Source organism: Tiliqua scincoides, chromosome 6, assembly GCF_035046505.1.
Source record: "Tiliqua scincoides isolate rTilSci1 chromosome 6, rTilSci1.hap2, whole genome shotgun sequence".
NCBI lineage: Eukaryota > Metazoa > Chordata > Lepidosauria > Squamata > Scincidae > Tiliqua > Tiliqua scincoides.
The window spans coordinates 64046971-64119059 of record NC_089826.1 but is presented as its reverse complement, the minus strand read 5'-3'; the positions used below and the strand labels follow the sequence as shown (position 1 = coordinate 64119059).

Genomic DNA, 72089 nt, shown 5'->3' with positions numbered 1-72089 from the left:
TCCCAATAAACTGCATACCAGGCATTAAGTGCACCTGTCTTCATCACCTTTAATGGCACCTAAACTCTCCCTTCTCACCATACCAAATGATAGTGCTGCTTTGAAACCTGGCAAGTGAAGAATCATTGAAATCAAGTCAGACTGGGGGAAATCAAGCTTCATGTTCTTCTGTGATAAAAAGAAACAACCACAGATAAACAGGATCTTTATGGGCTCATGAAGACAACACCTGAGATGTGGAACCAGTCCTATGTGATAAAAGGTTGTTTGGGGTTTTTTTAAAATAATCATGGCTCACTGATTTCCAGGGGTGTTTTCTCAGTTGTTTTCAAAGTAAAATTATTAGCATGTGTAGAGGAGTGGTTGGAATGAAATCCATCCGCCATGTGATTAACATCTGAAAAAAAACACCTTTGGAATGGAGGGGGGAACTACGAAGATGTAAACATACTGGGAGCACTAATGCCTTTAATCTCATGGACCAGTTTGGCAGCAATGTAGTATTCAAACCAGGTCTGGCCCATCCAGGGCTGCATCAGGCCAACTAGGCTATTGCCTAGGGCACAGTGGGGCACGATACTGACCTTTGAGGGGCACAGTTTTACACAGATTTTTTTTAACCCATGTAAAAATGCAACTGACATTGTATTTATTTTATTTTAAGATAAATACCACAACAGTGCTATGGAATATAATTAACTGTAAAGTTGTGGAAAAAAAATGGGGGGCATGCAAGTAGTTAGCCTTGCCTAAGATGCAAGGCACTGGCACTGACTGTGGCACTGACTAAAATGGCCTGGCACTGACTGTGAGCAAATGCAGGAGGTTAACTGAGGTGATTGCCTCAGACAGCAGATTGGTGTGGGGGGGACCTCCTTGGTTCACCTACTCAGCTCCATGATTCTCCCCCTCCAATTCCTTGATTTGGAAAAGGAATAGTGGGACAGAGCAAAAGCTGAAGTTTGGAGTGGAGAAATGAACTTCACACTCCTTCCTCTCCATCCCCCTCTTCCTTTTTCTAGGATAGCAGAAGGAGCAGGTGCTGACACATCACCAGATAAGAGGGGCAGGCATTCCGCATGCCTTAGGCACTAGGAGGTCTTGGGCTGGCCCTAATCTGAACTCAGTAGCATAGCCAGGCAGAGCAGCGCAGCAAGTACTTCAGGTACTGCAACATGCCATGTAAACAGCTTCTCCCACTCTCCATCAGAGCCATGCAAGGTAATGACAGCAATGTGTGCTTTTGCCATCGCTGCCCTGAATGGCTCCAATGGCAAGTGGGAAGGTCCGCTTACAGGGCACATTGAGGCATCTGCAGTACTTACCATGTCGCCTCCCCCCTCCCGGCTCTGCTACTGTCTGAATACCTTATTATCTTTTGGTGGCTCACCTGCCCCTAGATAATTCTCAAAGAGAGGATCTATATTCCATTCCATCTGCTCTGAGCGTGGGAGGATGGAGGCCAGAATGTGCGACCAGATCAAGAAAGAAACATCTGAATGTTGTGGTTTCTTGAAAGATAGAAACCTTCTTTCAAATTGTAAAAATCCCTACGGGGATTTAATTTGCCTGCCTATGTAAACCGCCTTGAGTAAAGTCTAAGGAGAAATCTGAGGACCAAGAAAGGCGGTATAGAAATACCTGTATTGTTGTTGTTGTTGTTGTTGTTGTTATCTATATAATGTACTATGACGTCTTAACCATATCTCAGATTTTCTTGCTGGCAATTAGGAAGAAAGAAAGCCCCTTGACATTTGGCACGTCATCTTGTTCTTCCCTATGCTTGATTTCATAAATCTCTTTTCGACATGATCAGTCTATTGACCAGTTCAAGTTTCTTTGGGGGGGAGGGGAAGAGCTCCTTTATTTTTTGTAAATGAAAAAGCCAAGTGCTTGTCACCTGACTGACCTTCAGATCTCTCTGTGTAAGAAAGTACTGTATGATTTTTAAATTAAAAATCTTATCTGAGCAGGTGGGGAATGGGATGTCTTGTCCTTGAACGATCTCTCCAGTGAGGAGTTTCATCTGAGTCTGTCTACTTGACTTCACTTCTGAAGAGCATGACAATAGCGCATTAATGTCATAAGCAGGGGAAAGCACCGATATTATATCAAAGTGTGCTGGCAGTGTTATAAAAAGCTGTCAGAATTTCTACTTTGAAAGTACTATTGTCAAAGCTTTGGCCCTCAGTCATAGCAGGTTCTACTCAGGGCTTTAAATGGGCAAAAAGATTTCAAATTCAGGAAATTTTTTCAAACATTTTTCTCAACTTGTAAGTTCAGGGGAGGAGAGAAAGCTATGAAATGTATCTGTTTCAAATAATTTATTTTACAACTTTTTTATTGCTATATAGGAGTTATGCTTTATTTTATGTGTACAGGTGGGGCCTCTGTAGCTGTGGATTCTATATCTGCAGATCTGGCTCAACACGGATTTTCAGTATCGGGGGGGGGGGGAGTCTGGAACATATCCCCAGCAGATACTAAGGCCCCACCTCTAATTCTATTGCCGTACTCTTTTATTGTCTGTTTGCATTCTAAATATTAATTCCTAGAAGCAGTGGCATCACTCAGGGTGGCATCACCCAGTACAGAGCTCAGGAACCCAGAAGTCTGGCAGTGACATGCTGTTACATGTCACTTCCAGGTTACTGAGCTTTTGTTTCCAGGGAGAGGAGAAGCCACCTGTGGTGTGCTCCATGAACATGTGTATGCAGGTGTGCATTGGCTCCAGCCAAGGTGAGCACTGCCAGCTCTCCAGCTCACTGCTCTTTGGTGACAGCCTCCTGTAAGCCAGAAATACTGCCCCCCCTTAGCACCCTCTAATTGCTGGTACCCTGGATGGACTGCCCCCCCATTGCTATGCCACTGCCTAGAAAGCTAAAGAGCATTTCTCACTTTCAGGCAAGATATTAAGTGCTGTTAAAAGAAGGAACCAGCATTTGTTTGGATGCTGCATACTTCAGAGTACGAAAACTCCCTTTATTCATGAATGGTTGCTTTGGCTTGCTTCCATTCAATGGCTTCTCAAATGTAAACAGCAGTACTACTTCGGTTTGTACATCTGAAAAATTCCAGGTACAGTGTGCCCCTTACCCTCCCATCCCCAAGGCCCTGCACTAATGAATATACCATGAACCCAGTATAGCCACAAAAAGCACCCAAACAGTGCTGGTGGCACCCCAGCAATGCACGACTTGGCAGATACCAGGTTGGAGCTGGCTTGGCGTCAGAAGTTAGATACGGAAATACAGAAAACCAGACACACTCCTTAGTCTCTCTAAAATCTTTTAAATATAGAAAATCATTGCAGAGAATCATCATATTTAGGTTCACACTAGAATGGAAAGTGTCCTGTGTGGACTAAAACTTAATTCTGCAGCAGCTGTAGTCCCCCAACTGTCTCCCTGAGCTTTTACACCCTCCTTCATGGTATGCACATCTACAAGCCAAAGAACTTCTGTAGCAGACTAGTTTCCTTCCAGATTGTCATGTATGCATTCCTTGGCGTGATGCATATGGCTTGTGGCAGCAACAGTCAGTGTGCAGCCTGCTGTAGCATCCCCAGCATGCTTTGTGGGAGACTGGGTCTAAACTGGTATGGTGTTAGCAGCCACACGGGCCATGCAGCAAAGGCTGCAGGATTCCCACACAGACAGGGAGTCCACGTGAGATAGGAAATGCAGGATTCCAGTAAATTTCCAGGCCCCCTCCTTTGGCTCCTAGGCTCCCATTTTGGGCCCAGGTACAATTTATCACCCTCTCATGGGACCTGGCTCCATTCTTTGACTGATGGTCAAAGGCTGATCTTCCCCTGGTTCACCCTGGGAAGTAGGGGAGGAACTTTCCAGGGGACTTAAGTCCTTTGGCCAATGGCAGGAGAATGCCTCCACTTATTGGAAAAAGCCTTCTGGGAACTGAGGACCAGAGATTTAAAAACTGACTCAGGATCATACTGTAAAGACAGTTCAAAATTGGGATAAAAGGAGCTGAAAGTAATTTTTATACTAATATTGGATGAGGGAACAAAGCAAATTAAACTCTTTTTAACAGTTCTGTCAATACAGTTCATTGTGATAAATTTACCCATAATTGTGAAGGAAAAGCTAGCTTGTAATAAAGATCCCATTGAGTTCTTTTCAAGGCAGGGACTATTTTATTCGGCACCTATAATGTCACATAACTAGTACAGGAGTCAAAATGAATGCAATTATGTATGTAATTTTTTTTAATGACTAGATGATTCATAAAACATTTGGGGAAAGGGTTTATTTTAACTTCTCAAAGCTTTCTGTTAAAAGCAAGACATTACATGTAAAAGCATGAATGTGGGATTGTGGAGAGCGGACATACAGTTGCCCCTCGATATTCCTAACTCTCCCCCCCATGGATACCAAAACCCATAGATTGAAATTGCTAATCAGGGCTATCAGAGGATCTCTGGATGTTACCAGAAGTGCCTTCTGGTCCAGAGGTGTTCTGAGGTGCAGGGAAACCTCCCACACCTCAGAAGACCTCCCTCCTGATGCAAGCGGAAGACTCTTCTCTTCCAGTCACAGAAGAGAGCTAAGTCAAGAGCTAAGTGAGGCCCTACTGCTCTGCCTTGGGTCAAATCTGCAGGTCCCAAACTCACGAATAAGGAGGGTTGACCTGTATCATAGCGGCTAAGGCCAGTATCCTATACCCGCCGACCTGAGAGTTTCGCACTGTAAAAGGGGATTGGACAGATTTATGGAGGAAAAGTCCATCAGAGGTTACAAGTCATGATAACTATAGGCAACCTCCAAGTTTTAGAGGTAGCCTATCGCTGGATGCTACCTCTGGATGTTACCAAGGTACAGGTATCTTGTTGTCTTGTGTGCTCCCTGAGGCATCTGGTGGGTCACCGTGAGATACAGGATGCTGGACTAGATGGGCCCTTGGCCTGAGCCAGCAGGGCTCTTCTTATGCTCTTATGTTCTCAATAAATAAATGTGAAGCAAATGCATACTCAGAAAGCACCACACAAATGCTAAGTTTGGTTGTGTCCACTCACTTAACTGAACAAATGAACCATTTGTTAAGAATTCTATTTTACAAAAACACCAGCCGTGCGTTAACTCTAGATTGATTTCTTTTTCTGTGGAATACCAAATGCCAAGGTTATGATTGCTTGATTTTATATAAACTGTCTCTCAATAATATATCATCTGCTACACTAAGACAGCAGAATAAAAAGCATGATGATAATTCAGTATAATCACAGTAGTCTGTAAAAGAACTGGAGAATAGTGAGAGACAGGTCAGTGGAAATGCTATTGAACATCAAGTCACTTGCTTTAGTGCCTAGAGCCTGATTGCAGGTTGAGAAAAATTAGGTGAGCTGTACCACATCTGAATGGATGTATAAGAGATATGGGATTCAATGTTTGAATGCTCCCCCCATGCTGATTGCTCCCTGTCAGCCACTGGCATTAGTAGAGGGGGAGGCAGAACACTAAATTTTTCAGGCACCTGAACACCAGTGTAAACGGCCTCTCCCCCTTGCCTACAGAGCAATTCGGAGCAGCAAGAGTGAAGCAGAGGCATCTCCTCTACCTCACTCTCCCTGCTCCAAATGGCTCTGCAGGTGAAGAGGAGGCATTACAAAGGCATTCAGGCACCTGAAAAACTTAGCATTTTGCGCTCCCCCCCTTGGAACACCAGTGCTATCAGGGCCGACCTTAGGGGGCCCAATGCAAAACATTTTTGTGGGGAGGGACACTCATCAGGGTGAGCAGCAGTGGCATGGCACCCAGCAATGGCATCAGTGCCAGATGCTTCCAGGGGTACAATTTCATGCCATTTGGATCCAGGGGTGGGCAGGAGGGAACATCATCCTGTGGCAATGCTCTGCTCACCATGCACTCCTTGCAACACTTCGGCATGGGCTATTTCATACTGAAGCATCAGCTAAAGAGTGAGGTGCCGGCTGTGGGCACTACGCTTGCCACTCCAGTGCCAGGCCCCTCCAAATGCAGGGCCCAATTTGGCAGAAAAGGTTGGATTTCCCTAAGGCAGGCCTTGCTCCCTGTGCATAAAAAAGTCATCATGTCAAGGAGAAGGGGTCCAACTATTTTTTGCTGCATTCCTGTGGCTTTTTTGAGCAACACAGCAGAAAAGAAGTGTGAAACTCTATCTTTAAATAGCTGGTGGAAGAAATAGCTCATCAGGATAGTTGTAATTTTATCTGCAGAGCTTCTTTTAAATTGAGCTACACCTGTTGAGGAGTTTTTGTTGGAAATATTGTATTTTATGGCTAAGATTCCTTTGGCTGCTGGCCCAGACCAATATCCCACTTCTGTGGGCTTGAAATAGCTTCTGTCAAAGATGTGTTACTAGCAATTAGTGAGGTCTTGGGCTCTGCCAAGCTTTGTTAGCATAGGTCACATGTGAGGGGATGGAATTGGAAGAAGGCTGCCAATGCCTTTGAGCAAGAGAAAAGATTTACTCACCAGTCAAAATGGATGTTGTTATATGCACTGTTACTTTTAAGGAGATTTTCCTGTTATAGGATTCACTCCCTGTTATAAGATTCACTCCCGAATTGGCCTTTTCAGCCACACTAGACGCTGTTCCAGAACCACCATTCAGAGCGCGACACCATAGTCTTTCGAGACTGAAGGTTGCCAACAACAACCTGTTATAGAAATGTAGGACATTATAATGTCTGAAGGAAAATTAACCTTTTACAAATGCCTCAGCTTTTGTCATAGCAAGCAGATATTTCTTGTGAATTTTACAAATTCTAACAGCCTCCCTTAAACCATGGCCATGTTCCAAAAGGGAGCAAGGTGTTATTTGCTTTGAAAGCAGAAGTTCCTCAGGTGAAGTTTTTCCTCACCTTCTCAATAAGGGGATTGAGATGATAGATCACATGATTATGTGTGCTCCGTCCTGTAGAATTTCTGCCTGACCATTCACTACAGCTGTAGATGACATGGGGGGGCACTTCTGAAGCACCATTGATGAATCTGTGTAGATTATCAGTGAGAATGAGGATATTTGTTCTGAAGTTTCTGTTTTCTTTTTCTGAAGAAGCTCTACTGATTCGCTCCACTGATTCACTGTTATTTTGATTGGCAATGTCATTCTTCAGATGTCTGGCTATGTTCAGACACAGAAGCAAATGTAAAGAAATGAAATTTGGTCATAAATGTAGTTCCATTTGACTGTTACTGTGCTAAATGTAGGTGTGGGAGCTAGCTAGGTGTATGACATCTGGAGAGGAAGGTCCCTGTTCCTCCTCACACAGAAGGTCTAAGTGGCACCGAGAGCTACAGGGACAAGTCACCTCTCTAGTGACTGTTCTGGTGGGTGCTGGCTTCTGGGCAGACCTCACGTACATAGCCCTCCAGGAAATGGCCATCAGGTGACTGTTGTAGGGGGCGTGGCCTCTCTATTGGGTCACAGATATTAGAAGAGTTCCTGGCTGCCATCTCATTTTCCTTGCATAGGTAGCAACAAAAACCGGGGGGGGGGGGTGGGGGGGGACAATTTGGCAACTGCCCTTACCCTGCCCAAATGATGGCATCTAAGGCTGGCCTTCCAGCAGGCAAGTCTTCCAGTTTAGCCACTGCATTTTCAATCTCTTGTGCATTCTCCTGAAGGGGTTGGAGCCTCACTTTGGTGCCCCCAACTAAAAGAGGGTGGGGGGAAGGGGGTGAGGAGAGAGAGAAAGAGAGAGACTTGTTTGTTCTTGTTTTTTCATACTCTGACTCAGGGATTTTCAACCTTTTTTACCTCACAGCACACCAAGGCACTAGAATTGTCAAGTCATATCAGTTTTTTTTGACAATTGACAAGGCAGGCACACTGTGCTATCAGTGGGTGGTTGACAACCCCTATGACCCGACTAATAAATTACCCTTTCCCAAACTCCCATGGCACAGCTGCAAACCATTTGTGGCACATCAATCTGCCATGGCACAGTGGTTGAACATCACTGCTTTGACTTCTTTGGGACTCTAGGCTTACACAGGGTATTAGAGACCAAAGGGAAAAGGCTGTCACTGACTCTGTTACTACAATGGCGCTTGTGCTATTGGCATGAACTTCCACTTCTCTGTCTTCCACAATCCAAGTATTTAAAAGCATTTAATGTACATAGCTCAAAGCCCACCATTCAATGACAATTAGTCTTGTTAGTGAACGTAATTGCTTCTGAAAGGCATTCAGCTAACAGTCACCAAAACAGTAATCTTTTGTTTATTTAGGGACTAGCTTGCAGCAATGGTATGGGGAGTAGATCTGCTCCCCTGTGCAGACTAGCATTACTCATTCATTTCCACAAGGGCCTAACTTTAGCAGGGAAAGAATTATGTAGCCTCCCTGCCTACTTCATGGAGGGCTGACATGGCTAACAAGGGAACCAATTAGTGATTGTTTTGATAGTTTTTGCAATATTGACAGCTGTTAACTCCAGCTGATTTCTGGGTTCTACTGCTGCTAAATGTCCTGGGGAATATGATTACGATGATGATGAGCAGGCCACTTAGATACCTTCTGTGAACCCTGATTGAACATAACAAAAACAGATCTCCAACTTGTCCTTTTCCTCAGTCTTTCTACAGCTCAATTAATTCAAGACGCATCACCTGATTGTTCAGCATCTATTTCTTTACGTACCAGCTCTACAAAATAATTGAAGATGCAGATAGAAGGATGACACGTACCTATTAATCACGCGAGGCAGACACTGTGGGCTTCATATTGTTGATCAAATGGGTGCTAATGTGAAAGAGAAATTTTCCTATTTTTAGAAATCTGACAGCATTAATAGTCAACGATTGGAGTTTATATGAAATGAAACATTGTCTGATCACTCAATGTCAACATGAAGGCTCACCCATTTGCCACTGTTTGTTAGTGACACAGAGACTTTTCTCTTTAGAGTGCTTTGAAAATCTCATTTGCATCCCTGAAAATGGAGCTTGTCACTCCGGAGATGGAACAATTGAAGTTTTCTTTTGACTCCAGAAGGTGGGATAACTTAAGATTCTGCAAATCTTGGGTGTGACAATGTAATTGTAACTTGAGCCATCCCTGCAGCGGAAGCAAAAAGTTTGCAAAGTGTTGAAGTTTGAGGGACTTTCAAATGTCACAGTTCAAAGTTTGATATCAAATCTGGACCTTGGAATATGGCATTCAAACATTTGCGGTGAAATGTGAAAGGTCTTCAGTTATATGAAGTTAATGTAATATTTACTCCAGCGAGTTGGGAGGTCACCCAACCGGCTGCTGAGAGCATGTGTGTGCTGCAACTGAGAATGCAAATGGAACACATTCACTCTCTCAGCAGCTTATTGGGGGAAACTGTGCTCCCCCCTCGCCACACACACATCACAAGGTAGGCATATTGTGCAGAAAAACTCCAATAATGAATGTTTGATCTATTTCAGATATTTGTCATGGGAAGAGAAAGTTCTACAAACTCTACAATTATTTCTACATAAAGAAGTCTTTAATTTTTCCCAGATACTCTCAGATCTTGATTGTAAATAGACCATTATTGACCAAGGTTTTCAGAGGACCTAGGTCATCATCATCATAATTTAATGTCATCCAATGCATATTTATACATATGTGGTCAGGAAAGTCATTTCGTTACTCAAATTGCAGTAATGAAAGGTCATTGGACCTTCCCGCGCTTTGAAATAGATACACATGTAAATAGCGACATGTGATGAAACCATATTGTATTTTGGCACTCAAATATTCTAATCCTTTGATCTTTACAAAACGCTAAACAGAATGTGACTAATGAAGGGAAGCAGCAACCCCGCATTAATGCTTTATGTAAAATAATTTCACTCCCATCTGCCTCTCCTGCCTCTTTTCCAAATTGTCTATAGCCTCATCCTCACCAGATGTTTTTTTGTTTTGTTTTGTTTTGTTTTGTTTTGGGATCAGTATGTCTGTGCACCTGCTTGGATTTTTTTTAAGTTAATGTCAGTAAATCACTTAGAATCAGACCTTCTTACTGCCATTTTGACCATCATTGGGTACTTATTTTTCCCTGAAATATCTTGACTGAGTAAGGAAGATTCTCTATGCTTTTCCTCATCTGATTTTCATAATTAGAACCAAAAGGCATTCTTGAGTTGTGCAAGAACTAGAGATGAGTTCAGCTTCTAGAGGGGTAGGTGTTTCAGTCTTTTGCAGCAAAAACAGGTTCCACGCTTCTGAGTTCCGGTTTAAACAGGTGAGGGTGCAATTCTAAACTGTGTTGGTACAGCCAGGCCACAGTGGCCTATGCCATGTAATACACAGATCATCATCAGGCTGGATCAGGCTGGAGGTCACCTTGGGGTAAGGGGATATTTTTCCCCTTACTCCTTATAGCACCCTAGCCTGCCTACTCATCAGCTACTCATCAGGGCAGGAGGTCTGGTCTAGAGGGTAGAGCCTCCATTTGCCCGAAGATAATATCCACAAGGTCGCCAGTTCAAGGCCACTGGCACCATGCAACCTTGAAGCAGCTGACAAGCTGAGCCGAGTTACTCCATCTGCTCTGAGCGTGGGAGGATGGAGGCCAGAATGTGAAACCAGAACAGAAAGAAACATCTGAATGTTGTGGTTCTTGAAAGATAGAACCTTCTTTCAATTGTAAAAATCCCTACGGGGATTTAAATAGCCTGCCTATGTAAACCGCCTTGAATAAAGTCTTGAATAAAGACCAAGAAAGGCGGTATAGAAATACCTGTTGTTATTATTATTATTATTATTATTATTATTATTATTATTATTATTATTATTATTATTATTATTTAGCTTGTGCAACTCCAAGCAGCCCATGTAGGGCTCTGAGGCCCAGGAGTTGGGGTTAGGATCCAGCGTGCACAGTTACCACCAATTCCAACCCCGCTCAGGCCCAATCCACCTCCCATTCCACCCTCCTCCACCCAGAAATCCCCCTGTCACCCCCAAGAATGCCCTTCCACCATCCTTTCCCAACCCCTGCATCACCCAGCACAAACCTACCTGCTCCAGTTGGCATAGGATTGGGATCCAGCCGAGGCAAACCAGTGCAGATCTTCATGCTGGCCCAGCTGACTCTCAAGTCAGTGGGAACATGCCTTGGGGTTCATTTGTAACCCTCAAGAGCTGGTGCATGGAGTCCTCACTGGCTTAAGTTGCTTTTTAGATTAGATTTAAATTTGGATTGCTAAAATTACTTTTGGATAGAAAAACGATCAATTTGCAAAAACTTTCAGTCCTTTCTGTTCATTTGCATCTTTTCTCCCCATATGTGCCCAGATAACATGTGAACATGCACATTATTGCATCAAGAGTGCTTTTGAAGGGGTTTTTTAAAATCAATATACCCAGTAAAATGTACAGTAAAATAGTAAAACACCGCACAGAAGAAACTTGATGCGACTATTCGTACAATTCCATCAAGACTGCGTTTTCCTCAGTCCTTTATGAATGGTAATGTCAAGAAAGGAAGAAGACATAAATGAATTTAAAGAACTACGTGCTGAAATGAACAGCAATTTGGATTAGAAGAATTTAGGGGGAAGAACCCAGTGCAGTGATAGAGTACCTGCTTTGCGTGCAGAAGTTCTCAGGATCAACACTGGGCATCTCCCAGTTTGGCTGCAAAAGGCTTCTGCCTGGAGAGCTACAGCCCATGTAGACACTACTGCCCTAAATGATTTTACTCAGTATAAGGCAGCTTCCTATGTAATTTCAGAATTATTCCAGTAGGTAAGGCACATGCCCAGGGCTCACACCATTGCCAAGGCCTACAGCTGTGTCCATTCGTTCCTCACGTGGTTTCCACTTTCTCCCATTGTCCTGTAAGCATTTCACGACTTACTGGGCAATGGAGAAGGAAGCAGCAGTTCTCCCCCTTCCTAGTACCAGCCATTTTACAATCCCCAAAAGCCCCAATCCCAAGGCAGCATCTGGAAATTTTAAAATGGCTGACACCAAAAAGGACAGGGACTGTTGCAGAGGTTCTGCCACAGCACCACTCTTTATCACCTACTGGACAATGTGGAGAGAGGCAGATGCCATGGTGGAAGAGGGTTCTCTTTTGTATGGCTGCCATGAGCCTCAGCACAAAGGAAAGTTCTTCACCCTCCATATCAGGCCTCCAAGGAAACTGAAGCCCAAATGGAGGTGTTCTCTTTCTCACTGTGGTGCGGAGGAGGATTATTTTTCTGTTTTCTGCCTCCCTGAGCAGGCAAGGGGGGTAAAGGTGCCTCAGCAAGTTTAATGCCCAAGGACACCACCAACTTATGTGGATCCTGACACATCACACCAGTCTGGATGTTTGGTTTTGGTTCCAAAACCAAATTTGGCTTTGGTTTTTGCTGCCCAAGATATTTTTGTGCTTGGGATAAAAAAAAAAAAATTTTTTTTTTAAATCCCAAGTGTTTGCACCTGGTGGTAAAAAGAAAAGGTTGCCAATAATGAACAATTTGCTGACATTTCACAGTGTTCCAAATCTGCCCCCTGAGGAGGCCACCTCACTCTGCCGAGCGCCAGGGCCGGCCTTGATTAGGCAACTCTCTTGCTCGACTTTCGAAACTGCTCTCAGGTATATGTCAAATAAGATGATGAACACACTCGCTTCCTGTGAGGGATGATTTTGAACAGCTGCAGTCGATCATTTCAAGAAGCTTTCTGCTGAAGAAAGATGGTGCTCTTTGAATGTATTTGTTCCTGTGTGGGATTTCCTTGAGAAATCTCAAACCCGCAGTGCATTATTCAAAAGTCAATGCTCAAATTACAAAAATGAAAAGGAGCAGAAAGACAGAATCCCACAATATGAAAAGGGAGCAACATCTGAATTTACCTTCTTAGCCCGAGCGGTAATTCAATTGAATTGAAATATCACCCTCTTAAAATGTAATCCATAAAGAAGCATAATTAAATAGTACAAATGGCTACAAGACAGATCAAATAAAAAAGCTTTCGGCTGAGATGACTATCACCGTTGCCACAACGGCACACTTAGTGGGGAATTTCAGATGCCTCCCAATGCAATCCAGTGTCCGCTGAGCCTGCACAATCTCTGAAAAGCCCTTTCTCAGCAAAGGTGCGCTTATCGAAATCACACAGTTGGTTCTATGAATAGAAAGTTCTGCTGTAAATGAGATGAAAATGCTGCAGAGACCACACCTTCGCTTCTGCGGAAATAACTCAATCATCTGATGGTTTCATTTTCTTCTGAAGAAACCTCATTTCTAGATATATTTGCCATACTGCAAACATCTTAGATACATGAAGTCATTTTCAACAGGGAAAAGAATAGCAGCAAGTTATTCTCTAACATAGTTATATATGCCCACTGGAGCACGGGGTTGCAGTCTTTTTCTTATTACAACATTCTTGAACTTCAGCTACAATTGATGATGAAGATGATGATGAAATAATATGCACAGCCTGCCAGATGTTGATGGCTGGATTTGATTTGTTGAGTATCAGGTCCTTCCCAGGGACCTAGGATATTCACAGATATTTGCACACTATGTGTGCTGTCCCAAGTAAGGCTGCTTTCTGTGCAGTGATTTCATTTGCACCTAGGATGTCCAGGTGTTTTTTCACAGTCTGTTGGTATTGTGTCTAGAGCACAGTGATGGTACAATTGTAGACTTTTTCTGCATTCGACTTCAATTTGCAAATCTTTATACTTTGTGATAGCTTCAGGTTCTTTCTCTTCAGTTCTTGCATCTTCAGGTATTGCCACATCCACTCTCCCGACCAGCTTCTTTTACATAATCTGAGATGTTGGGGCAAGATGTTGTTGTTATAGTTTGACATTTAGACCCATCTAACCTTTTCTGGTCCACAGCTCTCTATAGTTTCAGCCAGAATACCTTGCCTGCCCTATCTGGAACCACAAGGGATTGAACTTAGGAATGTCTCCATGCAAGGCATATGTACTACCACCAAACTAGAGATCTGCAAGTAGATCCCAGTCTACCTTCCACTCATCCCTGCTAAAGCACAGGCAAAATTAGTGGCTATTTGCATACCTTCTCTATGACGACAGCCAGATTGCAAGGCAACTGAAGCATGGCAGATACAAGTAAATAACATAGTTTTTTTTTAAAGTCAGCCTATAAGGCCTAATGGTCCATTGTTAAAATGTGATTCTCTCCTTGCTCTGTGATATGTAGTGCAATGCAAATTTTGGCATTTTACCCCCCAATTCTTCCATCTAGACTTTTAAAAATATTGCTGCTGTCACAAAGTTACACGTTGTTCAGGATGAATATGTTTCAATATAACTAATGGAGACTTGCAGGATTTATTGGAAGATAGAGAAGTTGTGCTGATTTCACTGGATAGCAAGTATACCCGAGCCTGGCTCATATATAACATCCTTTCTATGAGTTGCATGTGAAGCTGGGCTATAATGGAGTTGTATTTTCAGCACCAATCTGAGGGATACATTCAAAGAATATCTCAAAAGAAACAGAGATGATAGGGGGAAGGGCATATCGCGTCCAGGAAAGAGGTGGGCTTGGTGGCAGAGGTGACTGCCAAATCCTAGTTGCCTTCCAGGATCCCCAGAACAGTTCCACATGGACCTGCATAAGCGAATTCACTAGCATAGGTCCAAGTAGACTCCTCTGCACTGTGAAGACGTATCTCTGGGAAAGGGAATGAATGTTCCCTTACCCAGAGGAGACTTCTGCAATTGTGGAATCAGGGGAATCGGCTCTAGCTGTCTGCCTTCCCCAGGTGATCTGGGATATCAACTGGCCCACCACTGGGGGAGTGAGACAGGACTGACAGAGCTCTGCTGCCCCAGATCCAGACCCCCACATCAGGATGCCTGGCCCAAGATGGGGCCACTTTACTCCACACTGCCAAATAGCCAGTATAGAGTCAAGTAGCCCCATTGAGGAGCCTGCTCCTTTACCCAGGGGAAGAGAGTGAATGTCCCCTTGTCCTGAGGACCCGCCAGTGGTTGCCCAGTGCCTATTGGATGCAGCAGCAGCCATTTTGGCACTGCTGCTCATCTGGGTGCCAAGCAGCTCAGAACTGAGCTGCCCGACATTCTAAGCACTCCACTCTCACCTCAGTAGATTCTAGCCCCTGTGATGCTTGCCCATTCTTCCTCCAACTCCACCAATTGTTTTTGTTCTCTTGTCTCTCTTTACAGGTTTGTCAAACTCCAAGTACGCTGGGATTTTTAGACTTAGCTGTGATACAAACATCTTCATAAGAAATGTGGTTAGATAAAAGAAACCAATGTACAAGGAAGCCGGCTCAATGCCTCCATCGTATCTTGCAGCTCACTCCTTATCTTCCTTGAGAGCAACTGAAAAGAGAAACTTTGGGAGATGCAAGGAATAAGAACAAGGTACTTCAGTGAATTTTGTTTGCTTTAAGGAGAAATGAAGGGCAAACCTATTTATTTGAGCTGCACTGAAAATGTGGAAATTCAGAGGCCTGAACTACATGCTATGTGTAGTTTTGTGATTCTTTTTTCCCAACGGTTTAAAAAAAATGCAAAGTAGGTTCAGGGGGCTTTGATGTGCAGTAGAGGAGTGGAAAGGTTGGGGTTGAAGTGGCTTTCTCCTTTTCTCCTAATTTAGCCACTCAAAATCAACCCTCCTCTTTATTCTGTTCCCTCACTTGCAGGGGAAAGGGTACATCGTTCCTGTATAATTTCTCCCCATTGGGGGGGGGGAACTAGTGCTGATCGGAAATTTCTTTTTCCTGCATTTTCAACCATTTTTTCATGCTTGAGGGGGGAGAAAATACTCTCCCTATTGGCAAAAATAATCCCCCTTTTTCAGTTGGAAGAAAGCCTTGTTCTAAGCAGAATTAAAAAAAACAAAGACTTCTTCCACTCAAATCCCCCCCACCATGGAGGTCACCATTCATGGGAAAAGAAAAGCCATGCACAAGGCAGAATCAGCAGTGGATTTCACATTCCCTAGGTAATGCATGGATGCCTTCATTTGTTCCAGGGGTTCTTAATCTATGGCCTGCCACGTCTAGGACGTGTGTGAAGGGGGCCCAGGGGGTGTGTGAACTGCTCTCAGAATTGAGATAAAATGTTGACTTGATACACATTTTCTTTTGTATGGTTGAAGTTTAATAATTTTTGGAGTTCCACTTTTTGCAGTATATAGTCAATGTAATTTTGGGAAAACATCAAGTAATAGTAATTGAAATAAAATTAATAAACAAAAACTATGGGGGGGGGCACACATGCAGTTCCAAATTATCCTGGACATGCATGGGGCCCTAATGAGAACAGCCTCTGCTCTAGTCTGTTCCTTTCATCTGTATGTGTGCATGTTCTTCTGTTTCCACTTCCTCACACATATATGAAACAGGGCACAGCAGATGGAAGCATCCAAGCATTGCCTACCAGCCATTCTCAATGGGAACCATATTGGGAGCCACTGGGGAACCCTGGCACATTTGACAGGGGCCACAGAATGAAAACTGTGAGAAGGGGATTTTGCGTTTGTGGTGTATCCTTATTTGACGGGGGGGGGGGCTAAGAAGAGCTCTTAGGGGCTGTAGCCAAAATAAGATTGATAATGGATGATCTAGGCAACATGCCACACACATGATCTGCCTTGTACATATCTTTCCTTTCTTATAGCTCAAGGCAGTCTAAAATTGTTTAATTTTTCTGGGATGTTGGTGTTATCCAAAAATAAAAATGGGTGAAAGCAGTATTATGTGATTTTATTCCAAAATAACATTTTAGGGCACAGTCCTAACCCCCAAGTTAGGCTGGCGCAAGTCACTTGTGCGAACCCAGAGGTGTTGCAAACATGCCATAAGGCACGTTTGCACCGACTCAGGCATCAGGGAAGCCAGATCCAGGCCTGGCGGGGTAAGTTTGTGTCAGCTAAGCTTGGCCGATGCAGGGGTCTGGGGAGATGTGGGGAGGGCACGAAGGAGGCAGGGAGAAGGAATTTCAGTGCGGGGGGATGGCTGGCGATGGGCATTCCCAGGTGCAGGGCCAGGATCCAGTGGTTATGCCGAACCCTGACCCCATTCCCGGGTGGCCACAGAGCAGCCTCTTGTTGCTTTGTTCTATTTGGATCTGCGTTCAGATCCAAGTTTAGATCCATTGGGGCTAGTGCAGCACGACACGGGGTTAGCGGAAAATGTTTCCTTTGTCTCGGGTTGTGCCACTTCTGGCTCCAAACTTGTGCTGGATGCAGCATAGGCCCACTGGCCTGCCTGCTCCAGCGCAAGTTAGGATTGCACTGTTAATCAATTTTAAAGTATTTTTTTTAGATGTAATCCCTGTCATATAAGTAATATATATGCGTTTTATTTCATTTTTACTGTTTTAGATTGCCCCTACTTATAGCTATACATTTTTAAAGAGTTAACCTCAACATCTTCCAAGGAGGAAAAATAGGAACAAAATAATGATTGACCAGAAAATAGAGACCAGTGCAGCACATGGTATGACTGTGACAATGTCCACTAGCACTTCAGGGCCTGGGAAGGATTAATTGATAGGATCTCATATGGTACTATTGATCTATGCCAGTTTTTTTTTTCCTTATAGCAATTTAAATTAAACAAATCTTTATTTTTTCAAAGGGCAAGGCTTTGGCAGCTACATCCTCTAGTTTCACATCCTCTGACTGAACCGACATTTGCCTGTGAATATTACATTACAGGCAACAGAAGGCATTTATTTATCTTCTAAACATAAGGCTATAAAAATGATGAGAAGTAAGAAACCCGGAGAGAAAAGACAAATTATGCAAAGAAATATTTTATCTGAGTAACATTAATGCAAAACCAATGCTTGCTTCATATGCATAATGGAGGAGGAGATAAATTAAATGACAGATGGCTGGTCTCTCCCTCCCCCCCCCCCACCCCTTGCATGTTGTAGCATGACTGTAGAAAAATCCTAAATCACTAGCCAAGCTATGCTATGCTATGCAGGCAATGTAAAGTGGTACTTAATTACGCCTGTCTGGAAACAAAAATGCAATTACATTATTTATTTTGAAATGATCAACACATGGTGAACTGTGAAACCATCATTATTAATTTGGAAAATAATATTGAATTTCTTCTAGGGAGGACCTATTGTAGCAAAGGACACAAAATTGGACGCCCTTCTATTGAGTGCTGTGTTTCACGGTGACAGTGCAGAATGCTAGTAATTATTGCAGCTATTGTGGCTTAATACCAAACATTCTGTCAATGGAATTGCTTTTTAGATCAGTGTTTCTCACCGGTGGTACTCGACCCACTAGTGGTACTTGAGTTAGTGTCTGGTGGTATATGCTGGTCCCCTAGACCCCTGCTGCCTGCCACTGAAACCAGCAATAGAACATGATAAGTTTGTAGGAGGCTTGGCTCAGTGGGAAGAACTCCAGCATGCACTTTTCAAACTCGAAAAATGTCCTCCTTTCCTCCTCCCAAGCCTCTTACTGGTGTTTGTCGCATTATATCTGGTGCCCAATTGGAAGTAAGTGTGATGACATCATTGCCGGTTTCTTCCGGTGGTACTTCCAATAGGTGGACCATACAAAGTGGTATGACAGGGGCAAATGTTGAGAAATGCTGTTCTAGATAAGTCAACAGCTGCTAGGTTTGACCCTGAGGGTTGCTATTGAAATCTCTGTGTCAAGGTCTCTCCTGAAACTTCTAGTCACACTTACTCTGACATGCCATCCTCACACTGTGTATGTTCCCTGCCACTATGAATGGCTGAGGACATGGAATAATGTGGGGTAATAAAACACTGTGGTGATGTCATGATATGGGTAAATGTGCTGAAACATTAGAGGGTAGAGGAAGAGATCTCAGTATGTGACTGGTGTTTACCAGCTAAAATGATCCAAAGGTTCTGCAGATCACAACTTAGACCATTTTCATGCATGCAGCCACAATGACCTAAGCTTTGAACCATACTTATCCCTTTTATGCTAATATCTATTCAAAATGTGAAGCAGCAGCAAAAGGAAGGCGTTTGTAATGCAAATGAGCATATTATACAATGTAAGCTTCACGTCCGTGTGCACGACTACAGAAACATGAATTTTTATATGTTTTGACTTATTGTCACAAGATGTGATGATAACAAATTGCTTAGGTGACTTTTAATATTTTTGAACTAGCAGCCTAATTCAAACCCTCACCAGCCCAGACTATGCAGTGCTGCCGATAGAGGACATGCTGCATACTGTGGCGGGGGGGGGGGGGCCAGGGAAGAAGTCCCAGGAGAGATAAGTAAACATCTCTCCATAGGCTGCCCGTCCTTCAATGGGTCTCTTCAGATTTACGCCAACTAAAGAAAACTGGTCATAGTTAATGGATGGTAAATTTATCAATAATGGTTGGCAACCTTCAGTGTCAAAAGACTACGGTATAAGCCTACAGCACCCGGTATTCCTGGGCGGTCTCCCATCCAAGTACTAACCAGGCCTGACCCTGCTTAGCTTCCAAGATCAGATGAGATCAGGCACGTGCAGGGTAACAGTTGCTGTAAATTTATCAATGATAATTTGGATTAGCCATGTTGGTTAGATGGAATTGCCTCATGTTCAGAAGCAATGGACATGAATACCACATGGCTGAGGACAAACTGTAGGGGGAAGCTGTTGCTTCATGCTTTTTTGCAGCTGGCTGGCTGCTATGTTGGACTAAACAAATTTTTGGTCTTTTCCAGCAGGAATCTTCCCATGTTCTTAAGCTTGAGCTATTTTAAGCCACATTCCTGAGAAAACGCTCAGGGCCAACCCATCCATGCGGCTGACTGAGGTGATTGTCTCAAGCAGCACACAGGTGGGAGGCACCCACATCCATTTACTTGAGTGCTTCCACTACCTGACAGCAAGAACCAAAAGGGAAGAAGTGAATGAAACAGAAGTGTGGAGGAGAAGACAGTTGTGGGCAACAGCATAGAAGTCAATGCAACCTAGCTCACCACTCTCTATTTCTGCACATGTTATCTTCTATTGCTGCACATGTTATCTCTATTTCTGCATGTGTTATGTTCCAAACAACACAGTCCTGGAACATGCTGGAATCCCTAGCATGTATGCACTGCTGAAACAGAGACGCGTGCGTTGGCTCGGTCATGTCGTGAGAATGGATGATGGCCGGATCCCAAAGGATCTCCTCTATGGAGAACTCGTGCAAGGAAAGCGCCCTACAGGTAGACCACAGCTGCGATACAAGGACATCTGCAAGAGGGATCTGAAGGCCTTAGGAGTGGACCTCAACAGGTGGGAAACCCTGGCCTCTGAGAGGCCTGCTTGGAGGCAGGCTGTGCAGCATGGCCTTTCCCAGTTTGAAGAGACACTTGGCCAACAGTCTGAGGCTAAGAGGCAAAGAAGGAAGGCCCATAGCCAGGGAGACAGACCAGGGACAGACTGCACTTGCTCCCAGTGTGGAAGAGATTGTCACTCCCGAATCGGCCTTTTCAGCCACACTAGACGCTGTTCCAGAACCACCTTTCAGAGCGCGATACCATAGTCTTTCGAGTCTGAAGGTTGCCAACATTATATAAGAACATAAGAACATAAGAACAGCCCCACTGGATCAGGCCATAGGCCCATCTAGTCCAGCTTCCTGTATCTCACAGCGGCCCACCAAATGCCCCAGGGAGCACACCAGATAACAAGAGACCTCATCCTGGTGCCCTCCCCCACATCTGGCATTCTGACTTAACCCATTCCTAAAATCAGGAGGTTGCACATGCACATCATGGCTTGTACCCCATAATGGATATTTCCTCCAGAAACTTGTCCAATCCCCTTTTAAAGGCGTCTAGGCTAGACGCCAGCACCACATCCTGTGGCAAGGAGTTCCATAGACCGACCACACGCTGAGTAAAGATATATTTTCTTTTGTCTGTCCTAACCCGCCCAACACTCAATTTTACTGGATGTCCCCTGGTTCTGGTATTATGTGAGAGTGTAAAGAGCATCTCCCTATCCACTCTGTCCATTCCCTGCATAATTTTGTATGTCTCAATCATGTCCCCCCTCAAGCGTCTCTTTTCTAGGCTGAAGAGGCCCAAACGCCGTAGCCTTTCCTCATAAGGAAGGTGCCCCAGCCCCGTAATCAGCTTAGTCGCTCTCTTTTGCACCTTTTCCATTTCCACTATGTCTTTTTTGAGATGCGGCGACCAGAACTGGACACAATACTCCAGGTGTGGCCTTACCATAGATTTGTACAATGGCATTATAATACTAGCCGTTTTGTTCTCAATACCCTTCCTAATGATACCAAGCATAGAATTGGCCTTCTTCACTGCCGCCGCACATTGGGTCGACACTTTCATCGACCTGTCCACCACTACCCCAAGATCTCTCTCCTGATCTGTCACAGACAGCTCAGAACCCATCAGCCTATATGTGAAGTTTTGATTTTTTGCCCCAATGTGCATGACTTTACACTTACTGACATTGAAGCGCATCTGCCATTTTGCTGCCCATTCTGCCAGTCTGGAGAGATCCTTCTGGAGCTCCTCACAATCACTTCTGGTCTTTACCACTCGAAAAAGTTTGGTGTCGTCTGCAAACTTAGCCACTTCACTGCTCAACCCTGTCTCCAGGTCATTTATGAAGAGGTTGAAAAGCACCGGTCCCAGGACAGATCCTTGGGGCACACCGCTTTTCACCTCTCTCCATTGTGAAAATTGCCCATTGACACCCACTCTCTGCTTCCTGGCCTCCAACCAGTTCTCAATCCACGAGAGGACCTGTCCTCTAATTCCCTGACTGTGGAGTTTTTTCAGTAGCCTTTGGTGAGAGACCGTGTCAAACGCCTTCTGAAAGTCCAGATATATAATGTCCACGGGTTCTCCCACATCCACATGCCTGTTGACCTTTTCAAAGAATTCTATAAGGTTCGTGAGGCAAGACTTACCCTTACAGAAGCCATGCTGACTCTCCCTCAGCAAGGCCTGTTCGTCTCTGTGTTTTGAGATTCTATCTTTGATGAGGCATTCCACCATCTTACCCGGTATGGATGTTAGGCCGACCGGCCTATAGTTTCCCGGGTCCCCCCTCTTTCCCTTTTTAAAAATAGGTGTGACATTTGCTATCCTCCAATCTTCTGGCACCATGGCCGTTTTGAGGGACAAGTTGCATACCTTAGTCAAGAGATCTGCAACTTCATTCTTCAATTCCTTAATAACCCTTGGGTAGATGCCATCAGGGCCCGGTGACTTATTGATCTTTAATTTATCAATGAGGTCTGAAACATCTTCTCTTTTAACCTCTATCTGACTTAACTCCTCGGTTAGGAGGGGCCGTTCGGGCAGCGGTATCTGCCCGAGGTCTTCTGCCGTGAAGACAGATGCAAGGAACTCATTTAATTTCTCTGCCATCTCTAAGTCTCCTTTTATCTCCCCTTTCCCTCCCTCACCATCCAGAGGGCCAACCGCTTCTCTGGCGGGTTTCCTGCTTCTAACATATTTGAAGAAGCTTTTATTATTCCCCTTAATGTTGCTGGCCATGCGTTCCTCATAGTCTCTCTTGGCCTCCCATATCACCTTCTTACATTTCTTTTGCCACAGTTTATGTTCCTTTTTATTCTCCTCATTAGGGCAAGACTTCCATTTACGGAAGGAAGCTTCCTTGCCCTTCACAGCCTCTCTAACTTGGCTGGTTAGCCATGCGGGCACTCTCCTGGATTTAGTGGAACCCTTCTTTCTTTGTGGTATACACCTCTGCTGGGCCTCTATTACTGTTGTTTTAAGCAGCCTCCATGCACTCTGGAGAGATTGGACTCTTTTTACCCTCCCTTTCAACCTCCTTCTAACCAGCCTCCTCATTTGAGGGAAGTCCGCCCGTCGGAAGTCAAGGGTTTTTGTTAGAGATTTGCCTGGTATTCTTCCCCCAACGTGCACGTCAAAAAAAAAAATATCTTCCAGCCTGTTCCTATCTTCAAATGTTTTGTATCAAATCTTTGATAGAAAGATGTTTTTGAAAGCAGAAAGAGGAAGCAGCAGTAGCATAGCTATAGGGGGCAACGAGGTAAGTATTGCAGGCACCACATTGTGCCATACAATTGCTGTGCACTGCTGTTGTTACCTAGAATAGCTCTGACGGCAAGTGGTAAGGGCTGCTTACATGGCACATTGTGTGCAATTGTTGCTGCACCGCCCTGTGGCTATATTGCTAAGAGGCAGCATTATACTGTATTATATTACTAAGGTGCCTCAGGTACCATGAGGTCTTCAGTCAGCCCTGAAAATGCTATTAGAAATCATTAGCCTAATGGCTTAACAGGGTCTGGGAAGCAGGCTCACTTGTGCTCTGCATGTGCAAACATGAGTTGTTTCACAAGTGTGGGAAGCAGCATTCGATCTTAAGGAAACTCCAAATTTTAAACAGGATTTTTGTTTTCATTGAATTTCAGTCTCTGTGGATGGACAATACCCTCTCCTCTTGCTGCTAAAGAAATTTTGCTAGCCTTATCAAACTCTTCTGGGGTTTCCTCAAAGTTTCTCAGATGTTTTGCCTGATGAGAAGACAGAAAATTATCATGAAATTTTTCTCTACATGAAATTGGGCTGGGAATTCTAAAGAATACTGAATGTTTCATTCAACATACAATTTATTTACTTGCACTAAATGCTCCTATTTAGAAGACAGCTCATCAACTCAAAACTGTCTGAGGGGAACCTTTTTATCAAAAATGAAACCTTTTCAATATTTGACAAAAACAACATTTTCCAACCAAAAACACCTCAGTTGAAAGAGTCCATAGCCCTTGGCTATTTCTTTCTTTTTGTTGTTTCTCCTCAGAAGAAGAGAATCTGATATGCAGAATGTTGGAGACAGGTCATTTTTCTTGAGAGAGGCCATTTTTCATAGGATGTTCTGATCTTAAACTAAGATGCCGGTACCCTTTATAACTAATAGATTGTCCACACAAGCTCTTGCCCCTGGCCAAGGTTGAGAAGAAGGCTGTGATTAAAGATTATAGGAGGCTGAGCTCCTTAAATGAGCCACAGTGCCTCACCCTACCCATCCGGGCCATCTAGTAGCCACACTCATTAAGAAATTACAGAGATACTTATAGCCAAATCTACAACCTGAATCCCATTGAATTACTGGTAAAACTCAGGAAAATTCAGCTTGTCTAGCTCTAGTCTGTGAAAATGACAGGTGAATCAAAAATCTTCTGCACTCTCATGCCCCATCATTACTCTGGTTCACTGCAGTGTCCAGCCATGATCCCCCAAAACTGGGAGTTGATTCAAACAAGAAAATGAGTGGGAAGCAGTAGTTAGAAATATTTACAACACTTCTTGTCCATGTCAAGCCACAATGTCAGGGAGATGGGCTTTTGCTGTGCTAGCTTACTATGCACAAAAGTATTTCTTACAGCAGGGAACATTCAAAAATGTGCCTGTCTTCCACTCTGAAGTGGTGTAGTCCAGGAGAAGATGTCCCATGTGAAAATCTGCATTTTTACAATCAGGCCTCCCCAAAGAAACATATTGGTGTGTTTCTTTAAAGAGAATGCTAGCTTTTCCTTGGTCTGGTTTCTATTTATGTTGATTGAGTAGAGACTGGAAAGAGGTTTGCCTTTTAATGATGTTAGATCTTGTTGGGGAGCCATATTTCTCCAAAGCTCTGTGATGACAGGCAAACAGATATGCCTTTATGTGCAAGAGACCTAAGGAGTTTTCTGTTTAGTCTTTGTACTGACAAAATGATTGGCATTAGCTGGACTGCTGGCTTGAATTGCCACTCCATCCAGCAACACCTCCAGAAAAAGAACAAACAAAAAAAAAAAAGATTTGGCAGATAAAAGAACATGATGAGCAGCTTGGGGTAGACTCTGTCTTGATGCCCTGCCCTCCACTTCCAACCTACCACACACGACTTACACAAACTTCCTATTCCTCAGGTGTCTTTGAAAACTTATTTTCAGGAGAGAAAACATTTGACTTGGTTCTACAGATATCACCAGAAAGCTTCCTCTGACCTCAATTTGCCTTGTTTTAGGATAGCAATCAATTAAACAGAAAAGGATTGTACACCTGCATTTGCAACTTCATTTACTAGGAAAAGGAATTGAGATTTTAACATCGCCTACAATGTGCTCAAAGTAAATTAAAGCCATTGTGTGCGGGCGAGAAACGTGCAGCCCATTCTAGTGAAAACAGTGCCAGAATGTGTCCTTGAATCGACTACAATATGCTTTTATAAAACTCCTGCTTCAATTAGATGGGGAAAATTTTAAAGGAAAGGAATGCCCTGTGGCCACAGTAATTAGGAGCCGGATCTGTTCATCCCCCCCTCCCCAACGTCAATGCAGCTGTGCCAGAAAGGCGCACATGGCAACCAGGGGGATGGATGGATTGGGAGGCTTTGGAGGGGTAAGGGGAATTATTTCCCCTTACCCCTCCATAAGTCTCCTGCTGTGCGATGGGCCTTCTCAGACCTGCACCAGCTCCCTGCCCAGTTTCACCCCCTTCCCACCCCCATTGCTGCCTTACTTTTTCTGGCAGACATGGCAGGAACCAGTGGTGACATTGCACTGCAGCAAAATGGCCACCAATGGAGCACTCTGTACACTGTTGGCAGCCATTTCGTGACAGCACAAGTGCCTTCTGCTGTCACTGTGTGTTCCAGCCAATGGCAAATCCTGCAAAAAAAATATGAACACACATGCCATCAAAGTAGCAAAATCAAAAGCATAAGGGGGCAGTACAGTATATAAAATGTACAATATAAAAGCAGCATCTCTCTCCCCCTCCTTTTTAAAACCAGAAACAAAAGACAAAAGTCAGAAATAAAATCAAAGGAACAAAACAAACCAACCTCAACAGTAAATTAACAGAAGTTGAAAAAGAAAAGTTATCACATCCTGCCAGAAGGTGAACAGGAGGGCACGGTTTGCAATTCCTAGGAAAAGGAGCCCGATAACTATGGCACTGCCACAGAGGAAGTCCTAATTCTGGTTTCCCCCAGCCTAGCTTCGACCAGCCATGGCACCCAAGGAAAGTCCCTCCCAGTTGATCTCAGGGGGCAGACCATCCTGTACAGGAGGTGGCAGTCCCACAGATACCCCCTCAGTCACATGCAAGAAGGTGCTTCCTCAAACATTACATTTATTACAGGCCTATAAACAAAACTTTGTTTCAGTTGCCAAGGATGTTCAAACAAATTTAGGATATTTGGGGGGGGGGTGCCAAATCCAAAGATGGCATTGGTTTTGCCCAATTGGCTCTAATTTTGGGGCTACGGCATAGCCACCTTGTCTGCGGATTCAAGCAGCTTCCTCATGACGCCATAGTTTCCTCACAAAGAAGCTGCTTGCATCAAAACTAAAGCCAATTGGGCAAAACCGATGCCATTTTTGGATTCAGCACATCAAATATACCCAAGAATAGGTCTAACACGACATAAGCTTAGGCCTGTGTTATATATGTGAATCCCTTTGACCACTTGAGATGGGCTATATACAGGCTTAGGGGTCTATTATTACTTGGTTTAAATATGACTTCTTCCTAACTTTCCCATTTCTTCTAAGCACTACTTTTATTGTCTTCTAAAGTCCCGGATTTGTATCTTTGAACAGAGATGTCAATCAGGAGGAATGTGTGCGATTCTCTCCCTTGTACTCTCTCCAGCTTATTGAAATTGCTCTCCGTCTGCTTTTGAATCACCAGATCCGATTCTGTAATTGCAAAATCCATTTAAAAATTTCTCAGCACTATTCCTCTTTATGATTGACTTTACGGTTTTTTTTCCAGCCATGTCCAAAGAAAATTAAAAAAAAAAAAGAAGTTGTAATTGCATTTCGTGTTTATCAAAATGACAGGTTTGCTGCAGGGTCTCAATTTTGGTTCATCAGCCTTTTAATGACAAACATAAGCATCTGAAAATTAAGATGTGGCCTTAGAACAGCAAACCTACTCCGATATGTAGGCTGTACTTTGCTTTGGCAATACTTCTAGCAATAAGATTGGGTCTCTAGCTGTTATATTGCTTCCTCTCTCTCTCTCTCACTCATATTATATTTATATATATAAATATATAAATATATAAATAAATAAATTATATATATATATATATATATATATATATATATATATATATATATATATATAACACACACACCGTAGATACTCACATATAGTATGTGAAATTTTTGCCAAGTAATCAAGCTCCAGTTCTCACTTCGTCTTATCTCCGGGTCAATCAGAGGGCAGAGCCTTTCAACTCTGAACAGTTTCTTTGCTAGAGTAACTTTCCTGGGAAATTCCAGCAAGAGTTAACCTTTAATTCTCCTCCATTCCCTTTTGCTGCTTCAACCTGGTTCCCTTTTGCAAATGCATGCATTTGGCAGAGGTCTTTTTTTTTCAACACCAGGATGGGATCTCCTTTCCATTTGAAGCAACTTCCCAGGCTACAATTCAATGCACCATTACTTAAAAATAACACCCATGGAAAGCAGTGGGTCTACTTCTGAGTAAAAAGGGTTGCAAGCTGCATCTCTCTGCTGTGAATTGAATGGTACACTCCCAGTTATGTGTTATGGGTTGTATGTTGTACATAGAGCTTCTGGCTTAACACACCAGACACCTTAAAGGTGGATTTGATTCATGGATCTCCTGCAGTGGTTCCCAACCTTTTTCACTTGCATATCCCTTGGCAGATCATTTCCATAAATTGTACTCTTCATATTAGCAAAATGTTTGTAATTAATAATACAAGCCCTCATCTCATCTCTATGAAAGCCCAGACTTCATGTATTCATCACAGTGTTTTCTCTTTTATCTGTCTGAAGAACAGAAGACTCTGTCTTTGCACTGTTTTGCACCAGAAGTGTGCTGAGAAATTCTGGGTGGTTGATCACTTTCCATATTATGTTTCAGCTTTTTTACTGTGCTGGTTTTCAATCACTGGTTCTTACATGAATTGATGACCAAAAACTAGCTATTGGTGGGGCTTTCACAGCCAGCTAGCTACCTCCCTTCCTGCCTTGCTGGTCCTTGCAAGGCATTCCTGTCTTGCAAGGCATTCTGGAGCATGACCTGCCTTTTTCTGCCATTATTCCATTCTTTTTCAAGTACCCCTAAAGGTCCTGTTGAGTGTCCCTGGGAGTACATGAATACCAGGTTGGGAACCACTGTTTTACTGGTATGTTGTTTACAGTGCATTTACAAAATAGTGCTTTTGATAGTGCTTACAAAAAGGTTGTGAAGACCAGAATTTAAAAAGAATAAAAATGTATCTTATGATCTTTTACTATGTTTTTAAAAAATTAGAGACTACAGTTCTAAGGTAACAATTTAGTGGTAGGTTATTTTTCAGGACCTGGCCTGGGGTAAAATAAGACAAAACTATAGTCAGACACCCTCCTAAGTTTAACCCCCGACTTATCCAAGGGTCATAGAATGTGTGTGTGTGTGTGTGTGTGTGTGTGTGTGTGTGTGTGTACACACACATTATGTATATATATGTGTGTGTATATATATATATACAGGGTGAACCAAAAGTAGGTGGACAGTAAACGATAACATTTATTTTGAGATTACATATATAGTTATATTTTGAGATTACATATACAGTTATATTTACTAATACAATTAAATATAATTTAATATAATATAATACAAACGCCATAGTTATAATGAACACCATTGTTATAGTATAACCCTAACACAAACCCTATTCCACCTACTGTCCACCTACTTTTGGTTCACCCTGTATATATGTGTGTGTGCGCGCGTGTGTGTGTATGATTTTTTATTCAGATTATCTTCATAAAACAAGGTGACCAGATACAACAGAGAGCAGAGTGCCTATACCTTCAAACATTGTATAGAAGTGGGAATTTTGCTCAACATAGAAGGCTTTAAAAAGCTGCACCTACCAAAATTCCCTCTTCTACACAATGGTTAAAGGTACAGGCACTGTGCCCTCCATTATATCTGGTCACCCTGTCATAATGTGACTTGTTTATTCTCATGAGGAGAGGCCTACTTTTTGGATACTAATGTGCAAAGCCTGCAGAACCAAATCAATCTGCAATTATAAATTATCTTCAGAGCCCCAAGCAATCCACAGCTGTAGAAAATCTGTATGCCTGTTTGAATTCTGGTTAGTTATATTTGCACTTCCTTTCCTTCAATGTTTTCAATGAATTGTTTGCATAAGGAAAGTGTTTTGATATTTCAGCACATGTGATCTTTCTTGGTCAGCACAATGTATCATGGTGTTATAGTCCTATGGGGGGGGGCAGAAATGTTAAGACCTGATGGATGCAAGAGAGCAGTCAAGGCTGGCCTTATGATGATGCAAGGTGAAACGATCATTCCAAGCACTGCCCATGACTGAGGTGGCAAAATCTGCCAAGGTTGTCTAGCTGTGACTCACCATCACTCTTCATTCTCAGCACAGAACTGTGAGGCTTTGGTGCTAACCTACCTTTACTGTCCACAGAGCCTGCCTGCACATGTGTGCTGTACTGACGACTCCACTGCATGACAAATCAGCTAAGTAGTGGCAGAAGCAGCACAGAAATGTGGCTACCCAAGCCATGGATTGTTCTGTCTCACTTTGGCAACTCTGACTCTCGGCCTTACCTATCTCTTTTTCTCCAGACAGGCACATCCATCATTTCAAATTCCTGGAGCAGGTGAGATGAGAGGAATGTCTCTGTGTGCATCTCTCCATCAGCACGATAGCCTTTTCCTAGAATTTCTGGTTTTGAGGGCAAACATCTGATCATGAGAGCATAAGAGCCTTACTGGATCAGGCCAAGGGCCCATCTAGTCCAACTTCCTCTATCTCACAGTTGCCCACTAGAAGCATCTGGGAGCATATTAGAGTACAAGTTACTTCCTGTTTAACTTAAAGGGGCTGCTTAAGGAAGGAGTAAAGTGAGTGGTGAAGGAAGCAGATCCACTCACCTCACACCTTACTTATGCAGTCTATTTAAATAAAAGAAAAAGTCCTGCACTTAACTGTGCAAGAAATGAACAAGTTGAGGAGGAAAGGAGCTTTGCTGCAGCACAGACAGGGCAGTGGGTCAAGAACTCTATTGCAGCTGACTTGGTTGAGCAGTCCCTGTATCTCTATTATACAGTTGGCCCTCAATACCTGTGGGGGATCCGTTTCCAGCCCCCCTGTAGATACCAATACCCGCAGATAATTAAATCCATGGAGAGCCCTTGGGATCTCCAGATGCAACCAGAAGTGTCTTTTAGTCATGTGCAGAAGTGTTCTGAGACGAGCGGAGGTCGCTTCTGGCCTCCATGCTCCTCAGAACACCTACCGAAGCCTTCTGAAAGGCACTTTTGCTACTTTTTGTAGCAAAAAACCAGACTTGCCTTTTAGAAGGCTCCAGCAGGCCTTCTGAGGTACATAGTTGCTGCGCACAGCCTCCCCGCACCTCAAAAGGTCTGGACATGACCTGCTGCATCCAGAAGGTCCTCTGAGGCCCCTCCAGCATGGGCTTGCAATCTGCATTGAGTCAAATCCATGGATCACAAACCCAGGAATGACAGGGGGCCACTGTATAGCTCGTCTATCTTGGCAAAAGGTTTTGTCTTGAACATCCTGCTTTTAAAGTCACTGCATGTCAGGGATAAGGCTAGGCATGAACTACTTCCAGGTAATAATTTGCATGAGAAGCATGGCAAATTCTTCAGCATGTTGGCCAAACATTTAAGTTCCTTGGCAGAAGCATGGCCTAATTCTCACAGCATCCTTTCCAGAAGTAACTGGTTCGTGCTCTATATCTGGGTTTGTGCTGTAGAAACCTAGAGCCAAGTCCTTCAGCTTTTCAGAAATGGCAGCCTGTAGTTTCAAAGAGCCACTTGATTCTATGCCTGACTCTGAAACTTGCAAAGTACAATTTTTCTTCCGTAATTCTTCAGCTAAGACAAGTCAATATCTTTGGAAGAGACTCCAAAAATACCTTGATTCTAAATGACAACTGAGAATAGTATTGCTGATTTTTATTCTGCCTGGTCATCAGTTATTGACTGTTACTAAAATGCTCAGCTCTTCCTTCAAATTAAACAAAAGCTATAGATCTATCATTAATAAAGCAAAACAAAATAACCACTTCTTTGCAATGTTCATCTCTGCTTCTGAACTATGAGAAGGTTATTAATTGTAGTTATTAAAAAAAATTGATTGGGTGTTATGGCGTTGATTTTGTGTCATGCAGAGGGGAGACATCTCTCCCTGAGGCAGCAGAAAGTTCTGGGCTGGCCCTCTGGGCTGTCCAGCCCATTCTGTTTAACTGAGCCTCTTGTGAGTCTCTTAGGATGAAATGCCTCTGTTCATTGATCCTTTTGTGCCCTGTTGCCTCATGGTTTTTCATTGTCTTACTATCTTATCAATGTTTTAATTTTTTATTTGTTTTGCTTACCATCTGACTTAAGAAGAAAGAACTTGGTTGGTTGGTTGGTTGGTTGGTTGGTTGGTTGGTTGAACCCATGAAGAAAGTGACATTCAATGCATGTTCGTCACTTCATGACTTTTTAGTTGATCCTAAGAAAGATTAGGATCTTACGCTATTGTCACTAGCTGCCTGCAGTGTTTGTCCTTTTCAATGCAGGCATTTGAACTGTGCTGTGGTGTCATCTACTTTTTGTCAGCACTGAGTGTTTTGAGGGAGATTGGGACTGATGACAAGCACTCCCAAGTTCATAAAAGTTGCCACCAAATTTTGCCAAAAGCAAAATTTCAAGGTGAGTTTAAAGATTGTGACTCAGGAGAAACGCATGAGAAACTCCAAGGAAAGTGAAAAAGATTTTGATGAAACCAGTGATATTTCCCCGGAGCATTCCACACATGCCTTGACTGTCATCATTGTTGTCTCCAATTGCTTCCCTTGCATCAGACCATCTGCCCTGTTGTATTTGCTAGTCTTGCAAAGCCCTCTTAGAATACTCTGCATCGAGAAATAGGACAAATCTTTGTTCAAAGATTCAAAAATGTTTATCATCTTGGGGGAGGCTCATTGTTAGTCTTTAATCAACAAATAATTTACTCGGTCGTAATCTGATGCCAATGCATTAAATGCGGCTAATTCAACTTTGATAAAGGGCTTCAGTATGAGATCCTACCGGTAAGTGAATTTTCATAATTCAACAAGATAGGAAAGCAATTGTATTAAAAAGCCAAGATAACAGGAGGAAGAACAGATAAAGTGACATGGACTGAAACAAAAAGAAAAGCAGGAAGGACAGCTTTGCTTCTCAGCCAGTTAACAGCCTCTGTCAGACGGCCCTAGGGGCTTTTCTCCGCCTTGTTTTTATGTTTTAAATGCAGGCATGCTATCTTTTACATGATAAAAATGGTGGGCAGAAATGTTAGGGGGAAAACTACAAGCAAAACAAATAAAAAGTATACACATCATTCACACAGAGCACAGTCCTAAGATTGCGCTGTGCCAGTGCAAGTCCCTTGCGCTGGCCCGGGAGGGTGGCAAACATGCTGTAAGGCATGTTTGCACCTACTCCTGCGTCAGCCAGGCTGGTGTAAGGATGTGCACCAGCCTGTGGAGATTGCATCCAGCCTCTGCAGTGCCGAGACAAGGTGAATGCATGCTGGCTGGGCCCATGGGCAGGCTGCAGGAGAGCAGGGGTGGGGCCAGAATCCCACACTTATGACAGATCCTGACCCTGTTTCCGGGCAGCCCAAGCCAGCTCTGCTTGGATCTGGCTGCTTGGATCTGCGCCACCCACTGGGGCTGCAGTGGCTCTCCCCAAAGTAACGGGAAGCAATTCCCCTTTTCCCAGACTGAGCCGCTTTTAGCCTTAAAACTTGTGCTGGATATGGGGCAGGCCGTTCCAACACCAGTTAAGACTGTGCTAACAGTGTTGCTGATTTATTTAAATCCTCTAGTCATTTAATTATTTGATTTGCTCTGTAAACCGCTTTGTGAACTTTTTTGTTGAAAAGCTGTATATAAATCTTCTTCTTCATCATCATAATGGAGATGCTCCAAGAGGGTTTCCTGCCTAAGGCAGTGGGTTAGACTATATAACCTATTAGGCCCTTCCAAATCAATGATTCTATGATAATCATCATCGAGAGCTTGTGTAGCATATGCCTAAAACAGGACTGATTCATCCATGAAGTAAGGTGAGACTGGCTGGTTTGGGCAGCAGACAGGTTCAGGTGGTACCCTGTGCCCATCAGACACCTTTTACCACCTCCATTCCCTTTTTAGGAAAAGGGGTGATGCTTCTCCCAACTTTCATCTTCCAGCCTACTCTGCTGGTCAGTATGAAAACAATGCTGGAGTGAAGAAAAAGAAGCAAAACTCACCTCTCCTGCCAAGCCTGCTTCCCACCCTGAAACATCTCTGAACCCCACCCCCAAACCATCCCTGCTGCCACCTTACCTGCACTGCTTGTACCACACCCTATCTCCTCCGAGGGATCTTACGAAGTTCCATTACACCATACCACCTGACAGAACCGGCATTACACTCCTCCCTCCCTCCCTCTCCACTAACCACTACCCAGGAATTCCACACTGGCCTTTAGGAAAACTTGTCTACTATTATTGATTTAATCAAATAACTTTTCAAAACATTCAAGGAATGCTTGCAACCTAGTTTGAGAACCAGTGTCATGTGAGGACAGTGCACTCATAGATACTACTACAGATATAATATAGCTCTATATTATATCATGAGTGACGCAATTTGCTTAATTCTTCCACCTGACATGTTGGTTGATTCTTTGGAACCATTCACACATTTCAAGTGAAGAATGTTATGGAGTGTTTGAAATAGCTCAGGAATGCAAAAAGTAGAGATGTGGTTGAAAAAAATAACTCCTTAGTCTTTGGTGATCCAAATAGAAAGATGCAATACCTTTGCCATAATGAATTAAACTATCAGAAAAAGATATTATATGGGGTAGTTCTGTGCTGTTATGAAGCACAATGAACCTTTGTCTCAAAGGACTCATAAGATTAGAGTGGTTTGGAGAAGAGAACAGACACAATGTTAATTTTTAATCCTGTTCGATGTTGCCTTCATTCTCCTCACCCCCCTTTCTGCCTTTAACTTTTATTCTACTTACATTATTTATAAATGTATCTTTAGAATTTAATGAGTTCCAAGGGGTTGATTCAGAATGGCTCCTATTAACCACACACTCACAAAACTTGATATTTGTGACCTGACTGAATAACAGATGGTTGCTCAGATCATTTAATTATAATACTGTGAATTTTTCTGAAATAATAACTATGTACCAGCAACACTGTGCTCTTCCAGTTTCTGAAAATGGAATGCCATTCATGGAGAGCAATCTATGAAGCCCAGTTGCTGCGATGAATGAACTTCTATTCATTTTCATTGGCTTTTGTGAAACTAGTAACATGTTGACATAAACAGAGATCAGACAGAGATCATACATTGGTGAATTATGGCCATTATACATGCAAACAATGGCTATATTGATATAGTTTTGATAACACTTAAATAGCTTATATTCTATACTATGGACAGCTTCTCACATCTGTCAAAATCTGCAGGGGTTCCCCCCCCCCCGCCCAATTGGATAGTTGCTTTAGAAAACATTTCCCAAGTATTGCAGTTGATTTCATTTCTTGGGATCTGTCACACCCATCACTCCCCATGGGGGGAGTGAGGCGTCAAAGGAACCCCAGGTTGACATTCCTCAGGGAAAAGAACAGGAGGAAGGAGGGTCCTAACAGAAGACTATTAGGGCACAATCCTGAACTAGGTTAGTGCCTGCGATGAGCTCCAGCACCAACCATAAGACATGTCCGCAACAACCTACATGGAGTCAGCGCTGGCAACAGCCCAGTGCCAGTCTCCACTGAGCCCAGCACTGGCCAGATGCTGACTGGAGCTAGATGGTGGCTGACTGGAGCTCCAGGTAGCAGTGAGGGCCTTGGGAGTGGGAGGAGGTATTCTGAGAAGATAAACCATGGCAGGAGTAGGACTGTCGGAGCTCTGCTTGGCCAGATCCTGATTTCCATGTTGGCCCGACACAGAGTCTATCAAGTCTGCACCAGCAAAATAGCCAGTGCAGACTTGAGAAGCCCCATTGTGGAGCTTGGGGCTTTCCCCAGGGGAAGGGGATGAAAGTAAATGAATATACTAAAGACCTACAGTAAACGAATAGGATTTTATACAATGAAATTATATCATTATCAATACAGCCTTACACATGCTCTGCACGTGGGTTGTGAGTGCTTGCACACTTTATGTGGTGGTGGTGGGCAACAGCACTTTTTGAAGGACTCCATTGGAGTGGCTCTGCCTCACCTGCTGCCCCCACACAGCGCATCCCTGCTATAGATATGCGTGTGCATGAAAAAGAGCAGTGAAATGTAAATTCCAACGCACTCAGAAATAAATATCATGGCTATAGCAATTACCACGGTGTGAAGTCCTCATCGCCTTGTTTCTGCCTCTCTGGCAGAAGGTTGTGCTCTGTTTGTGCCAGAGAGTTCACACAGAGAAACTCTATTTTCACTTCCACTGCGGGGACTCAGGCTGGAGAAAATTAAAGAGGCAAATGCATGAGGGACACAGAATTGCAGTTATACAGCAATTTTTTTTGTGCTGCTGCTGTTTTAAGTTTGAATAATATGCTGCCCTCTGTGCAATGTGCCCCTTGCCTGATTTCAGCAACCTGCCAACAACACAGTATGACTAACAAGATCAGAAGCGTCTTTATTACAGTTTTACTGGCCCCATGTGCCATTTTTTCCTCTTTATTTTATTGCTATTCCACTTCTACCCAGGACAGTAAAAGTATGGGAGACCTACATTTCCTTTTATCCCCCAATTCAGCAGATGTTAAAAGGATACTAAAAGAATGATTTACCATTACCATCCATTTGTATTTTACCCCTCAAAATGGAGTGTAGACAATGGTCTTCCTAATAAGCTGGAGAACAAGGTATGAATCCAAATGCACCTTCTGTCATAGTCAGTGGCATGAGAAAATGATTGCCAATTCCAGTATCAATGGATTAGCTTTGAATCAAGTCTTTGCACAACTGAAATGGGACCCACAAGTATACCTTGGATGTTGATCAGTACTGATTAATGCAAACTGGGGTGGCATAATGAAAAAGGGAACTCTTTAAAGAAAAGTTGTGCCCCTGTGATCAAATTTAGGGCTCAGTCCAGACCTGTGCGCGCTGGCTTACCGCTGCCGTGCTCTGTCGCTGATGTGCTGTAACGCATGATTGCGGGTCTGACAGAGCCCAGCGCCTGAGCCAGTCCAGTGTGAGCCTGTACTGGGCCAGCTCTGGTGCTGGGCTCGCAATCCACCGCCCAGGGCTCTGTGCAAGCACTGGGCAGTGGAGAGGTAAGATGGGGCAGGGGGAGGCGTCCCATGGCAGGCAGAGGGCAGGGGAAGGCGTGGCAGGGGGAGGGAGTGGGGAGGGAGGGGGCAGGACCAGCAGAACTGAGCTGAGCCGTGCAGTCCAACACAGGACTCCTTGATTCTGCACCGGCTAAAGAGCCACCACAGAATTGAGTAGTTCCATTGTGGGGCCACTTCTCTTACCCGGGGGAAGGGGACGAAGAGGAGCTGCTGGCGGCTGCCCAGCATGCTTAGGATACCGTGGCAGCCATGTAATGGTTGGAAGTGTCATCATCAAGCAGGAAGATCTTTAGCAGCCCCATAGGGCAAAATCAAATCAATTAATTAAATAAATTAAAAATTTACAATATGCATAAGTTTAAAATTATTTTTAAAATAAAGAATAGTCAAGAGGATATTCTGAATGTGGTGTTTGGAGCTGTTGCAAGTTCTATAGGTTAAACTCACAGAGCCCAAAGGGAATATGGACATAGTGAAAACCAAAATGCACCAGTGCTCCTTAAATTTGCCTTCTGCAACCCAGTCTTGCCAAGACTGCCACACTCTTCATCAAATGAAATCTCTACTGTAGTAAACCATTACATTGCATTACAGTAGTCAACCTTGCAGACCTAAAATGCATGAGACCTTCTCCAAATAAAGACTCTCATGGAATCTTGCCTATAAAATCTCATGCCATCATACATTTCTTACAGCCCAATCCTACCCCTCCCCCGCCAGCCCAGCATGCTCAATTCTTATTTTGTCACTGTCCCCCCTCATAAGGGGAAGCTGGCTCAACCATGGTTGGCATGGTTGGCAACCTTCAGTCTCGAAAGACTATGGTATAAGCCTACAGCACCCAGTATTCCCAGGCGATCTCCCATCCAAGTACTAACCAGGCCTGACCCTACTTAGCTTCCAAGATCAGACAAGATCAGGCATGTGCAGGGTAACAGTTGCTGTCATTGTGGCTGTCAACAGTGGCTCAACCTGACAACAGTTGATGCTGAAAGGGGAGCATCTCAGTGCAAGATGGCTAAAGATAGTCAAACTCTCTTTCAGGGCAGCTCTCAATCATTAACGGGCCTCTTACTTAGGACCACCTGCAAACTTTTCTGAGCGTTCCCCAGTTCTCTGACTGAACTGAAAAAAACTGGTAAAATCTGGAATCATTTTTGCTTTTACATCATTCTAGCCACACAAATGGGAAGAACAGACAAAAACAGTCTGTCCTCTCTTTGTCTATTCAAAATTCTTTTGCCTGTTCAAAAAGATGTCGGTGGCATAATCCTCCAGAAGGCATTGATATGTTTCATTATGACAGTCCCTGGCAGCTCATCAGTTCTGCTCAGGATGTGATCTTCTCCTTCCAGCAACTGAACTAATTTGTTTCCTTCTATAGCTTTTAGATTCTCCACCCTCTGGCTTTGTTGTTTTCACTCGCACTTCTGAAAAGACAGCAGAGCAAACAAAACTTCACTTTTTTGGAATTATATCCTGGACTGCATTGGGTCAAAAAAAGTGATCTGGGCCAAAACATAAGGACACTGGGTACAACTACTTAAGACTGGACTTCTCAAACACTGGTTTAATTTGGAATATCCCTATTGACTTCATTAGAAGCAATCTAGAGCAAATAATAATAATAATAATAATAAATATCTCTCTCTCTCTCTCTCTCTCTCTCTCTCTCTCTCTCTCTCTCTATATATATATATATATATATATATATATATATATATATATATATGGATATGGATATGGATATGGATATGGATATGGATATGGATATGGGTGGGTGATGGATATGGATAGTATAATAACAATACTAATAAACAACAGTGGGCCCAATTCAGCCCACTCCACCTGAACCAGAACAGGGCTGGCTTCTCACAAAACAAACACAACTAGAACTAGTGCTGAGCATGGAGGGCAAATATGCGAGGGAATTAGCAGAATCATACATGCTAATTACGCCCCTGTCAGAATGCATTGGCTACCCACACTCCCTGCTCTTCCTACATCCAGCATTTGTCTGCAGAGGTAAATGCAGAACATGGAGGATTTAGTCCCATGATGAAAATCTTGGAATGCTCAGGACTTTTTGCCTCTGCAAAAACACTGAATGTGGAGAGAAAGGGGTGTGGCAAGCTCATGATTGGCTTGCATCATTGACATGATCAGCATGTGAGAGACCTCTGAGCCTGTCACCTGTATGCTCTCTGACAGACAGCATAATGTATGATGAGCAGGGCTCAAGTATGGACAGTATTCAAATTTTCCTGAAAATTGCTTGAGCATAATAAGTATGCATTATTTTTGCTTTTCCTGAAAATGTTGATGATCAAAGTACATTGGGAATTCTGTGTTTTTTATCTAATTTGGCAATCAATCATTTTCTGACGTGGATCACCTTTTTTTCCTTTATGATTTTTCTCCCCAATATCAACAGTCTTGTCTTTTCTTGTGCTTTTTCTACATCACTTCATTCTCACATGCGAGCAAGTTGACTGGAGAAGAGCAGTTTGCCCCAGACTGGTGGTGCCAACCTCTCGCCACCTAACATTACCATTAAATCACAATCCTGAAAAAGCAACTTAGGAGGTTGAAACAGGCGATTAAAACAGTACACAATTAGCAAATCCATTCATGTAGTTGTAATTAACAAGATCAAAGTTTCAGTTGTCATTGACAACTTAGCATTCAATATTGCTGAGCCAACATAATTTTACTATGATTTTCCCCATTTAATTAAATGTGAAGAGTTGTAATCAGCATAATCTTCTGCGCCAGCAAAAGCTTTCCCAGGTTGTATCATTCTAACTGTACTTGCTGGGAGAAATCAGTGAAGTGGTTGGTTGATCCCTCTAACCCTCATGACAACTCATTTTACCTTTTAAAATCCTCCATTCCCCAATGCTTGTTTTAAACCTTCCACTATTTTTCTGTTTCCCTCCTAATGGGTTATCCTAGCAGAGGCAATTCAGCCCAGCTGGCAGCCCAACTCTTTCTTTCCCGCCCTCATCTAACCCATGGCTGTCAAAATGGAACTATTCACAAGCAGTCTTTCACTCACAACCACTTAAATCCTCTAAATTCCTTTAAATATAAAATACATTTTTAGGATTTGTAAACATGTGTGCATGCGTATGAGACCATTGTTGGCAACATGTGCCAAATCCGTGGTTGCCAATGAGTACACAATGTACACACATACAACATTAGACAGAATTCAAGACAGTTTACATAGTCAGGCTTAGTCTAAAGTATCATTTTTCAATGGGGTTTTTACAATATGTTTTGAAGAACAATCACAGAACCGTCAGTCATCAGATGTTGCTTTCACAGAATGGATCATCTCTTCTGGCTGTGTGCCATCAAGCTTCCACAGGGACTGTAAACCAAGCCTGGACAGGTCTTCAAGGCTTTTTTTCATTTTTTCTCTCTGGCCTTCACAAACTCACCCACATTCTCACTGCAGTGGTTAATCAGCTCAGCAGTGACTCCATTCTGCCACAACAGGTACTGCAGCTTGTCACAGCCTGGCATTCCATCACCCATCCAGAAAGGAGACCATGGTATCGCCTGCTTAGCTCTTCAGGCAGTATCTGTCACGGGGTGGGGCAAGTGCCTTTCCCTTTAAGGTGAATTAAGTTGGGTGTTTGTTACCCAGGTGTAGTGCATTAGTAACTTAAAGAATAAAACCTGGGCATGGGTACCTGAAAACGCACAGCAGGAGGAAGGGAGCTGGGGGTTAACAGCTTTTATACTGGAAGAAATGCTGGCAGACCTGTAAGATGGTAATTTTAGCCTCTTTTTAGATATGATCTCTTGTTTTTATGCTACTGTAGTTCATGTAGATATGTTATTGGAGCAATTGAAGCTCCCTTAAAGCTATAATAAAAATCTTTTACATGAAAATTGAGTGCAATAATTAACCAAGGACATGTATGTTAATAGGACCTGGGGCTTGGAGTAAGCTAAATAAATAAACATTGCTCTTGGGGGTTTGTGGAGGATGGTGTAGGTGGAGGAGGGCTAAACCCTGGTTGACTTGGGAATCTCCCCTGGTCCTTCCCTACCACAAGGTGATGTTTGTGACAGTATTGACAGCTCAGGCATCAGTCCACACCTCCTGCAATGTAAGGACATCATTACATTGGTAAGTGTTCCCAAACAAAGGGGAGCACTCAACACAAGGTTTGGTTTCCTCCTTGCCCAGATGTAACCAGAAAACCACGTTGAAAAAAAGTAAAGATGCTGCTTCCATAGAACTTAGTAAACAACTTCCCTTGGCATTTTATATCAATTTTGTTAAGGCTACCAGTTCCCAAGCAAACTTTTAGTTACTTTCCAGACAACCGAACACATTCTTGCTTTGAAAGGAAGCTCGTATTATCTAGCTCCTTTTTCAGGTCATGAACCTTTTATCCAATATGGAGTTGTTGCTGTTGATCCATTAATTCTATATAACTCTATGCAGCTTTGCTGCTCATTATGTTTACCTGTTTGAAACTAGAATAGGTCACGAGAGTCAAAAGCTCCTTTTATTCCTGAATATGTATCTTAAAAACAAACAGCCCATGAGATAAGGTTGAACACAACAGCCTTTGATGTATTACATCTCAGTGGTATCTGACAACTCTTACTCCCTGGTGATGCAATTCTTTTCTAATAATTTAGTCTCAGTCTATTAAAAGACAATTACAGATAATGCATCCAGGCAAATGGTGAAAGATGTCCAGAACACCACTTGTTGAAAGGTTATCAAAACACCATTCTCAAAGAAGAAGTGTGTTATTGATTTTTTAATCATTTCAGACGCAGGCTGTTATATAGATTTTTTTAAAGGACTAAACATAACTAAAAGGAGATGGAAATGGATTTCCCCTTTGCTTTGTCATATGTCATAATAGAATTTTTAAAATTCATTTACAGCTAGGTAAAAAGGGCAGCCAACCATTCAGAAGTTAGCCTTGCTTATCTTAGCTAAAGTCTAAGGGCCCAATCCTAAACTGGCCCATTGTTGGTGCTGAGTGATCATCAGAGTAGGGGGCGCCGGCATTCAGCCCGTGCAAAGCAGGTGCCAGGCCCAGCACCAGCAGAAGGAGGACGCACTGCTGCCAGGGGTAAGTGTGACCACTAGGTGATGGTGAGGCCTTTGAGGAGGGGGAGGGCAAAACAAGGGTAGGGGTGGGTGGGGTGGGATAGGAATCAGGGCAGGAGAGGGGCAAAGCCAGCACAGACTTGAGAAGTCCCCCTGCAGGGCTTGGAGGTTTTCCCGGGGCAAGGGGATGAAAGTTGCTGGTTCCCGGCACCTGCTGGATACAGCAGTAGCCGCTTTAGTGGCACTGCTCCAGTGGGCACTGGGGAGCTCAAGATTAGGCTGTTAATATGCTATTGATCTCGCCTCCAATTTTGAACCTATAATTATATTTGATAGCCCTTGTGACATTTTATCATTCTTGTGATTCACTGTTGTGTTCACATTTTTTGTGGATTCATGCAAATGACAGGGAGATGCTAATGATTATTTATGGAGTTGTGTGCTATGGCTATTCTAGGTTTGAATCTTTTATAGGGAAGAATAGAATGGCATTGGTTTGCAACTACTGAGGAGCATATTGCTGCTCATTCTAAGAGCAAGAATAGGAATGGAACCCAGCCGAACCAAAATCCAGAAAAAAGGTCTATCATCAGTGCCGGGGCTGGAGACTAGACAGTCAGCAGGTAAAAGGTGTGGCATAGTAGCAGAATCAGTATTGCCTGGTGTTTATACTAAACTTTGCCAATGTTTATGCTACCTGCCAATCACAGGAAATGATGCTGCATTCTGAGCTTCAACAGGCACCTGGGAGCTTCATTCAAGCCTGCACTGGAGTTTTCAAGACCTTGCATCTAGAACATGGTTGGAGTTGGCAAGAACTCCTTAAGCATATGCTTAACCATGTTTTGAACACTTGTATTGTTTTCTCAAGAGAGATTACATTACATCTGAAAACAGGCTGTAACCCTATGCACAATTTCCTAGGAGTAATTCAATGGGACTTACTTCTGAGTAGGCATGCATAGGTTTGACCATCATCATGACTAAGCACTATTGATATCAATGAGGCAAGTTAGTGCTCAATCCTATGGTGGGCCAGCGTCAGCGGTGAGCTCCAATGCTGGTGCTGGATGTCACAACTATGCTGTAAAGCATGTCTGTGACACCCAGATAGGAGTGAGTGCCTGAGCAACACCAATCGGTGCTGAGTCCAGCACTAGACAGATGCCTCCTGGAGTGGTAAGAGTGGTGAGGTGAGGGCCTTGGAGCATTCCAGAGTGGAGGGAGGGTGGAGGAGGACAGGGCAAGGTGGGGGACCAGGGTGGGAGGGGTAGGACTGGTGGAGCTCTGCTCTGTCATATCCTATCCTCTGCGTTGGGCTGCAAAGCCTGACATGAAGTCAAAATAGACAATGCAGATTTCAGAAGTCCCATTGCTGGTCTCAGGGCTTTCCCCAAGAATTTGGGATGAAAGTCCCCTTCCCCACGGAGACCTGCAGTGGTCCCAGTGGGGCTGCTGGATGTAGCGGTAGCCATTTTGGCACCGCTGCACCTGGCAGTGCCACAGGGGATATGATTGGGCTGCCCCTCATCTTCAGTCCCTTTAATGATGGTTAGTCAAGTCTGACCTTCTTAAGAGGCAACCCTTTGCTTTGATGGGTAAGCCAAGAGCTTCCTTTCAGGACAACTGTGATAAGTGCATTTAAAATATGCCCCGTTGACTACCTAGCAATGCTACCTGCACCAGGGAGCTAATCATGAGCAACAGCTTATGGATGCATAGGACAAGGAAAAATAAATACTTGAAATAGCTGATATCAAAGTACAGGCTGAGTCTTGTATTCACGAGGGTTCCGTTCCAATAACTCACAGGGATGGCAAAAAAACACACTATAACAAATCAATTTAAAAAACAAAGTTTCTTTGCTCTGGTGATTTAAAAGCAGCCTTGCTGACCTATGTAATGCACACAGAGACAATCAGTCTCTCTCCAGGAGCTTAGTTTAGCTTAGGAGGCAGCAATCCTTCCCTTCACCAGGAGCCCCAGCAAGGGGGAAAGAATGGAGAAAGTAATAATCACTGCCATTTAGCCTTCTTTCACGTGCTCAGTGGGAAGGGAGGAGTGAAAACTGCAGAGAGAATGATTGATAGATTCAGCTGGCTGCACTCTCTGGCATTGTTAAACCCCAGATGCAAGGGAGGGCACCAGGATGCAGGTCTCTTGTTATCTGGTGTGCTCCCTGGGGCATTTGGTGGGCCGCTGGAAGGAAGCTGGACTAGATGGGCCAAAGGCCTGATCCAGTGGAGCTGTTCTTATATTCTTATGACTGTTTTCCTTTAATTTAAAGGGCCCTTCTCATCAGCTTTGAGATAGAAAAATCTGTGGATACTTAGGTTATACCTGTAATCACTTGTATGACTGTCTCTCTGCAACAGTAAAAAGCAGTTTTTTAAACTGATTTTATAGGGATGCATTTTTCCCCTTCTCCAGGGATCAGCACATTCCTTCTCATTTGCAGGGGCCATTCTTGTTGAGTCAAATCTGTGTATAAAAAATCCATGTATAACAAGGCTGAACCTGTATTGCCAATGCCACTCAGGCAAAGCAGTTAATGTAAACAACTAACTCACATGATCTCTTCCAATAATATACTTTCTGACATGCTGCCAAAAAAAAGTAATTTTCTGCACCATTTATACAAGTAACAGATATTAATGTCATTCATTAGACATTTGCAATGTTTTTGTTAATAGCTCAACCACAATTCCAGCATATCTGTTTTCTAATATTTTGCCATTTGAGCAGTAAACACCTGTTTACATGACTCTTTGATATTTCTTCTTTAAGATAGCTTAGTAGAATCCTTCTGAACTTTCTCATGATTATTCACAAAGAATGTCAAAATCAAGCCATGCCATATACAAGAAAAAAGAAAAAAGAGTGCCAACTAATTTAGAAAGTAACTAAGCTGATTTATTAACTTTTCAAGGGTCATTGTGCATCCGCTGATAGAAAATGTAATAAAATAAAAAACATCTGAGAGGGTGTAATTTAATAGGGAAATAACCTGTCTTTTTAGAAAAGCGGAAAATGAAATAAGAATTTCCATATATGAGACATCAAAATATTGCATGATGATGGATAAAGATGACATTTACAAGGCTTGGTAATGTAGAATGGTGAAGTTTACAGGAAATTAATTTAATATTGTGGATGTATCTTTTTGAGAGAAACCAAATCAAACGTCTTCCCCTGACAAGGTCAAAATTTACCATAATGTTCATGGAATGGCTGCAAGCTGATGGGATTTCATCCTTTTTTCTTTTTTCTTTTTTAAATCTGTCTCAAGAATCATTTCAAGTATGAAAAAGAAATATATTTCTGTGGTGAGTCAATCTCTACATCATTAAGAGAAAAGGCTGAGGAGCGTTTGTGAATAAAAAAGGGCTGCAGGATCTTAAATATGTTACCCTGCACATGCCCAATCTCGTCTGATGTCAGAAGCTAAGCAGGGTCAGGCCTGGTTAGTACTTGGATGGGAAACCGCCTGGGAATACTGGGTGCTGTAGGCTTATACCATAGTCTTTCGAGACTGAAGGTTGCCAACCAAAGAGATCCATTCCTTTCAGCATCCATAGGTCTATGCAGGAACAGGAGGAGATGGATCATGCCATAACTGGGTTATTGTAGATCCACCAAGTCAAACCCCAGCCATTAACCATCAATCTGTTTGGGACTTGATAGTCCTCCTAGGTTTTGCGTCCCCTCCCAAGTCTGGGACTGCCAAAAAATAAGGGGGAGGGATTATTGAATACCTTATAGACCACAGTCAATGGCTGATGGGGTGTCCTAGTCTCAATCTGGAATGTCTTGGGTTGTTTTGACATGATTTTTCCCAGCCAACAGAGATTTTCTTTGATGCAGATTTTCTTGGCCCAGGTAGCAAGGGTGAAAGGCTAAGGTTCCAATCCTATCCAACTTTCCCGGGCTGATGCAAACACTGTTCAGTCCTGACATAAGGAAACAAATGTTTCCTTACCTTAAGAAGGAGTCTGTGTCTGCCCATAGGATGCAGTACTTGCCTCATTGGCATGGCTGCACCAGCACTGGAAAGTTGGATAGAATTGGGCCCTAAATCCTTTCTGCTCTGACTCAGAAGTATATGTATTACCAGGCATGCTCTAAGTCAGGGGTGTCGAAAACAAGGCCCACAGGCCTAATGCAGGCCCCAGAAGCTATTTATCCAGCCATTATGCTCTCCCAGCATGATAATTGGGCTCTCTCATATTTTGAAAATATGAACAACTTGCACATTTTTCTCTTCTGTCATTTGCAGCTGATGAGTTTCTATGTGAGAACACTGTGCTTATTTCTGGCCATCATCTGCTGAATGAATAGCCCTCCAGCTGTTAATGCAGGTGGAGGGAAACTTGTCGGCTTCCCCGCCTGCATGACGTGCTGAGCAGCTCTTGGTCGGGGGAGGGGGCAAGCTGGGGCGTGTAGTTTAAAGGCTGGTGCCTATGCTTTCCCAGCCTCTTTGTTCCTCGGCAGCAGTGGAGCCAGCTGCCTTGGACTCAGGACTAGTGCAACTTCCGAGGAGGCCAATCCTACGCTGGATCCCATGTGCAGCATGTTTGATCTGTAAGATGGGGATGGAGGTTTGGATAGGCTCTGCCCAAGGAAAGGATCAGGTGCAGTCCGGGCACAATTTCCTGGGAGTAAGCCCCGTGGAGCGCAGGGGGACTTGCTTTTGAGCAGACATGCTTGGAGTGTGCACTCAGTCCCTGGCCTGGTGTGCGGAGGGGGCAGGCTGCCGCCTTCCAGCTTGGAGCCAGGTCTCCCTGCTGGCCTCGCCGGGGTCTCCAGCGCATGTGGCGCTCACAGCTCCTGCTGCTGCTTCCTGGGAGGGCGCAAATTGCCTGCTGCCGAACGCACAGGGGTTGCTGGAGAGGGGCTCCGTGATTTGGTGCTGCTCCAGGGCTCTCCCCGACGGACCAGATGGCAGGTTGCCATGCACTCTACGTGGGAGCAGGCTCCGCATGGCTCGGAGCCCTCCCAAAGGCACAGGCACCTGGCCACGCACTGCCCTGGGAACTGCGGCTGACCACAGCAAGCTGCAGGACTGCTGCAGCTCCCTGCGCTCGGCTGGCAGGCAAGCCCGGGGCTCCAGGAGCAGACGACCTCAGGATCCCTGCGGCGTCGTGCACGTGGGGAGCCGCCCAACCCCCACCATGGGAGGCGGGCGCCAGCTCAGCGCCTCCGCCATCACCCACTTTCATGGGGGTAAGCCCCAGGGACGGGAATGGGGCTTACATCTGAGGAGCCAGGCAGAGGCTTGAGCTCTAGGGCTGCGGCCCCAGCCACGCTTTCCTGGGAGTAAGTCCCATGGACCATAATGGGACTTGCTTTCAGGTAGGGACGCAGAGGTTTGGACCATAGGGCTGCAGTCTTCGCCCCACTTTCCAGGGAGTAAGCCCCTTGGCATGCAGAGGCTTGGATCATAGGGTTGCAGTCCTTGCCTCACTTTCCAGGGAGTAAGCCTCTTGGACTTTAATGGGGCTTGCTGCTGAGTGGGCATGCAGACACTTGGACCATAGGGCTGGAGTCCTTTCCCCACTTTCCGGGGAGTAAGCCTCTAGGATCTTAAGGGGGCTTGCTTATGAGTAGGCATGCAAGGACTCTTAGATGGGGTGGGGGGTGCTAAGCGCTAGGCTAGCCCCCCCCCCCCCATGTGGCAGGGTAGTGCAGGAACAGAAGGAGAAATAGGGAACTGGTGTCTACCTTCAGGCAAGCAACAGGCCGAGTTAAGGCCATTGCTGAGCCCCGAGGCTACCCGGATCAGGGGCAGCCTGGCTTGACCCCGGAATGGAATTAGGATGCTCACCTTTGTGGTTCCCCAGCTCAGGGTGGGCAGAACAATTCAGCTGGCTGGACCCCGTTTCCAGGGGTTGGTGATGAACAACTTGGGGGAGCCTTCAGCAAGCTCAAGTTCTGAGTCAAGGTGGTTTGCCCAAAGGAGGGCTCAGACAGGAACTGCCTCCTTCTAGTTAGGTGTCCGCACTAAAGGGGGGTGGAGTATAGTCAGGACCCGTTGCATTGCACCAATCGCTGCGCAGCCTTGTAATGGAATAACTCATGGCCCTGTTTCGACCAAGTCTTTTGTGTCATGCATGTTTGTGGGGGGATACCTGGGCAAGTCACTTTCTGCTTAATAATGCCACCTCCGGCCCTCAACAGGCACCATGAATACTGTCTTTGGTCCTGTGCATGAAACTAATTTGACACCCCTGCTCTAAGTCATGTGTAACATGAACCCATAAGAGAAACTGACTACTTGCACAGGGCCCAAGAATTGTGGCTAATGGTACAAACTGACAGCCATGCAATGGGGCAGAAGGCGAGGATATAGGTGCAAAAACATGACTTTATTTCAGGGATAAAGGTACAATAATCAGAAATGGAGATCAAAAGGGAATCTAAAGGATTGGTGTTAGGGTATGCAATATTCACACACACACACAAAAGACACAACACAAGGCCCAATATGCCAACAATTTCTAGGTAAGTAAAAAGAGGAAATCCTTATAGGAAGAAGGGCTGTGTTATGGAGGGGTGTAGAAAGGTGGGGAAGCAGGACATAGGGAAGGTTAATAAGAGAAAATTATTAGGAAACAAACAGGCACTGAAGAACTGGGGGTGATGTGGTAGTAAAGGAGGCGAGGGAAAGGCAGAAAACTGGGGGAAATAAACAGAAAAAAGGAAAGTGCCAAATGTTCCAGCTCTGTTGTAAGACCATGACTTGAAGCTGTGTAGCTTAAACTAGGTAGCTTAAACTAGGGCTGAAGGCAAGAAGTGCACCCTCCAGAGGGCATGAACACTTCAATCTCTTGCAGCTGGGAAACTTGTCTTTCTCACTTCTTAACCAATGTCCCACACCTGTGTGAGGAAGTCAATTGAAAGTTGAGATCTTCCATATCTCAGAGTTCTCGAGAGATGGGTTAAAGGAACCCATGCATTGGAGGCCTGGGGCTACCTTGCATGGTTAAAGATTGACCAAGGAGTCCTGGTTTCCAAAACACTCTCACAACACTTACACCAAACAAAGGAAGAATGGATCAAAATGCTAAGCGTGCTATCTATTTGACTGCACGAGACCTGGAAGATTGGGGGCTTGGAGGAAGTGGATAGGATCAGGAGGAGTGCTAAACAAACAGCTGAGCCTTTCCAGTAGTTTTCTGAGAAAGCTTATAAATGACAAGCTAGTTCCAAATTGAGATGAGGGAAGTACACCCATCACTGTTAGGAATCACATGTAAGCATTTCCTTGGAGTAAGATATATAAATGTGATTGACACAAGGAATATTCAATATTGATGTTTTAGCCATGTAGTTAATCAAACTCCTATCACACTTTATGAGAAAAAGTACTCTTACTTTTTAATGAGTTGGATGCTAGGAGACAAATTCTTACTGAGATGTGTAAGATGTTTTAAAACTAATCTATTCCATCCAGTTGAGTTTGGACATTGCTTTGGTATGAATTGATTGCTCCTTATTGCACCGTCATGGTACAAGTATACAACAAACTATGAACCAGGTATTTGATCTTCCATAGCTCAAAATATCAGAATTTATCATTAAATGTAAAGATTTATTTATTTTTCCCAGTTGTTCTCAGCAATTCAAATGAGTTTCAATATCATAACATTCAGGAGTTTATTCATAAATCTATGCCACTGTAAAATGTGTCCTTCATCCTGCACTCCCAGATGTATTAATTCTATTTTATAAAAACTGAAAATAAAGAAGAAATATTTCTTCAAGACCCAGCCAAAAGAAAACAAAAAATCTAGCCACTTTAGAGTTGTATAGATTTGCCACTAACATTTGTTCATTTGCATTTCTCGCAAACAGTACATCTAATGCAGGTCTACTCAGAAGTTAAGTCCCATTTTGTTCAATAGGTCTTACTCCCAGGAAAACATCTATAAGATTGATGCCTGATTCAATCTCATTTGAACACCTACCAATGCAGTGGTGTAGCTAATGATCGTGTAGCCCAGTGCCAAGCTCAAAATGCTGCCCCAGAAGTGATGTCACAACAGGAAGTGACATCATGCCCAGGCTTTTAAAAAAGTAAAAATTGGGAGGAACTCACCTCCTCCCCCCAGCAGCTTGCCACCCACCTGCTCTGCTGCCTCTCCTCAGTCAGTGGCATAGCTAAGGCATCTATCTGCTACCTGGGGTCAAAGAAGATTTATAGACTTCCCTCTACAAAATCAAATTTCATTAAGTAAATAAATAAAAAAGTATGTCCCTTATCGGTCAGAGATACTGTGCAGGGGTGAAGAAGGATGGTTATTTTCACCCCTGTGCAGGGGTGAAGAAGGATGGAAGCAGCCCAATACAAGAGGGGCACCACTTGAAAAAGTGCCTTTGTATTATGATACATGGAAATGACAGCTGACTCATATTAACACCTTATTGGTTTCATGCTGTATCATGATAACATGTCATTGCAACATGTCAATAACATAATAACATGTCATTGCCTCTCAGAACAATCAGTTTCATAAGTCAGTTTTGAGTTAAGATAATCCACTTTTTGTTCCATAAGGCATTTGTGTTTTAATTTTCCGGTTAATTGGCCATAACTTTTAATAGAATAAAGATATTTCAATGCGGTTTGCTTCATTGCATTCAGCATAAAAATATCTTTCCAATGATTTATAACATGATTGATACATACCAAGATTTTCACAATTTTGGTCACTAGTGTCAAGCTCAGTTTGTTGCCTCCCTAAAGTTTGATGCCTGGTGCAACTGCTACCCCCTGCACCCCCTTAGCTACGCCACTGCACCAATGGCACATGGATGCCTGCATGACATGAATCATATTATAAACCTGCCCAGGCAGTGCTATGCCAGTGCAGCTCTTTCCAGTAATGCTCCCCAGCATCTGAGGAAACTTCTACATAGCGCACCATCCATGTAGCAGCATCTTGATGTCAGTGCATCAGTGTGATGTTTATGCATCATAGGTGTGATGTCCAAAGAGCTAATTACTTCATTCATTCATTCATGCGCAGCTCTACTAGGAATCCCTGCACCCAGTTCCCTTATCCCTCCCAAGTCCCCTTATCCCACCCACATAAACACATACATCAAAGGAACATTCTTTTTTAGCAGAGCAAAGGTAGAAAGATAGCTTCCTTGGAAGAGGGCAGTCAGGTGGAACATGCATACAAGTCTCTCTGTGGCAAGGGTTTGAGTCCCACGGGAGCCTGGCAAGACAGGTTTGAGCTTAGACAAGAACTTACCCTAACCAGCAGGGCACTCAACTTTAATATGGGTGAGGAACACCGATAGCAGAGGTAAGAGGAGAAGAGCCAGATCCTAGAACCCTACTCCACAAAGCTGCTCTCTAACAGCCACAACAGGAGACAGGTAAAGAGCACCCCCCCCCCGCATTTAGAACTTGCATCACTGCAAACAGACATACCTGACTGAGAGGCTATAGAACGTGGACATAGCAGCAGGAGGAGACTGCATGAGGCAATCACTGGGTTAGCATGTGACATAAGGCACCTACTGCACCTACATCTAGCCACACCACATCCATCTAGCCACACCACACCCACCCTGTGTTCTTTGCTTTATTGCTGGCACCTGCCTGTCAGTATACTGCCCTTCCTGTATCCTTGTCACTGCCCGCCATACTGTGGTAGCAGAAAACAAGAGGCTCACAATAACGGAGGAGCATCCCCACCCCTTGGAGTCCAAGAAGTCACGGAGTGAGGATGCTATAGAAACTGAGCAGAGACCCCCACCCACCCACAACACCTCACCTCACCCTAAAGCAATGAAGGTCATCAGAAAGGATCCCTTTCTGCTAACATAGAGACAAGGGTGATCCAATCAAGGTTTTAATTGAACTGTATCAGGGATACAGCAGTATCAGAAAGAAAAACACAAAGGTGGGATTGCCAAACATCTCCCAGCAGGGCTGTTGTGCTATTGCAAGTTATCCAATGGACAGCCAAGTAACAGGTGCCTGTGAGGTCTGGCTGTACCAGCTGATTCACTGTCTGCCATTGACAGCAACTGTTACCCTGCACATGCCCAATCTCGTCTGATCTTGGAAGCTAAGCAGGGTCAGGCCTGGTTAGTACTTGGATGGGAGACCGCCTGGGAATACCGGCTGCTGTAGGCTTATACCATAGTCTTTCGAGACTGAAGGTTGCCACCCACTAGATGGAGTTTGCAAAACCACATGGGCCTGATTAGAAGGAATAGATTAGCAACCTCACTAAGCAGCAACTGGGCTTACACAGGTCGCTTCAGGCAGACGGACTGTAGACTTCTTTTGAGGTCTGCACAGTATTGTCACCTGTGGGGCACTTTCCTGTGTAGATCAAGGACAAACAAAGAGAGAGTAACAAGGACTTGACAACAGCATCACTCATATCTGTTCTCTAGATAGAGATGTATACTCTGTAAGAACATAAGAACATAAGAACAGCCCCACTGGATCAGGCCATAGGCCCATCTAGTCCAGCTTCCTGTATCTCACAGCGGCCCACCAAATGCCCCAGGGAGCACACCAGATAACAAGAGACCTCATCCTGGTGCTCTCCCCTACATCTGGCATTCTGACTTAACCCATTCCTAAAATCAGGAGGTTGCGCATACACATCATGGCTTGTACCCCATAATGGATTTTTCCTCCAGAAACTCATCCAATCCACTTTTAAAGGCGTCTAGGCTAGACGCCAGCACCACATCCTGTGGCAAGGAGTTCCACAGACTGACCACGCGCTGAGTAAAGAAATATTTTCTTTTGTCTGTCCTAACCCGCCCAACACTCAATTTTAGTGGATGTCCCCTGGTTCTGGTATTATGTGAGAGTGTAAAGAGCATCTCCCTATCCACTCTGTCCATCCCCTGCATAATTTTGTATGTCTCAATCATGTCCCCCCTCAAGCGTCTCTTTTCTAGGCTGAAGAGGCCCAAACGCCGTAGCCTTTCCTCATAAGGAAGGTGCCCCAGCCCCGTAATCAGCTTAGTCGCTCTCTTTTGCACCTTCTCCATTTCCACTATGTCTTTTTTGAGATGCGGCGACCAGAACTGGACACAATACTCCAGGTGTGGCCTTACCATCGATTTGTACAACGGCATTATAATATTAGCCGTTTTGTTCTCAATACCCTTCCTAATGATCCCAAGCATAGAATTGGCCTTCTTCACTGCCGCCGCACATTGGGTCGACACTTTCATCGACCTGTCCACCACCACCCCAAGATCTCTCTCCTGATCTGTCACAGACAGCTCAGAACCCATCAGCCTATATCTAAAGTTTTGATTTTTTGCCCCAATGTGCATGACTTTACACTTACTGACATTGAAGCGCATCTGCCATTTTGCTGCCCATTCTGCCAGTCTGGAGAGATCCTTCTGGAGCTCCTCACAATCACTTCTGGTCTTTACCACTCGGAAAAGTTTGGTGTCGTCTGCAAACTTAGCCACTTCACTGCTCAACCCTGTCTCCAGGTCATTTATGAAGAGGTTGAAAAGCACTGGTCCCAGGACAGATCCTTGGGGCACACCGCTTTTCACCTCTCTCCATTGTGAAAATTGCCCATTGACACCCACTCTCTGCTTCCTGGCCTCCAACCAGTTCTCAATCCACGAGAGGACCTGTCCTCTAATTCCCTGACTGTGGAGTTTTTTCAGTAGCCTTTTTCAGTAGCCTTTGGTGAGGGACCGTGTCAAACGCCTTCTGAAAGTCCAGATATATAATGTCCACGGGTTCTCCCGCATCCACATGCCTGTTGACCTTTTCAAAGAATTCTATGTATTTGGGCGGCAGAGTGGTGCCACAAGCGTGTGCATGCAATTGTGACCTATTAGGTGGGAGAGCATGGAGGTTTGCAACATTACCCTTCTTTCTTGGGGGGGGGGGCTGCAGTGTCACTCTGCAGAGGGCCACTGTTCTGCCTGCTGTAGCAATGGTGCAGTCCTAAAAAACAAAAGGGATTCAGATGAGTGCGTGACCAGCAGTACCAATGGTTGGAGTCCCTGGCATTTGTCTACAGGGAACAGACGTCATGTAGAAAACATGGAAATGACATAATCAACAACATAAAAGGCATGATTAAATGTTTGTTATTGTTGAACAACACCATGTTCATTGATGTAGAAAACATAGAAAATATTTTCTAATATAGAAAATATATAATGTAGAAAATCATGTTGAAAATATAAGTACAAAGTTTTTTTTTAACAGATCAGTTATGCCCATTTTAAGATGCTGTGCATGATCCCTTCCAAAAATGACTTCTAGGTTGCACTGATTTCAGTGAGGCAGTTAAGCACCTGCTTGTATATCTCCTATTTAAATCAATGGAAACTTTTAAGTGTTTTAAGTTCAGCTGGGTCATGCCTAGCCTGACTTAATACACACCTAATGTATGATTGACATTGCACCTGCACCATGTTCCGAAAATGTATTTGAAGTGGCATGCTTCTCAGGGTGTGCATTTGATGTGGAAAGAATCTCACTCCAGTTTGAATAATCTTGCTTTGGAGTCACTTCAGAGAGAGCCCTAAACAAAGCAAGGTCCTTCTGAAGCAGCTCAAACCTAAGTAAAGCTGTCTAAAGCAGCTTTGGTTACTTCACATGCTTCTTTTCTTTGTTTCTGAGCCTTTTATTTCACATATGGAGGGCTGCTTTTAAGTATAGGGGGAGGTCAGGCAAGAGACTGCTGTTAACAGATCTGAGTTGTCAGTGAAACACAGAGCAGCTGAATGAAAGCTGCTAATTGGTCCTTTTTCCAAACAGTGTGATTCTTGGGAGGGAACCTTGAAAACAGGAAATGTAGGTCTTGGGCTAATTTTTTTTTTCTGCCCTGTGTCACTCCTGCCTCTTGGTGTGAACAGTTCCAGGGTTTCTGGCGTGTTCTGTAAATCAATAAATTCCCTTTCCATTGTTCCTAAATGATCCATTCCTCCTCATCAAAATGACTTTGTTCCCTGTGAGAGCAATTCATGAACAGTATATCTTTCTCTGTTAGTTCGTTCCCATGACTCAAGTACATTCTTCCAATAGCTAATTCACCCCAACCATCCCAGACCATTTCCTGCATTCCTGCCATTTTGTGCCTGTATTAGGACCCAATCCTGAAGTGGCCCAGCACTGGCGCTGAGCCTTTGCGCCAGCGCTGGGTGCTGTAAACATGCCATAAATCACGCTTATGGCACCCAGCAATGAAGGAATGCTGGAAAAATAGCTGGTGCAGACTTTAAAAGTCCTATTGCGGGACATGGGGCTTTCCCCAAGTCCCTTTCCCGAGTAGACTTCTAGCTGCTCCCAGGTGCCTGCTAGATACAACAGTAGCCACTTTGGCACCACTGCTTCAGCGGGAGCCAGGGGGCATAGCATTCAGCTGTTAGTTTTGCTTTGATTTACAGCCCAATCCTATGCATGTCTACTCAGAAGTAAGTCCCATTAAGTTCAATGGGACTTACTCCCAGGAAAGTGTGCATAGGATCACAGCCTCAGCCCTTAAATGACAACCCACAGAAGAAAAACGGATCCCTGCTTTACAATGGATTCAGAATATGATCAAATCACTTTACAATGGACTCTGCCTAGTAAAACAAGATTTGTGATTCGATATGTTATTCACTTTACAGTGGGCCTAATAACTGCAATCAACAGGACCTCATGGGTGGTAGATAAGGCAATCTGCAATGCAAAAGCAAGTGTTTGGGAGAGTCCCATCCAGTAGCAGTATTTTTAACATCATAACTACGTGTATAGAGCAGCAATTTGCAACCGGTGTGTCACAGTACATTGGTGTACTATGAATGATCCACAGAGGTGCCATTGGAGTTTGGGGCTGGGTAATTTATTAGTAGGGCCATTGGGGATGTGAACCTCCCATTAGCAATGTGGTATGTCTTGCCAATTGTCAAAAAACTTATGGTGTGTCCTGAAAATTTTAGCGTCTTGTCAGTGTGTCGTGAGATGCAAAAAATTGAAAAACAGCTAGTATAGAGGGAAGGAGGGAAACCTGGTAGTTTGTGTTTTATGATTACAACATAGTGTAACCTGATAACCACGGCCGCTAACAAGAGTAGTAAGCACCTTTTAGAGAGAGAAATAGCCTTAGTTCTGCGGCAGAAACATAAACTCCTAATGAAGTTTATGAACGAGGTTTGGAACGAGCTACAAAAAAAATGCATTATTGGGTTCACATTACAATATTTTCAGTCAAATTGTGTCTCTGGAATGGATAACCATCATAAAGAGGGGGGTCCACTGTATTACATTTCTTAAAATACTTCAGCACCTATGGTTCGAAAAAAATTCAGGGAATGTTCCTGTGGTCAGCTTTCTGGCTTTGGGGCACAAAGCAGAATAATTATAAGCTCAAACTTCTAATACTGTTTTATGAATAACTCATAGACCCTGCACCTGTCTTTTAGTAGTTTAATAGGGTTCATACCCAGGGGGCAGTCCTGTGAGTTTCACACAATTTGGCTACAAAAAATTAAATTAAAAAAAAATATGTGGCAAGACCAGCACAAATCTTTTAAATGATCAAACTCCAATTGCTCCTAAAATGTAAACCCCAGCACCTATTTGAATGAGCTTCAGGTGGCTTTTTCCCCTTGTGGAGGACTTCCAAACTTGAACCTGTCATGTAATTCTGAAAAGGAATTTAAAAGTTTCAATGTTTTGAACATTGCCCATTGAAATCAATTGGAAAGGATTAAAACATAAATCAAAATTGAAATGAAGCACCCATCCAAATCAGACGCAAAGTGAAGCAAATTGTTGAAATGAGTCACTGAAACAAATCAAGCCACCAAACAAAGCAAAATCTAAAAAAGAAAAATATTTAGGCCCATCCCTACATGCTGCCACCATTCATACAGAGAAAATAGTCTTCTTTTTATTGTTCATAATAAAATCTACTTTTATACAACTGGGCTTTTTGTGCAAAGCAATATAATTGATAATCAAGCAACCCAAGTCATTATTTAAGCAAGACACTAAAGTTGCAATGATATTTACAATATGATAAGCAGGATCCCACGATATGAGAGATGCATTTATGAGATAGTCATATAAAATAATTAAATGCCTCAAGGCTCAAACGGAGACAGAATGCCATCCAACAACATTCTAGGGAAATAGAAAATTCCAGGGCTCACACTTATGTATGAGTTCATAAGAAGGATCTTTGATCTCTAGGGTGATATCACAATCCCATTGTTGGGTCAAGCTCATGGCCTCTTTGGTGCAAATGGTTTGGGGAAATTGATATTTTATCTTCATGGAAATTAACAGAAAATTGAAAAGGATGTTTTTATCACCTCTAAGTTGAGCTTCAAAGAGATGGAAGACAACATCATTTATTACAAGCCTCCAATATAGCAGGTCATGCTGGCAGGGCTGAATTAACCTGGGGGGGGGGGTACTTGGACAAACAACCAGGTTCGCCACCATTTTAAGTACTCCATTCTCCGCTTTCACAATTTTTAAGAAAAGCAAATATTTTGTCCTCAGAGCTGGAAATGGCTGGGCTGCATCAACCGAGGAAAACTGCTTGAGTTCTCAGAATCCTGTACCACAAGTTCCCTACCCGTCATGATTGCCTATTTTCTGTGATCTCTGTTTCTATATCCTACCCATCTCCCCCATCATGTACTTAGCTCTCCTCAGAGGCTCTGCTTCCTGTTCCCCTTGCCCACTGTTCTGTCCTGTAATTCCCACCCAACCACTTTTCTTCCAACCAGAGTTCCAGACACTTTGTGTGTGTGTGAGTGTGTGTGTGTTTGGGGGGGGGGGCGTCAGGAACACCTGCTGGTGGAGAGAGAAAGGGGTATAGAGGCACTGGAAAATCCAGGACTGGCCCAAGATCTCTTGACACCCGAGGTGGCAAATGCTGTCCCTCCTTAAACGGGAGTGTGCCAACCTCCTACTCTCTAATGTCTTAGCTCAGCATGTTCCTTCCTTCCACATTTCCTGTTCTTCTTTATCCCATCTCTCTTCCCCCCCCCCCATTTTCCTAAAAGGACAATAGAGGCAAGAAGGTGGACAGAGAACACCCTTGGTCTAATTACTGCCTGATGCAACACCTTCAGTTGGCCTCAAGGATGGGCTGGACCTGGAAAAAACAGTGAGATGAAGATGGGCAAATCACACCTTGTTACTTCTTCCCTGCAGATATTTCTTCCGACACTGCATTGCAGAATAGAAGGAACAACAAGGTTTCAAGAGATGAGATGGAAGGAAAATCAAATCATGGAAGGGGCCCTGTAGGTCATCTGGTTCATCCTTCCCCCTGCATAGTCCACAGCTAGAGGTGGCTGTCCAACCTCTGCTTGAATATCACCAGTGATAGAGAGCCCATGTGGGTGCTCCCCTACCATCAGAGGCAACTGGAGTGGCAACTGGAGAGAGGGTTTTCTCTGTAGCTGCTCTGAGATTTTTGAATTCCCTCCTGAAGTGTGGAAATGTTATCTCTCTATTTCACATGGCAGTCAAGGTCTGCCCTTTTATTTTGGGTTTTTTAAGTTGCGTTTTATGCCTTTGGGAATGGTTTTACTTAGCAGTGATTTTTGGTGCATCTGGTCAGTTGCACTTTGTTTGTTTAAAAGATTTGTAAAGATTTCTATATGGCCTTCCCCCAGTCTACAAGCCTGGTGCTCATGGCGGTTCATTGTTTCTGTAAGTGGTTTTATGAAGTCTTTAATTTTGTACTGGGAGCTACCTTAATCATTTTTTGACAAGGCAAAATATCAATCTTAGAAATCCTAAATAAATGCTGACCCTTCATTGAATGAGACTATTTTGGTGCACAGCAAAAAATGAATGCACTGCCTGTGCCCTCTGTATATCAGTTGTTTCAAGAAGCGGGTCCTTTTCCTAGATTTGTACATCACTCACTACAGCAGCACTGGCAAAAATGCCTGCCATCCCTTGTGCAAATCTTATGCTTTTAAGGATTTTAAAGCTCAACCATTTCATCCCTCTACTTTCTATTATTATTATAGAGGCTACAAACACTTCCATTTAAAATAAATTTATTTAGAATAAAATACTTAATTTAGAGCAGAAACCCATGGATTATTCCCACCAGCAGGGGGCACTTACTCAAAGCCATATTCTAAACATGCAGTTCAGTGGGCTCTCATTCGAGAACACTGGTTAACCTCCCCCCCCCCCCCAAGTCAATTTTAATTTAGAAATAACTGAAGTTACCTTGTCTGTTGAAACCACCCGGACTAATATAAATGAATGTCATGCTGTTCAGCAAATGAAAACAGTTTTTTTCCCCCCTGTGATTACAGGGAAAGTGCTGGCAATTATCCACTGTGGATCTTCTAACACGCCAACATTTTCCTTACTTGTGTCTTATTTCCTCACAGTTTAGGGAAACTATTGTGTCCCGAGCTCCACGCCTTAACAACACACTTTAAGCCAGGAAATTTACACAACAACTTCATCACAAGCCATGAATAGTAGCAATTAATACTATTGCAGAGCAATCCGAGAGATGTCCGTGAGACTCACTGAGTTCAGCAGGAGTTGCTCCCAGATAAGTATGTGTAGGACTACAACCCTGGGCACCAGTTTCAAAACTATTCTCAGGCATTATCAGAATTCCAGGTGGTCTGCTTGTAAAAGCTAAACCAAGTCAAACTTAACTTTAAGCTGCAACACCCAATCTGTGTACATATGTAGAAGTAAAAACCCACACCTACTACAGGTTGAATCTCAGCGTCCACAAGGGTTCTGTTCCCAGAACCTCCATGGATGCGAAAATTGCACTAAATGAAATCCATTTTTTTAAAAATGTCCCTTTGCTCAGTGGTCTAAAAATAGCCTCCTTACCTTTGTAATGAAGAAGAGTGGCAGCAGGCAATCAATCCCTCTCTCTCCAGGCACTTAGAAAGCCTTCACTCAGAGGCAAGTGACCACTCCCTTCACCTGCTTGAAGGAATGCAAAGAAAATGAAAACCAAGGTGATAATCACTTTGCATTCTTTCCCCTGCTCAGGTGGAAGGGAGAGGTCACCTGCCTGCTAGTGAAGCTGTTCTAAGTGCCTGGAGAGAGAATGATTGCCTGCCTGCCTGCTAAGCAAGGCTGTTTTTAAAAGGGACTTTTTTCCTTTAATTGAAAGGGCCCTTCTCATCATGTTGAGATAAAACCTCAGGTGAAAAATCCTTGGATAATGAGGTAATACCTGTATTTTCGGGCATTGTCAGAGGTCAAAACTTCAGGCGTGCTCTGCTGCCTCCACTTGCACATTCTATACTGTACATTTGGAACAAAGGAAAGCAACCTTTTGCAAAGCTTACCTTAAACAGCAGAACACAAACTCTTTTTTGAAACTGGATATAGAGCTGGAAGGATATTTTCCTGCCACCCTTCTAGGCAGGGCCAGGCCAAGATCTCCCAATGCCTGATGTGGTATGCCAAATGCTGCCCCCTTTACCTAATGGTGTGACAGCCTCTGCTCTTCCCGTGCTTCAATGGTCTAGCTCAGCATCATCCTCCCCTCCACATGTCCACTTCCTCTTTGTCCCCCTTCTTTTCTCAATCCAATTTAGGGAGTGCGAGGTGCAGTGGAGGCAAGCAGGCAGACAAAGATGGGATCCCCTACTAATCTGCCTGAAGCATCCGCTTCATTTGTCTTCATGGATGGGCCGGCCATGCTTCTAGATACACCAAAACTGCAAAATGCAAAAGGATGGGAAGGTTAAGATAAAGAGAGGGGACATTTTTTCAAAAGAAGGGGATTTTCAGAGTGGGAAGTAATGAGAAAAGGATTTTTTGGAAGGCGTTTAAATTTTATTTTTTTAATGTTATTTTTATTTTTTGTGACAGGGAGATTTTTGAGAGGAAGCTGTTTCCTGGTAAGGGTGCCAAGACTGAGTCCACCTTGAGTGAGAACCAGTAATGATCGTAAGAGAGGATAGTTGGGGAGGCCTCAAAACAAAACTGTCTATTTTATGGGGTCCACATAACCATTTTCTGTACCTTTGCTGTCTCCTGCTCCAGACCCATCTTGAATCATACTTTTAAATGGGGGGGGGGGGGAGCAGAAATAGGGATATCTCATTTGCTTTCAGTTTCTCTTGCAATGCTCAATTAACTCCACCTTTCTCCATTCCCTGTAAGGAGCTGTCAGTACCTTCTGGCAATGACTGCTCAAGTGTACACTAGATCAGTCCTTTAGCTTCCCCGCATAGCAGCCCTTCAAAGCTGAAGCTTTAGATTCTGCTAACTTCAGGCGAGGATTTTCTTCTCCCCATGGAAGAATAAGTTTAGGGGCATAAAAAGTAAAAGAAGGCATAGAAGTAATGCTGTGAAACAATGATAATACCATCTGGATGGCTGGAGGCTTGTCCTTTAATAACAGTAGATGAGGAAACTTCAGCAGTATCTATTTATGTCTGTGCATGATTGCAAGGACTTGTTCTCCAAATGAAGTTAGGTAAAGGAGAAAAATTACACCCAAAAGTGCACTATGCACGAATGATATGCATCACAAATCCTTCTAAACAGGAGCTTTGAAGGCACATGCTTCCTGCCTTGTTTGCTCCAAGCTGCCTGCTTCAGATAAGGTTGAATGTGGCAAGATTTCAATAACACACACCCAACTACATGCAGCAGTTTTTGATTTGAAGATAATGAAGAGAAATAAGTTTTTAAGGGTCTCCCAGTGCAATGGTATGAGTCAAATTTTAAATAAGTTACATAGGCTGCTATGATCAACTGCTAACAGCAAATCACTCATATGCTGTTTGTTTGGGCCAGGGTGCATTTGACACATTCTCAATAAAAGTCCTTTGACTTAAACAGAGACCTGGTTCTGTGAAAAGCCAATGGCAGCACATCAAGAGGTTCTTCAGTGCTGGCCTGCAAATGGCCAAAACTTCCCACTGTTGGCAAGAAAGGTCACCTGTGACATTCTGTAGAATGCTATAACTCTATTTATTGCTAAACAGCCACTTAATCCCAAAGCTGTGACCTTGGTCTCAGTGAGGCCAGAAACCTGTGTCAGGGTTGAACCACTTCAGATTGTAAATGGTGGGGGCTTACATTATTGGCAGGGATAATCCATCCATGTGGTCAACTGAGGAAATTGCCTCAGGTCAGCAATTTTCAGCCAGTGTTCCACAGCACACTGGTGTGCTCAGAATGATCCACAGGAGTTTGGGGAAGGTGATTTATAAGTAGGGCCTTGTGAGCCCCCAGGCCAGTAGTGTGGTGTGCCTTGTCAACCCTCAACAAATGAATAATTTCAGTACCTATGGCCTCCAGGAGGTGTGGGGAGCCCCATGGAGCCCTCTGCAGGGCTCTCCTAGAAAAGTTAAAAAAAAACACAATTGGAAAACACTTCCAGTTTCATGATCGCAAACCGGAAGTGGTTTTCAATAGCTTATTTTGACTATTCTAAGACTTGAGGAGCCCTGCAGAGGACTTGCACCTCCTGAAAGCCGCTGCTTTGATTGATGAGTAGAAAACCCCCCTTGGCCCCTGGAAGCAGCGCAATCCTGGGGATCATGTTCCTTCTGCCTTCCCCTGCCCTTTAAGGGGCCAGAGGCTGAGGTTCTCAGGCTGGGGACATCACAATGCCCCAGTTTGAGAACCACAGCTCTATACCAAACATAATCTTTATGCTTACAAAATAGCAAGAAGGGCTCTAACTTAGCCTCCTCTCATGTTGCTTTCCTCAATGCAATTTCTGTTTTGTCTTGTTCTGTTTTAAAGTTGCATTATTAAGGCTGGTACACTCTCACCTGTAATCTGTACAGATACAGCCCAGAAACAAGTTTCAGTGAGAGTACAGCCCAGACACAACTTAGTGAGAACTAAGCCAATATGTATGTTCATATACTGAGAATGTTCCCAACTCCCTTGCTGAGCAAGCATGCTGTATCGTGCTATATTTTAGCAGTCATATTGTTCAAAAGCTTCAGAACACTGTTCAAAAGCTGACCAAAAGAAATATAGCTTCTAGTGCTGCCTATTGGCACAATCCTAAACTTGGTTTATGCCAGCACATCGACCACTAATGGCTTAGGGTGTTGTGTCATAAAGCGCTCTTCAACACCCTGGGAATAAGCAGCACCAGCAGGAAGACTCGAGCCATCTTGCTGGCACTGGATGCAGGTGGCACATCCCACACAGCAGGTAAGCACCCATCAGGAAGTGCAGAGGCTGGGAGAGGGTGGAGAGGGGACGTAATAGGGCAGGGGAGAGTGGAGACAGGGCAGATCAGGCCCAAGAGAGGGTGAGATCAGCAGTTCTGGCGCATGCCTATTCTCTCTCCTGGGCTTGGAAGCCCAACACAGGGCTTCTCAGACCAGCACCAGCCATTTGGCAGGTGCAGATCCGAGTAGCCCCATTGATGTCCCCTTACCCAAAGGAAACCTCCAACCCTTCCTTCCCAGCACTGAATACTGTGTGAGCCACACAGATTGGCCTGCATATCAATTTTGCACTGACCCAAGGTAAACTCTTTGCTCAATACTTAGTCAGCCATAGTTAGTCAAGTGGGATGTATCCAGACACCTTGAGATTTCTGAGGAGAGACTTGGTGATATCACAAGATTGGTTGGCAACCTTCAGTCTCGAAAGACTATGGTATAAGCCTACAGCACCTGGTATTCCCGGGCAGTCTCCCGTCCAAATACTAACCAAGCCTGGCCCTGCTTAGCTTCCGAGATCAGACGAGATCTGGCATCTGCAGGGTAACATTGCCAACTTGAAAAATGGAAGAAGGGGAAGTCTGACACCAGGGTAGAGTTCAGTGGTGAAGGACCAGAGCCCAGGAACAAGATCTAAGTGGCTTGAGAGTAACCTTGGACACCAGTCCACCTGAGAAAAAAGAAAAAGCTGGAGAAACAGAGTTGTTTTAGCTAAAATGGCAACATTGTTCATGGCAAACCTCTTCAAGGACTTGTTTGTACTGCAAAATCTACAGACAGAAATAAACCTGGGTTTAATGCAGGCCGGGCTTCAGACCATTTGATCTGTTCTGGGGTTAATCCCATTTCTGTTCTGTTCCTCAAATTGTCTAGAAGCTCATGATAAAAAGAGACAACATACAATTGGCACTGATATATAACCCTTTACACTAACCTGTGATCCAACACGACAAAAATGCAAGATATCAATCATGCCAAAATAGATCAATTGAACTATCTATTCATCTAGTTACTTCTCTAGTGGGTTTTTTGTTGTTGTTGGAAGCTTTTGTAATAACCATTGTTTGGTTCATACAAGCCACTTCTCTATCTATTTACATCTTTTCAGCACTCATAGATTATAATCAGGTTTACACCTCTAGAGTTTCAGACAGGCCTGAAATAAACAATGCCTGTTCAATTTGCAAATGTGAAATTTTGGAATGAGCGTTCAGGTTTGCATTCACTCCTGTAACAATGTGGCTTCGAGACACAATAATTTAAATCACCCCACTGCTAATTCACTTTGCATCCATTTTGTTTTGTTACTTCATTTCATTTTCGTATTTTGGTGTTGTTTACATCATTTTGTCTTCATAAAAACAGCTTGCCATCCATTCCAGGCTGATTACATCAAAATGCAGCCTGACCTTCCCAGAGTTGGTGACTTTGACATAAGCAAGATGGTCTCATTGAGAATACCTGAGCCTGAGATTTTTGGGACTTGTTAAGACTCCTTATGGGAAGTAAGGCTCATCCTGTGTCCAATGCGGTCCAAGGGCTAGATCACACATGCAGCTAGGAAGTGGTTTCTGTGGAGAAAAATTAATGTGATTTAATAGGCATGTTCACGATCAGTGCAACTGAATGGAATTCTGGATCATTCTAGACATTTTTCAGCTTCTCCAAAATTATTACACAGGATTATACACATTTTGTTGTCTTAAAAGTTAGATCTACTCTTGTGTATATTTGGGATGCTGAATCCAAAAATGGCATTGGTTCTGCCCGATTAGTTCTAGTTTGGGAGCTATGGCATATGCCAATTTATATGCTAATTCAGGGCCCAATCGTATCCAGTTTTCCAGTGCCTGTGCAATTGTGCCACTGGGGCATGTGCTGCATCCTGTGGTGGAGGGGCAATCACTGGGACCTTCTCAAGGTATGAGAACATGTGTTTTCTTACCACGGGGCTGCATTGTGACTACACCGGAGCTGGAAAATTGGATAGGATTGGGCCCTTAAGCAGCTTCCTCATGAGGAAGCCATGACATAGGCTTCCTGGATCTGGGCCCTGTGCTTTTCCTAATGCACATTGCATTTTACTCATATTTTCTAAGTGTTTCTCCTTGAATTAAGCAAAGTCTGGAATATTTCAAACTCAAAAGTTAATAGAATAGAAACATGGCAATGACATTGAATGGGTGCTTCTGTAGAATGTAAATCACCATGGAATGCTACAGTCAGGAATTCTATGAATATTAGAGTCATTTCTGTGCAATGTTAATGACACTAGCAGATTCTGAGGAATCATTTCCATTTACCTGCTTGGAGCATCAGCATACAAATCCAAGCCTCAATGAGTTTGAATCAATGTAAGGTCTTCTCCATGGCAAACACATTGCATTGCCTGTAGCATTTTAATGGGCAGTAACTGAAATATTTTTTCTTTATTCCCAATGGCTTAATAGCTTTTTCCCCTGAAGACATGCATAAATTTTAATTTGTAATTACATTAAAAACATGAGTCTAAGCAGTATCTCTAATAAGAAGAGAAAATCTAAAAGATTTGGCCATGAAACCATTGTCTGGATTGAGTGGTCCAGAATATGTGGAAAGTGATGAAACTTCATAAACTCCTTTGAAATTGTCACTTTTGCCAACCTATCGCAAAAATAACAGAGTCTTGCAAGCATCTTAATGACTCCCCAATTTATTTCACCATCAGCTTTAACGGACATAGTCCATGTCATCAGATGCATATCTGAGCATTTCACTTCATGTATCGGATGCAGTGGTGCCACTAGGGTGTGTGTTGCCTGGTTTGGGAGGCCAATGCATCATGGTGGAACCTCCTTCCCATGCAGTGGGGGGAGCAGCACCCCAGGTGGTGGGTGTAGTGATGCACCATTGCCCTGCTACCACTGGTTTTTTGGCTATAAGTTTTGATAGAATAGAAATATTTCACCACAATTTGTTTCATTGCATTCTGCATGAAATTACGCATTGAGTGATATATAACATGATGGTATTATTTGAAAATACAAAAATTTAAAATTTTTTGCCCCTGTGCCGGTCACCCATTGCAGCCCACATCCCCTGGCAATGCCACTGACATGATGAAGTGGACTACAGTTGATGCTGATGTGATGTGGGGGGGGGGGGGCGCAAAGGCATCCCAACCCATTCTCTGGCTGCATCTTAACCACCAATATACCCATTTTAATACATAGGATAAGTTAGCTAGGTTCCTGAAGGTGTCTTCAGAGGGATGAGAGATGATGAGCCACTACCTAACAAAAACCTTGAGAAACTCTGATGACAGGCCCTGAGAATATTCAAGCCATCTCACAATTGTTTCATAATCAATGCTAAAATCACCATAAGATTGAATAGAATGGAACAGTGTGCTGTACCGAAACAGAACTCTCTCCAAGTTGTTTTCTACTTTTTCTTCATGTGTTTAGCTCCATCTCTGTCTTTTCCAAGGGCCTTGTGTCAATTCCCTTGCCTTTCCTCACCCACACTTTTGTGCAAACGCTACAGTTCTCCCAATATCCTAATGTATGCAGTAAAAAAATAAATATTCATGAAATTCACCACTATTTGGTAAAAAATAATCCTTAGTTTGGCTATTGACCTCTGCCCTTAAAAAAAAAACACACACCCAACACTAATTTTATTACCATGTGAAAATGACCTCCAGCTCCCAACAGACTTCTTTTGACTTTGGTATTAAAATGCATGACTAAGCCCCCCTCTTCGTAATACCTAATTAAAATTGCTGTATTATCAACATGTTTCAGATACAAAACAGCACCACTGAGGTAGGTGGCCTACTTATGAGGGAAATAATGTAGAAAAATTACTGTTTTATTTAAAGGGTCCGTGTTGTATTTCTTCCAAATAATAGAACCTTGTATTTCCGTTCCTCCCCTCAAGACACTAGAACCATTGAAAATGCATGTGTGCGAGTAAGGATCTGGAGAAATCTGTCCACCAGACCAAGAGCAGGAGGGCTGGTCTAGAGGGTAGAGCCTCTGTTAGCCCGAAGGTTGCCAGTTCGAGGACACCAGCAGCTCCCTGAACGGCTGAGAATGGCGAAACCTTGAAGCAGCTGACAAGCCCAGCTGAGTGATTCCACCTGCTCTTGGTGTGAGCAAGAAGTGTCCTGGCTGCCCTCCATGTGAGAGATGGAGCCACTTGCCAGCCTGTGTGGGAGAACTGGAGGCCAGAAGTGAGACCAAACCAGGAAGATCCATTCTGAATAATATAATAATAATAATAACAGGTATTTATATACCGCCTTTCTTGGTCTTTATTCAAGACTTTATTCAAGGCGGTTTACATAGGCAGGCGATTTAAATCCCTTATTAAATAGGGATTTTTACAATTTCAAAGAAGGTTCTTTATTTCAAGAACGACTACATTCAAGGTGTTTCATTCCGATCTGGCTTCACATTCTGGCCTCCACCCTCCCACGCTCAGAGCAGATGGAATAGCTCGGCTTCAGCTTGTCAGCTGCTCCAAGGTCGCACGGTGCCGGTGGCCTCGAACTGGCGACCTTGTGGATGTTATCTTCAGGCAGACGGAGGCCCTACCCTCTAGACCAGACCAATGTTGGTTCTTGAAATGTTGGTTCTTGAAAGAGAGAACCTCTATGATTGTAAAAATCCCCTTGAGGGATTTAGAAACACCTGCCTATGTAAACCGCCTTGAATAAAGTCAGAGGAGTAATCCGATGATCAGAAAGGCGGTATATAAATACCTTGTTGTTGTTGTTGTTGTTGTTGTTGTTGTTGTTGTTGTTGTTATTATTATTATTATTATTATTATTATTATTATATAGCCATCTTCATTACTATCTCTATCCTGATTCTGAATGGATGGGCAAAACTTTTAGTACATTTGTTTGAAGGGATTTGAAGAAACAGACCAGGACACAAGATGTCCTGTCACTGTAATAAGGTAACTGTGCCCATCACAGGGATCCATCAACCCTTTTATTTGGGGGGGGGGGGAGGAAAAAGAAACCTACTTGCTGCAAAACGAGAAGGGGAGTCACAATCTTTATTTTTCCATTTTCCAAGGCTTGGGGAGCCTGTGGAGGCTTCCCTGGGGCTCCCCCTACCCCAAGGAGGCTGCTGTCGAAACTGGTAAGTAAAATGAAGGCCCTGTTACCCCTGCAGCACTGTGATCCTGGGGATCATGTTGCTGCCTTCCCTCCTCCTCTGCAAAGACATAGCGGTTTCCAAACTCCCGGAGAGTTGGAGAACTGCTGCTATACAGTGGCGTAACTAGCCCATCTGTCACCCAGGGCAAACTAACATTCCCCCCCCCCCCCCCCGATTTAATTAATGAATTAAATTTATTATTATTGATGAAGTGCATGCCCCACTGGCATAGCTGCACTGGCACTGATTGGGCCCTAAGTTGTCACAGGGTCATGAATACTTTACAATCTTGGCACATCTCCCACACATACAGTTCTGTCTTAAGTAGCATTATGAACTCTGAAAATGTCTGATCAAAAGCATTCTCTCAGAGACAACTGCATCCTAAAGTGTTCCGTCTCTTTAAAATGCAATGCAAGTTCCCCATAAATCATAATCCTGAGCACATTTATTTGGAAATACTGAAATAAATTAAATGTACTTACAAGGTAAAGGTGTTTGGGTCCATAGAGTTAGGGATATAATAAGAAATCTGTAATGCTCAGAATGGTGCATTTGCACAAGATATTTTTCAGGGACTAAAATCAGTGCATCTAATCCTGCAAGCCTGTCATAAAACACAACCTTTTCTGGGGCATAGTTCCCTATGTTTCTAGTTTTGCATTTGACATAAACACAGATCTCTCCTAAGCAAATATGCCCAGAAAATGACCTCATACAATACTTAAATCAGACACAAATCAAAGGTGCAGCTAATCAGTTACAAACACACTCAAACAGCTTTGACTGGCAGAGTGGTCATGCTTCCAAAAATGTACACAGCAGTCATGAAATTGGCAGGAAACTCCAGGCTAGCCCAGGCTAGGAGGCAAAGGCTGCAATCCTAACCAAACTTTCCTGGGAGTAAGTCCCATTGAACACAACATAACTTACATAGCTAGGATTGTGCCTTTTGACTTACAATAGCAGCCAACATTGGAAGTACCCCCCCCTCCAAAAGGAGGCAGGAAGAGGCAGGAAGAAAAAGGGGGGTGGCTGAAAAGGAATGGGTATTTTTATTTTTTAATCAATTTTTGGAGGCAAAGCCATCAAGAGTGGTTTTTTTTTCTTTTTTAAGGGGAAGGAAAAAGAGAAAGGTGAGGATCCTTGGTTAAGCTGACACAGACCCCAAGCCTATGTAGGTCTACTCAGAAGTAAGTCCCATTTGAGTCAATGGGGCTTACTCCCAGGAAAGTGTGGATAGGATTGCAGCCACACCCAGCAAGATTACAACTCACCCCAAAGTAGACGGGGGGCTGCTCACACACATACACTCCAACATGCAGATGCCACCCCTATTCCTCCCAGGCAAGACAGAGGGATGCAGGCTAGGGCATTTGGACAACCCCCCCCCCTCACTAAGAGCAGGCTGGGCTCCCTCCTTCCCAAGCAGAGGAAAGCACTGTGCTGCCTATACTTACTCTTCCCTCCCAGTTTGAAGCCTGCAAGCCCTGTGCTGATGAGATGCAGCACCTCCTCCGCTGCCCAGATAGCCTTCTCTCCCACCTCCCTCTCCCCCCACCTCATGCTGCCCCACCCGCCTCATTCACAGCTGCAGAAAAGCAGCAAGGCAGCAGGCAGCATGAGCAGCTACAGCCACCACTCTCCACCCCTGGAGGCTAGCCACACCTCCCTAGGGATTGAATACCTCAGCTCTATGTAGTTACCTCGGAGTAAGCCCACTGAACACAACAGGACTTACTTCGAGCATTTTGCTGCTTTTCCAGCAGAGATAATGAGCACCCCTTCTCCTTTGAGAAAAGGACAAAGGGTGACGCTGGTGGAGCCACCCCCAGAGGGTTAGTGCTGGGGCATTTGCCCCATTTTCCCCATCCTAAGTCCGCCAGTGCTGCTACACACTCTTCCCCCTCTACCCATACATTCACTATGTGGATTTTCACAGAAATGTGACAATTAAGACTATAATTCTTTATCTGTACCAAAATTCTCAGTTATATGGTCCAGGTAGTGGCTGAGTGAGACTTACTTCCAATGGACAGTGCATCTCCACACTCAGTTTTATGTGAACAGTTTGCCTTGAACATAAGAAAAGTGGAAAAACAGGCAAAACAGAAAACAGTTGATCATACAACTAACGCTTGAGGTGTAAAAGCACACTGAATGCGGTGAAAGACAAAAAAAATATCTCTTGCTTTAGGCTTATCGAAATCTACAGTGAACACCATCTATGTGTCAAGACAACATATTAAAGCAGTGATTTTCAACCTTTTTCATCTCGCAGCACACTGGCAAGGCACTAAAATGGTCAAGGCACACCATTAGCTTTTTGACAATTGACAAGGCACTCTGTGCTGTCAGTGGGGGCTCACATCCCCTAATGGTCCTATTGATAAATGACCCTCTCCCAAATTCCCATGGCACCCTTGGGGACCATTCGCGGCACACCAGTGTTCCACGACACAGTGGTTGAGAATGGCTGTATTAAAGGAAGAGCTCAAAATGAAGTTGGTGGTGACAAGATTAAAAACGTTTTGTGCGGGAGACATGAAATTTACCAGAAACGTCCTCCTCTGCCTAACACCATCACTTTATTGATATAATATTATTGTTATTTATTTTATTTTGTCATGCCACACAACTTTTTCCTTATGTTATTGGGCATTTAGGGTGATTTTTTGGTGAACTCAGAACAGCTTTGGCATGCATTAGAAGTTAAAAGTTGAAATTAATGCTATAAATGTACTTAGGAGGATTTCTGTTATAACAGGCATTTTCAGGAACAAATTAGGTACGGATAGCAAGAGAAGATTGTACAAAAAAAAAAAATCCACCTCCTTTGAGTGTCACAAATGCTAAGCAAACACCTCTGGTGCAATGTGATGAACTGCTCTTTTGTTCAACTGTTTTAAACCAGAAGGGTTTATGAAAAATTCAGTTGCTTGGCTGGTAGTGCATAAAAAGCTTCACAGTATCACTTTTCTCCATCACCATAGAGGCCTATGATTCATGATGACAAAAATGTACCCTCATGATATTCACTGTGTCTTGCTCTCTGTCAAAAAGCAATTTTCACACATTCCTTGTCCAATCCATTTGACTTGCCCATAAATGAAAACAAGGCTCATTGAATACAGTTCCTGTTCAACCAAGCTCCAGCTTTGTGCATACATGGCTCTCACGGAGTGACCTTATTAAGGTGCCTTGTCACTGTGCCATGAGGATGTTTATGGGAGCACAAGGCACATGACTACCAACGGCACAAAACACTAAATCAGAGAAGTCATGGTGCGTAAATCTTTCACCACTGGAAGCATGAACCAAGAAGGAGAAGGACCATCCATTATAGTTTGTTGGTAAAAGTAGCTCATCTTGCTAGCTATAGTTCTGCAGGGAAGACATGTTGATTCTAAGGTACAAGGTAGGGCTGAACCTATCTTGTAAGCTTAGAAGCAGCCCAAACCAGGCCAGTCTGAGTCTTGTCTTTTGACAAAAATTCTATATCACCTTTCAAAACTAAAGGCATGCCTTGACAATTTTAGCACCTTCTCAGTATGCTGGGAGATGAAAAAGGTTGAAAATCGCTGCTCTAGAGGAACCCGACATTCAGGTGTTGTGGAAAATCCAAGAAGGAGACTTGTCTTCAGTCTCCAAGAAGACTGGAAAATCCAAGAAGGAGACTGAAGAGCACTCTGCAGAAAATATATTTCCAAATATGTCTGCTTCCAGTCAAAGGAGATGGTCAGTAGAGACGCATAAGATCAGGAAGCATTGTGTATGATTTTTGGCTTGATATTTCCATTCAAATATCCACTCTGTCCACAACAGAGCTCCACAACACCACAGTCCATAATCTTATCTTGTAAGATCAGAATCAGCTTAAATTGGGACATGACTGAATCTTGCATTGCAGTGCAAGAATGCCATTTATTTCACTTTTTAAAAAATTATCTATCCCAGAAAAATGTGCATTAAATTGGTGGAAATGTTTATGAAATGGTGTTGTTGGTTGTTGCTCACCTCTGTGGTCCCACACAAATGTTTGATCCTTTGGTTCCAGACATTTTTTCTTTGCATGAGGTATGCTCGATATGAGACAAGCAGATAGGATCAGATAAGGATGGGAACTGGTGCAATTTTTGTTGATATCAAAGACACAAAGATAAGATAAAAGCACTGTTTTTCCCCTCTGCAGTTCTTAGGAAAAAGGAGCATTTGTGGAACTCCCAGACAAGTGAAAATTTGCAGGTTCACCAGACACAGGCTGCCATCCTAAACACACTTACCTGGGAGTAAGCTCCATGGAACAAAACGGGACTGATTTCATAGTAAACAAGTATAGGATTGTGCTGACAGACTACTTCGGTAC

The 72089-nt window shown here is 43.6% G+C and overlaps 2 pseudogenes; one reads left to right on the top strand and one right to left on the bottom strand.

Annotated features, from left to right (window-relative positions):
* Nucleotides 1–19359: 19359 nt before the first annotated feature.
* Nucleotides 19360–19479, bottom strand: LOC136656344 (5S ribosomal RNA; annotated as a pseudogene).
* A 31951-nt stretch (nt 19480–51430) lies between these two features.
* LOC136656496 (5S ribosomal RNA) lies at nt 51431–51548 on the top strand (annotated as a pseudogene).
* The last annotated feature ends 20541 nt before the right edge of the window (nt 51549–72089 follow it).